Source organism: Eulemur rufifrons, chromosome 7 (assembly GCF_041146395.1).
Source record: "Eulemur rufifrons isolate Redbay chromosome 7, OSU_ERuf_1, whole genome shotgun sequence".
Classification (NCBI taxonomy): Eukaryota; Metazoa; Chordata; class Mammalia; order Primates; family Lemuridae; genus Eulemur; species Eulemur rufifrons.
In genome coordinates this window covers 107,495,796-107,567,884 of record NC_090989.1, presented here as the reverse complement: position 1 = coordinate 107,567,884, position 72,089 = coordinate 107,495,796, and the positions used below count along the sequence as shown (strand labels likewise).

At 43.0% G+C, this 72,089-nt stretch overlaps 1 protein-coding gene across 1 annotated transcript; it reads right to left on the bottom strand.

Annotated features, from left to right (window-relative positions):
• Positions 1–25,514: 25,514 nt before the first annotated feature.
• SIAH2 (siah E3 ubiquitin protein ligase 2) lies at positions 25,515–43,291 on the bottom strand. The gene is made up of 2 exons (XM_069473081.1): positions 42,557–43,291; positions 25,515–27,095 (listed from the first exon to the last, which is right to left on the bottom strand). The coding sequence occupies exons 1-2, from the start codon at positions 42,971–42,973 to the stop codon at positions 26,538–26,540; spliced, it is 975 nt and encodes a 324-aa protein (XP_069329182.1). The 5' UTR covers positions 42,974–43,291; the 3' UTR covers positions 25,515–26,537.
• Positions 43,292–72,089: the final 28,798 nt, after the last annotated feature.

Below are 72,089 nucleotides of genomic sequence, written 5' to 3'. Positions count from 1 at the left end.
TTGGGGGGGGCCACAAACATTTAGTCTACTGCAACTCTCTTTGAGTAAGGAACTGTCTGTTCGTTGCTGTGAGAAATTAAAAGAGAACAAATGGGTGTCTCTAAGGGCAAAGCTCAGGTGAGGGGTGAAAATAGTCCCTGTGACTTTGAGATCCTACATTGGCAAAGAAACTCCAAACCTCAGCCCTTTCCATACATTCTGTTTAACTTTATAACAATAGTTCCATTTTTTTCTTCATTTTACAGATAAGGAAACTGAGGTAGAGAGAAGCCAAATACCTTGCCCTCAGCCACATCAGAGAGGCAGCTGGTAGAGGAGCCAGAACTGAGCTCTTTGTCACTACACTGTGCTGCCTCTCTGTGTCTTCATCCTCCTGTCCCTACCAGGAGAGCGGATCCTTCTCATCCACATTTAAACACGCCTCATCTTGCTATCTTAAGTTCAGTCCTCCCTTGACCACACATCTCCTTCTGGCCCCTCCCCTCCACCCCTCCCTTTACTGCCACAGGTCTGATGGAGTTGCCTATCTATCTAATCTCTGTTTCCTCACCTCCCACGCTCTCCTTACCATGCTTCAGTTGGACTTCAGCCCCCACCACTCAGCCACATCCACTCCTGCAAAAGTCACCATGACATCTCTTGCTAAATCCAGTGGATATCTTTTGGTCATAATGTTGTACATCTCCTCTTGGCAGTTTCCAATATTGTGGATCACTCACTCCTTGAAACTCATTTATTGGCTTGCATAACTCTCAGTTTTCATCCTACCTCTTGTCAACTGGAAAATGACAAGGTTCATAAATTTTAAAAGGAGAGTTTTATTTCTCATAAAGGGTTGCGGCCTGCAGGCTGGCCATCTTGCAGGCTGGGAAGCATAGCCTCTGGCCAGAAGCCAAGAGCAAATATTAATATTTCCAGGGAAAGGCACTGGGAACAGGAATTTATGCTGAGCAGGGTGGCAAATATACATATTTAACAAGCCATAGGAGGAGTTATGAATATTTATGAAAGGAGAAACATGCACATGCGCAATTGAGCTTTTTGCTATTTCATAGGACCGATGTTCAAAAAATAGTGGCAATAGCATGATCCGAGAGTGCAGTTTTCAGCCCTCTGCCATCAAAAGGTGAAGCAGAGGACATGGAAACATGGTCTGTGGCCCCTTATCAGGAAGAAATGCTGGTCAGTTGTAAGTTGAAACCACAAAAAGGGAGGAGCAGTATTAGGCCAGTTGATTGAAATCAGTGGTAGAGCAAGTCTATCCAAAGATTTGGTTCTGTTTAACCCTTAGGGAAGAAAGCCTGATGATAGTTAACAGGGGAAGGTGATAACAAGGTGTGTTTGACCTCCCACCCTATCCCTATCCTGGCTGGGAACTCAGTTTTAAGGTTTCTCTGGAGTCCCTTTGGCCAAGAGTGGTCTGATAAGTTGGTTGGTGGGCTTAGAGTTTTATTTTTATTTCTCATTTTTTAATCTCTCTTCTCAGTGCTTCCGTTTGGCTAATCCTCTTCTCTAAGACCTGTAAATATTGCAGTGACTCATGCCTCATCCCTGAGCTCCCTTCTCTTCTAATTCCATATCTTCTCCCTAAATATGCTCATCTCTACCCATAGCCACATTTACCACCTATACCCTGAGGACTCCAGATGTGTACCGTTAGCTTGGATCTTCCTTCTACGTTATATATCAAACTGCCCACCTCTCCACTTGGTGTGTTTCCTGGATACCTAAATATTGCTTCTCTGAAATGAACTCATACTCTCCCCTACCTGCAACCTGCTCCTTCCCTGGGTCTCCCATTATCAAGTCCATGACAACATCATCTGTCCAATTGCAAGGAGTCATTGACGTCTGCCACTTCCTGGCCCCCAAATCCACTCACTTACTGAGTTTCTGCAAAATTTCTGCTAGTTATCTCTCAAATCTCTGTACTGTCTCCACCCGAGACTTAAGTTACTTTTATCTCCAGCCTGGATTAATTAAGATTACTTCTTGAAAGTTTTGCTTTCCTTCATTCTTATCTCTGCATCCTTCAAACTGCAGCCAGAGCGGAACATTTAAAAGTGCAAATCCAGTCATTATCACCCAGCTCTCTGACTTGAAGCCCTTTAAACAGTGGCATCTTACTGTTCTTGGGAACAAGGTCAAAACTCTCAACACAAGTCGTGATGCCTACCTGATCTAGCATTCACAGCCCCCAGCACCTCAGCGCCTTCCCACACCACCGTCCCCTTCCTTCCCACAGTGAACTCTTGCGGAGATCTCTAGGCAAACTTCACTTCCCCTGAGAAGCCTTCTCTGACCCCCAGAGATAGTCAGGACTCTTCGTTATATGTTTCAGAGCCTCTGCCACTTCTCTGTTACGGAGCTTTTTATGATCGTAGTTATTTAATTATGTAAATAGTTGCTTAAGACCAGCCTGCCTGACAGTGTTAAGCTCCGCGAAGGCAGAGGCTGCCCCCGTGTGGCCGTCCCCTGTTCTCGGCATCCAGCACAGTCTCTTGCCTCCAACAGGGGCTCAGATAAATGAATTAGTGACTTGCCTTCTTCAGAATTTTTAACTCCATCTCTTCTGATTGTTTCTTACTTATATTTTACCTGAGATGTTTAGCGTGCTAACAAAAGTAAAGGTAGCGAATGCTAATTTGGCCTTTGTGGCTACTAAGAAGGAAGTGATTTTACACAAAAGGATGCTCAACATCATTAGCCATCAGAGATATACAAAACAAAACCACAGTGAAGTACTACTTCACACTCACTAAGATGACTATAGTAAAAAAGACAATAACAAGCTTTGGGAAGAATGCAGAAAAATTGGAACGCTCATAGACCACTGAAGGGATCACAAAATGGTGCAGCTGCTTTTGGAAAACAATCTGGCAGTTCCTCAGTATGTTAAACATGGAGTTACCATATGATATAGTTTAGTTATTTGTTCCCTCCAAGTCTCATGTTGAAATTTGATTCCTGATATTGAAGGTGAGCCTAGCGGAAGGAGTTTGGGTCATGGGGGAAGATCCCTCATGAATGGCTTGGTGCTGTCTTTGCAGTAATGAGTAAGTTCTCTATTAGTTCCCGTGAAAGCTTATTGTAAAAAGAGCCTGGCACCTGCCTCCCCTCTCTTGCTTCCATACTCTCACCATGTGAGCTTTACATGCCCGCTCCCCTTCACCTCCCCTCCGCCTTCCACCAGCAGCAGAAGCAGTTTGATGCCCTCGCCAGAAGCAGATGCTGGCGCCATGCTTCTTATACAGCCTGCAGAACTGTGAGCCACATAAACCTCTTTTCTTTATAAATTACCCAGCCTCAGATATTCCTTTATAGCAATGTAAACAGACTAAGATACCATATGACCCAGAAATTAAACTCCAGTTCCGCTAAGGAGAAATGAAGACATATATCCACACAAAAACTTATACATGAATGTTCATATTAGTCTCTTGTTGTTGTTGTTGTTGTTGTTCCAGTGCTGTTTTATTACTATCTCTCAAACTAGACTCTAATCAACATGAAGGCAGAGGTCATATCATACTATTCATCACATCAGTTTCCAACACAGTGCCTCAGAAATACTTGCTATTGTTGAACCCATGAGTGAATAAACAAAGATCTAATTCAATAACCAATATACCTTTATATTGTGAATTTACTTTTAAATTAAAATGTCCCTGTATTGGGTATACTGAGTGCTTGGCACACCCAAGTACTGAGATGGGCACACGCCATACCCCATTTTGTTTTACATGGCAACTATTGGTGGAACAAGATGGGTGAGGATATGTGGGATCTGACCATGAAAATATAACAGCTCTTTGTGGCAGTCCTGTCCAAACCCATGGTGTCTGGCTCTTAACAACCCCAGTGCCAAAGACCATCCCCAAGTTTTACACCTCCTGGCCCATTATGTCCACCATTTAGGATTTCTTCTTCCGATGGTATCTTTGGGTGCTGGTTTCTACATGGCCATCTCCTGGGGACAGGTGGTTTGGGGTCTCAGTGGTGGGCATTTGCTTGCTCTTTCCTCCTCTGCAGCTCCTCCCTCCGCCTTGCCTGCTGTTCACTCATGCAGACCCTGAAGGCCTGCACCTGTGTCTGGCACTGCCACCAGTCCTGGTGCTGGGCCATGCACTCCTGCACTGCAAAGTGGGAGGGCAGCACAGCCAGAGTGGGAGATGAGCGGGTCCAGCGGGTCCTCTTCCTCATCTTCCTTCTCCATTGGTCGGGTCCAGGTATGGCCTTGAGGAACTGAGGCTGACATCTTGGGGAATAGAGAGGAGGGGGAGAAGACAAACCGAACGCCGCCCTCTTCTGAGCGGCAGCGGCGGCTTCGCCAGCAGCACGGCAGCAGGAGCTCTTCTGTGCTTTCTCCCAGGAACCAGCCCCTCGTGGGGAGTACCCATATCAGTCTTATTCATAATAGCCAAAAAGTAGAAACAGCCCAAATGTTCATCAACTGATAAATGGATAATTAAAATGTTGTATATCCATACAATGGAATATTATTTGGCAATAAAAATAAATGAATTACATATACATGCTACAGCATGGATGAACCTTGAAAACATCATGCTAAGTGAAAGCAGCCGGTCACAAAGAACCATGTGTTGTGTGGTCCCATTTGTATGAAAAGTAGGATAGGCAAAATAGGCAAATCTATAGATACAGAAAGTAGATTAGTGGTTGTCTAGAATCAACTAGTGGAGTTTGGGGAAATGGGGTGTGTCTGCTAATGGGCACGTGGTTTCTTTTAGGGATGATGAACATGATCTAAAAATTGATGGTGGTGTTGTTGCCATCTCTGTGAACATTCTACACGCCATTGAATTGTACGCTTTAAGTGGGTGAATTGTATGGTAAGTGAATTCTATCTCAATAAAGCTGTTTTTAAAAAAGGGGAAAGGAAATGGTTTACTTTTAAGAATAAACTGAAAGCAACCCACCCAGACATTAGTAACAACAATGAATGAACAACAATACAGAGCGCTGACCCTGCCATCTGCATGTGGCTCTTCATTCCAACATTCTTCTCTCCGTAGATCATGAGCACTTTGATTTTGCTTTCTTTTAATGTGACATTTTACGTCCTCCCCTCCCTAGAATTGTGAGGCGCTGCACTCAGAGCAGCCAATAGTTCTCCCTTCTTTGGATTGCTGGGAGGATTAAATTATTTTTAAAAAATTTTTATTGATACATAATGTACATATTTTGGGGGTACACGTGATCATTTAATACATTCATATTTATAAAGATCAAATCAGTGTAGTTGGGATATCCATCACCTTAAATATTGGTCTTTTCTTTATGCTAGAAATATTCAAATTATTCTCTTCTAGCTATTTTGAAATATACAATAGGTTATTGTAAACTAGAGTCACCCTACTGATTTATCAAACACTAGGTCTTATTTCTTCTATTGGATTAAATGATTTAATGTGTATATTTACCATGCCTGGTACATGGTAAATAAATATTAGCTATTATTATCCTGACCAAAAATTAGCAATTTTTTTTATTGTTACAGAAAAAATAGAGCCATTGATTATGTTTCACAATTTAAGTAGCTGTTATTGGTGTACTTTGACAGTTCTATCACATATCCAATACATTTCTTTTTCTCCCTCTGAGAAGTGGCTCTGACCTCCCTCCACTCCACGCTCAATGTTACAACAGGATGTAATAATATGGATGAACACTAGAGGGCAACATGCAATTACAATAAAGAAAAATCAGCACACTTGAAACCGCAGACCGGAAGACACAAAATGTCTAGTATCAAAGGAAAGTGAAATGTCTTCCTTTAGTGTAGTGTCTTGTAGTATTCTTCGACAGAAGGGAAATTTTGCTACTACATTAGCAGGGTATTGCTTCTGGAAGGATAGCTGCAGCATTCCTCAAATTCTACCTACATGTGTCTGCCGTAAAGAGGTCATATGAGCATTTCCTCACATACTGTTCACTCTATACACCAGTTCTCATGAGAACACTTAGTGTCTCCTGTGAGCTGGTCCTTCTGATGGGAAGTGTTTGGAAGCCTACATTAGTATAGTGCTGCTTTACAAAGCACTTTAAAATAATATCTAGTCTGGGAGGTCTAGGAGTTCTTCAAATCCTAGGCTTCCCTGGGATTTCTGATGAGTTTCTGTTGAGATATTTGTGCCCCCACTTGGCCTGAGTTTCTCAAGGGCAGGGAACTACCCCACTTCATCTTTGTGTCACTGGCCATTTGCAGTGGGCATGCACTGGTGAAGCTGCATAATGTCGTCTGGACTAAACTGCTCCAAAAATGGAAAATTATGACCTTTTTGTTCATGAGCAGTGGGACTCTAAAATCCACTGCTCCCCACCCCGTGAATTTTCTTTAGTTATTTTTTCTATATACAAAAGCAGTTCATGCTCATAATGGGAAAAGCAAGCAAAAAGAACATTTAAATACTCATTATTCCATCCACCCAATATTAACCTGAGGAATACTACAGATTCTTTTTGCCTTATGCCAGAGGATAATATATAAATATGTCTGTGTATACATATATATAGTGTTTACATTTATGGCAGCATGGAAAGTAGTATTTCATCGTAGGATGATACCATCTTTTTAAAACTAATCCCCCTCCTTGTGGAATTTAGGTTGTTTCTAAATTTTTGCTCTTTTAAAGAACAGTCTAGTGAATATCCTTGTAGCTAAGTCTTAGCCTACATTCTTTATTAGTGTCTCAGGATAAATTCCCAGAGGAAGAATTTCTGGGTGATGGGTAATTTACATTGTCACCAACATTGACAGTGCCCTTGATCAGATGAAAGTTTTAATTAAACATCACACCAGAACTCTATAATTTTGTCTCAGTAATGTCATCGCTGCTCAAAACATTTGGTGAACCCTGTTTGGTGATCCAGGCTATGACTCACACAAGAAAATAAATCTTAATCTCTCATCTTGCCTTTGATCTTTGACTGTTCGAGAAAATCTAATTTATCACAAAAGGACAAAGAAAGCAACCATGGGAGATAGTCATCTAAAGTGCCATCAGAGTCAGGAGGTAGCTGGAGAAGTACTTCCCGCACATCAGGGAATAAGCGTGAGGTGTCCCAGAGTCCAGCTCTCATTGCAAGTGTCCTGATAGAACTGTGAAAAAAAAGAAAAAAGTAGGGTCATTGCACCCTGTGTGCTCTCCCAGTGTATCCCTCTTGATTGTTTTCCAATTTTGAAAGTTGTTTTTTTTCCTTTCTCCTCTCTTTTTTCTAAGTCTTTTTGGAAATTAGAATGGAACTTCCCTGTCATCTGAAGACCCCTCATGGGTTGCAACAGGGAGGACCTTCTTGGCTGGTTTCTTTCTTAAAGGTTCCCACGCTCCTTTTTATTTAGATCTTAAAGATACACACAAATAAAGAACTAGACATTTAAAAATATATTTCCTGCGGTTTCTTTATGAAACCCCAAGTAAGAGAGACAGTAGTACCCAACTGGAGCTTAGTATTTTTCTATAGAGGGGCTTAGATGTGGCTATTGATTGATGGAACTAGGCAGCGGGGACTTGCCTTGATTTTTCCTGAGATTACATGTTTATTTGCAGAGGACTTGGGGAAGTGCTGATTGGGGCTATTGAGAGAGGGGACTAAAATTAACTCAAGCCACCCCCTTGGTGCTGCCATTTATATTATGCCTTGCATAGAAATCCTTAGTGGCTCTTAGTAGCTTACCAAATCCAGCTCTGGGCTGATGTTCAAGGTCCTCTACAGTCTACCCTTAACCCTACTTTTTCAGCCTTAACATCTCCTACTCCTTATACAGACCCAAATGGATGCTGCACATCCTCTTGGCCCAGTCACTATTCTAGCCACTGCTGCAGCAAGCAGCTTTGTGCAGGTGTGGCCTGACAGCTCTGGACAGCTCTGGCTTTCTCCGAGCTGAGAACTGCTCACTCTCTGCTTGACGTCTCCCTGCTCCTGCAGTACGGAACGTGGACACACTTGCCTCCTGGACATGCTAGGGACTTACCGTGCTATGGGGTAACCTCTGATGAGTTGGGGATGGGAACTGGAGGGTAAAGACCTTCCTCTTCTGTCTCTAGGTGGGCAGTTCTGAGGTCCTTCTACACAGCTCCTCGGAAGTCCCCAGCAGGATTCAGCCCCAGTTGTGCACAGCGGTGGTAACACACCCTTGTGCTGTCTGTCTCTCCCTCCTTGCCTGGTCCCTTCTCCCCAGTGCCTCACTGCGGTGGCCTGGGATCACTTTCCTAAATAAACTTCATCTAAGCCTTGTCTCAAGGTCTTCTTGCTAGGGGAAAACAACAGTCACCGTCCTATTTGCTGTTTTCTGATTGTGTTCCTTGCTCTTCATCTATTCATTTCTTTAGTACGCGCTTGGGGAACAACTAGTATGTTCCCGGACTAAGGAAGCTTTAAAACATAAAAAGTAATCAGACACAGACCTTGCTCTTGAGGAGTTCGTAGTTTAAGCAAAAGGACAGACAGCTAAGAAAATGGCAGTGTACCAAGGTGAATGCTGTTCCAGAGAACCAAGGAGGCGGAGCACGGGGCAGGACAACTAATCTGTCTTGGGGCATCCGGGAGGTTTTCTTGGGAGTGTCTTTTAAAGGATGAGTAGGAAGTAGTTTGCAGGAACAAGTGGGAAAAAGCCTTCTGGGCTGACAGAATGTTCTGGGCAGAGACACAGAGTCATGAAAGGGCACGGTGTGTTTGGGAAGTGTGGGGAGTTTGGGAAGACTAGAGTGGGGGCACCTAAGGAATGTGCTGTAGAGGAGTCTGTCAGAAGCTGGGTGCCTGCTACACCCTGAGGGCAGCAGAGGGGCCCTCGGTGGCTCCTTGTGTGTCGCTGGCCTGGTTTTGTACTTCTGTACTAGGTGGCCTGCTCGTGCTGACCAGCGGACACCTGCAGGAGTGGACTCGGGGCAGGCCTGAGGCCTGAGTCTGCTGTGGGTACTCCTGGAAACTGCATCTGGCCTCACCCAGCCTCATGGTAATGCGTGAGGGTTGTTTTGCATCCGTTTCTTGCAATCGAGGAGAACCGGGATGCAGCCAGCATTTCCAGAACAGCTGGGAGGGCGCGGGAGGGTATATCCATCACCCCCCATGAGAATGCCCATCCCTCTGCCCGGGAGCAGGCGGCACAATCTCCTGCATGTGTGTGCTTCTGCTTTCTTTGCCCTGAAACTGTCCTGCAGTGGGTCTCTTGGAGTCTTTCCATTGAGCCCCATTCTGCTGGGCAACCCTGCCGCTCCTGATTCAGGGACAGGCCAGTGACTTTTAGCGACTGGCCAAATCAAGCAGCCCCCTTTTGGGGACTTTGAGACAGCAGCAGTTGGTGAGGGGTAGAAAGTAAAGGACACACAGAGAAGGTGCTAGGCAGGAGCAGCAGGGTGAGAGGAGAGCAGACGGAGGCAGGGAGCTGGAGGCAGGAGAAGCAGACAGAATGTGGCAGAGACACAGTGATGCAGGGGCACCAGCAGCCTGGAGATAGTGAGGGTCAGAATCCCCCAAGGGGCCTGGATGACCTTTCTGTTTCTGAACTGTATTCCAGCTCCCCAAAACCTACTGGTATGGCTGGTGCTATGCTCCCAGGAAGCGAAGATAGGCACACACTTCCCTAATCCCATACATATCCAAACACGGAGCAGCCTCAGGAGAGGCCCTGCCTGGCCCTCCCACTGACCTCTGTGTGAACTTGGGCAAGTAATGTTACTGAAAGCTCTGGACTTGTCCTTGAGGCTGCATCAGAAGAATGAGAACAAGTTGTTTAAAAAGAAGGAAACGAAGTTCATTACTTTGCCAGCAAAGAAGGAAAAATGGTAGACCTGGTCTCAAAATCCAGATTTCCTGAGCATCAGCAGAAATTCAGAACTTTTAATGGGCGGGCCCTGAGTTCTTGGCTATTGTGGTTAACTATTCTAATAGTCCCATCTCTGTCAAAGATAAAGCCTGTAGTCTCCGCCCACCTGGGTCCACCTGGGGGTCTGGCACCGTCCTGGGATGGCTGAGCTATTTCCTGTAGCACAAAGAACAAAACAAATGACCCTGCCCCTCCCAACCACTGGCCTCAGGCAGGGCTGCAGGTTTTAGTTCTCAAAAAGGAATAGCGGATGTTTTAAAGAGACAGAAAATATTTTTGCCAGTTTTTTTTTTCCAGGCCATTCTCTCTGTTACCTGTTCCCCACTCTCAAGTTTTTGCTTCCATATCTATGGAAGGAGGGGCGACTACTCTGTTACAGTAATTGGCCACTTTGTGCCTGGCTTTCCTCATTGTGAACTGGGATGTCAGTGGTGTCTGCTTCATAGGGCTGTTGTGATGGTTGAATGAATTAATGGATTTAAACTGTGGAGAAGAGCCTGGCACTTATTCAGCTCTCTATAAGCAGGTAGTGGCCTGGGTCTGGGCAGGACACTCCAACTGTGTAATTAATTAAGGAGGATGTGAGAGACTATTTACAAAGGTGGGGGTCAGAGGAAGGGACACTTACAAAGGACAGTGGAGCACCCTGGGCTAGTACTGGCCATGGAGCCTTTAGTGTTATCAGGCCAGATGGGGCAAGGGGAGGAAGCAGTTGCCAGTTGCCAGACACCCAGCAGCCTCAAGAGGGGGTGACAGGAGAGGAATGGCTGTGTGTGTGCACAGGAGTGCAGCTGAGCCAGCCTGGCCCTACAGGGCTGGAGGGGAAAGGATACCCATCCTCAAGCCCTTTCTCCTCCCTTGCTCTGATCGCCTGCTCATGCCCCCCAAAGGCCAATCCAACTGGGGGCCAAAGGCAGGGCAGTTAGGTAGATACAAACCACAGAGGTCAGCCTGCCAGGGCACGAGGCAGGTGGTGAGGCCTGTAGAAAGTGCGGGGAGCTGGTGGAGCCTGTCCAGCACAAATGGCCACTGTTGCTGCAGTGTTGCTATTACTACAATAGATCCTGTTACTTGCGGACTTGACTGAGTCTCCATTCCTTGCAAACAAAAGAGCCTAACACAAAAAGCAATGGGAGTCACGAAGGGGAGACCTATGGGACCACCCAGGTCCCATGGGAATCGTGCACTGTGCTGTTTACCAGGTTGTCTCCTGCACTAGTTGGTAAAAGCTGTTTGTGGGCAGGGACAGAGGCCTTTTTCTGTTTGCAACCAGAGTGCCCAGCAGGACCAGGGGCATATCACTGAGGGCCCCGTTAGGGCTTTAGGAACCCGTGAGAAGCATCGGGAACCTACACTCCAGCAGACAGAAGCAGAAAAGCACCTGAGACCCTGGGGAAGAACACTGAGTCCGGGAGAGGTGCTTGCTGCTACTGTGAGTGTGTGTGTGTGTGTGTGTGAGTGTGTGTGCGTGAATATTTACATTTCACACATGTTGGAGAGAGGAAGTCGAAGGCATTGCCTGGTTTGGGTCAAGGAGCAGGCCAGGCTCCCCCCGCAGAGCCCCTCTTTAGTCAGCCCCCATTTGTTTCAGGCCCTGGGCTTCCCTGGATCCCACTGACTCCTTATGACAGCCCTGTGGAGCAGGCACTGTCCTTGTGTTACGGACAAGGACACTGAAGCTAGTGAGTTCACAAAGGCAGTGGTGATTAGGAGAGTCTGAGGTTGAGCCCAGATATGTGACTTCAAGGCCTGAGTTCTTAATCACTGAGTGTTTCCTAGCATAGTCATCATGGCTGTCCACTATTAGAGTTTTTGCCACAATTGTGTATTTCCTGTATTATCATTTACTTAATATTTTTCTTGAAATTGTCTTTTTTTGGTACTTTAAACAATTTTGCTTAAAAAGGAAACTATATCACTACTATAAATGGAGAGCTAGAATCACTTTACTTAAATAGAAGATATCATAAATATAAATATTAATACAAAGGAATTGTGGTCTCCCGCCTGGCTGGCTCTGAATTCTAGAGCTGAGTGATTTTGAAATAACTCCAGCCCTTTTAACTGCTTGGTTGCCTTGAGAGGTCTCTCTCCCACCTATCTGTCTGGGCCCTAAGATCTGTAAAATCAGATTTGAAATTGGATTGTAGCCAGAGGTGTGCTGGTAATGTTTAACAACTGGCTCTCCAAAAATTAAATGGGTGTACACACACACGCATATGCACAGACAAGTCTCAGGTAAATCTTGCTGATACAAAGGAACTGTATATTGTAGCATGCAATATACAAATAATAAGAAAATATACAGTATTCTTTATTGTAAATTCCACATACCTGATTGGTTCCCTCAGAATGTTTTCACTAGTTTTTGCTGAGCCCTTGTATCTGTAGCCAACCTGTGATTGAAATTGACAAACGAGTGTAGTCATGACATGGATGCTGGTAGATACCAGTAAGATTAAAGTGAAGAAACTTTAGCTTTCAGATGTTTGTCAGAATTTCACTAGTTCCTCAATGTCATTAATGATATGAGTGACTTCTTTGCTGAACTGAGTAATCATTTTTGATTACTGGGAAAATATTTCTTCAGTTATTTTTGTTCTATTTGCAATACAATGATTCCAAGTCTGACATACTTTTAAGTTAAAGCTCCATTATTCACATTTTCTTCTTCACTCTCTTAAGTCTAGACAACAACCACCACTACCACAAATAGTAAATCAAACTTTGATTTGTAGCATTTGCTACTTTTTGTGCTGTAAATACTCCTACCATGGCCTATTTCAACCTACCAATGCGACATCGTTGAATACAGAGCTGGGGAGAGATGAACACAGCACACCTTTTATGGTATTTTCACCATGCAGACACAGTAGACATACTAACTGTAAGAGCCTAGATAATAGTAAAATGTAGAAAAATAATTGGGAAGATGTGAATAATTACTACCTTTGTTTTTATTATAATTTATCAAATTATAAATCTATAAAATTTAATTTTTAATAATAGCTGGGTTTAGCAACTGGCTCTCAAGATTCCTGAAAATTTGACCCTTATGAGTTGGTATGTGCTGGCTCCAGCTCACCATTGATTGCATTTCTTATCCTGAAGCCAGGCAAGCTGCATGTGCTCCCCTCATGGCGTTACTGTCCAGAATAATTTCTGCTATTCTTAGATGTAAACGCTCCACTATGCTCTGTTTCAGTAAAATAGCAGAGTCTGTCACTCCTCTTACTTCTCTAACCTTGTCTTGTCCTACTTTCCTTCTTACTGACTCTGCAACCTGGACATGCTTTGAATACAGGCCCATCTCAGGACCTTTGCACTTGCGATTCCTCTGCCTAGAATGTTCTTCCTCCAGACATCTGCGTGGTTCATTTCCTCACCTCCTTCAAGTCTTTGCTTAAATGTCCCCTTCCCAGAGAGGCTCCCCCTGCCCGCCCTGTTTATAATGCAATCCCTCCTCTCTTCTATTCCCCTACTGACTATCCCTCTTCCCTGTAGTACTTCTCTCCATAGCATTGATGATCTTCAATATTTTACAGCGTATAAAACCTTTGCATATATTTTGTTTATTGCCTGTTTCCTTCCATGAGAATGTAGGCAACACAAAAGCTAGATTTTTTATATGTTTTGCTGGATCTTCTGTGTATGGAACAGTGCCTGGCACAGCATAGGGAGTTAGTATGTATTTGTTGGATAAATGAAATATTGAATAGTGGATGTTCGGTAAATGTGTATCCAATAAGATACATGAGTGAATGTTGCTCAACTCCTGGAGGAAACAGGTTACCAGGGGGAGACTTTTTTCATATATATAATACCTTTATTGACCTATAATTCATATACCATACAATTCACCCATTTGAAGTATACAATTCAATGTTTTTTTAGTATATCCAGAGTTGTGCAACCATCACTAATGTCCATTGTAGAACATTTTCATCATTCTGAAAAGAACCATGTGCTCATTAGCAGTCACTCCCCGTTACCTCTCAATTCCCCCACCCTAGGCAACCAGTCATTTACCTTCTGTCTCTGTAGATTTGCCTATTCCGTACAGTTTATACAAATAGAACCATACAATATGTGACCTTTTATATTGGGCTTCTTTCACTTAGCATAACATTTTCAAGGTTCACCTATGTTGTAGCTTGTACTTCATTTCTTTTTATTGATGAATAATATTCCATTATATGGATATATTACATTTTATTTATTCATTCATCAGTTGATGAAAATATTGGTTGTTTCTACTTTTTAACTATTATGAACAATGCTGTTAAGAACATTCATGTGCATGTTTTTGTGTAGCCATATATTTTTTTTTAATCTCTTAGGTGTATCCATAGGAGTAGAATCACTGGGTCATATGACAACTCTATGTTTAACATTTTGGAGGAACTGCTAGCCTGTTTTCCAAAGCAGCTGCCCCATTTTATGTTCCTATCAGCAATATATGAGAATTACAACTTCCCCTCCATTCTTACCAGCACTTGTTAGTGTCTGTCCTTTTGATTACAACCATCCTGGGAGGTGTGAATTTGATTTGTATTTCTCTGATGGCTGATGATGTTGCACATCTTTTCAGGTGCTTATTGGCTATTTGTATATTTTCTTTGGAGAAATGTTATTCAGATCCTTTGCCAATCTTAAAATTTGGATGTTTGTCTTTTTGTTGAGTTGTAACAGTTCTTTATATATTCTGATACTAGATCCTTGGAAGCTATTTGATTTGCAAAAAGTTTAATTTTTTTTTTTTTTCACTTTTTTGATGGTGTCCTTTGAAGCACAAAAGTTTTTAATTTTGGTGATGCCCAATTTACTTCTTTTTTTTTGTTGCCTGTTCTTTTGGTGATATATCTAAGAAACAACCACCTAACTCAAAGTCCTGAAGATTTACACCCATGTTTTCTTCTAAGACTTTCAGTTTTAGTTCTTACATTTACATCTTTAATCCATTGTGAATGAATTTTAATGTAAGGTGTGAGGCAGGGCTTCAACTTCATTCTTGTGCATGTAAATATCCAGTTGTCCCAGCACCATTTGTTGAAAAAAAACTATTCTTTCCTCATCGAATTGTCTTGGCATCCTTGCCTAAAAAAGGGAAGATTTTAAATCAGATTTTTGTGATCAGATTTGTTTCTTTGTTGATTTATTTTGGTGGAAGCATTGAGAATTCTAGTCAAAGTCCATTCAGCTACAGAGTGGAAAAATCATTCAAATTGGCTCAAGTTTGAATAAAAGTCTACTCTCCTAGAGTGTGGTTTTCAGTCATTGTTTTCCACTAAAAGAAACCAAGATTCCTTGGAGACAAAGTTGATTATATGTTGAGGACAAAAACAAGATGAGCCTGGAACATCAAAGACTACTATTTATAGTCATGTCAGAAGGACTCAGGAACTAAGCTGAATAAGAGTTTACCAGGCCAAGATGGAATGGTATGAATATCAATAAGGATAACTGCACAGTATTGAAATACATCAAAAATGTTTAAATCCATGTGTTCATAATGATATTTTAAAAAATGTTACTTTGTTGGTTATTTTTGGTGGATGCTAAAAAACTACCTCATTATTTTGAAAACCGATAAAGGAAAACAATCAAGCATTTATTTACTATATTAACTTTCCCTTGTAAAATGTACCTCAGGGTAAACAAATAGTTGAAAAGAGGAAATTTCTCACTATAGGAGCTTTCCAGCTAATAGAGAAGGAATGATATATTCGAAATATCATTCTGTAATCCCTAATGAATGAATATGGGCCATCAGTGGCTGATAATATTACCATAAGGAGGTTGGGGGGAAGAGAGAGAGAGAGAAAGATACTGAGATTGTCTTTCTGTATTGGAAGTACACACCACCACCACCACCACCACCTATGAAGCAATCTTGCAAAAAGAAAAATCAAATCTGAGTCTGGTCAAGCCTCTTGTCCTAACTACTAATTTATAAGACATATGGATTAAATGATATTCTGGGGATGCAATGAGACTCTAGGAAACTCTGCTATGGGAAAGCTAGCTACTTCAATAAAAAATTTCAAGAAAGGGAAAGAGATGGAGGGAGAATCTATAGATTAAAAGAGACATAACCATCTCACCAATAGGAACATAAGGATCTTATATACGTATGGATTCTAGTTCAAACAGACTACATCCACCGGAGAAATGAGAACTCTGGGTATTTGATTATATTAAAAATTGTTATTGATTTTTATGGGTGTGTACATAGTATTGTGAAAACAGTATGTAAAGTTCTAATCTTTAGATATTCTATTCTAAAATATATACAGATGAAATGATATAATGCCTGCAATTTGATTAATAAAATCCACATGCGGATGTAGGTAAGGGTATAGATGAAGCAAGATTGGCCAAGAGTTGATGATTGTTGAAGCTGGTGATGACACATCAAATTCATTATATTATTCTCCCTTCCTTCTTTTTAAAATTTACATAATAAAAGGTTTTAAAAAATGTTATACATCTTGACAGCAATAATCATAGAATTAAACAAAATTAGAAGGAGGAAGGAACTTTAACTGTGTTACTTCCTTCAGTTTTGATGGTGGGCGTCAATAAATATGATCTTGTTAATGGAAAAAAAGCCAAACTCTGTAAAGTAATTTTAAAGAGATTTACTCTGAGCCAAATTTGAGGACCATGACCCGGAGCCACACCCAAGAAGCCTTGAGCAAGTGGACTCACGGTGGCTGGGTTACAGTTTGGTTTTATACATTTCAGGGAGACAGGGGTTACAGGCAAAGTCATGAATCAATACGTGGGAGGCATACATCGGTTTGGCCGGAAAAGGTGGGCCATCTTGAAGGGGGGCGGAGCTTACAGGTTGGTTTAAAAATTCTTTGACTTATAATTGGTTAAAGACATGAAGCTTTGTCTAGAGGCTTGAAATGTTTTAAGATAAGAAGCTGTTAATCAGAGATAAACCACTGGGACATATATTTGTTGTGTAAATTGAGGACCTGCAGGTTTGTCTTGCATACCAGTAGGCCTGTTAATGGGTTACAAAGGATGTCCCCACGGGTGGGGGAGGGCATGGTGAGGCATGTCCGACCTCCCTCCTCTTGGCTGGCAGTTTAGTTTTAGGATATTTCCTTGGCCACGAGGGGTCTATTCAGTCAGCCTGTGGGGGGGGGGGGGTGAGCCTTAAGATTTTATTTTAGTTCAAAGTCTGAAATGGAAAAAGGGAAAAAGTGATAAGGGGAGTTAACTGTGAAGGCATAGCAGGCTGTGTTTGGGAGGATCCAGAGCAGGGAGTGAAGTGTCTCTGGGCCTCAGGGTGGACCGGGACCTCGGAATGGGGCAAGGCGGCTGCTGCCTCCCTCTCTCAGGGCCTCTTGCCCCCATGTCTCTGCTGCCTTTGCTGTGCCTGTTCCCTCCTAGGGCACAGCCCTAACTCTCCAGGGCTATGTGGGTCCCGGGGCCCACCACTGAGTGTCATCGACTGTCTCAGGAGACTCTGATCGCTGCTCAGCCAATGCACTGGCTGGCCTCGGGTTGGGCCTTATCAGCTGTGGCCCGCTTTGTGAGTTTGTGGGTGTGTGGATTAGTGGGGGTTTGTCTGGGGTTTTGCAGGAACTCAGGACAGGGTAAATTTTCTAGAAAGAGCAGGTTTAATTGCAGACAGAGTTGGTCATAAAATTTCGCTAGTATGGAGATGGATTACAGAAAGGAGAGACTAGTTTTAGGAGACCAGACAGGACACTGTTGAACCCAAATATCCATTAGGCACTTTCTATGTGTCTGACCTCGTGTTAGGTGCTGGGGATGAAGGGATAAAGGAAATGTAAGAGATGGAAAACTCTGTGAAGGAGATGGGAGGCGGTGGACAAGGTTGGATTTAGGCACTCCATGGATTGGACTTGATCTGGGAGAGCTGTTCCTTTCTCTTGGCACATCCCCCTACCAACGTCAGCCTTGCAAAATCCTGTTCCACACTCAAGGCTCAATGCATGCACTACCTTTTTCAAGAAGCATTTTCCAATACTCCATAGCAATTTGTATGTCCTTCTCTTACCTTAACTTGCTTTGCAATGACATAGTTGATGTAGTTGTAGTTGCACATTTTGTGTTATTCTTAAATTGCCTCTTGTTTTATGCTTTTGGGCTTCTGCTAGCCTGTAGACTCCATATCCTAGTCGCATTTGCAGGCAGCAGGGCTGTTGGAAGGCTACAGTCCTGGGTTTAAATCCCATTTTCACCACTTACAAGCAGTGTAACTTAGAGCAAGTTGCTTAGCCTCTCTGAGCCTCACTTTCTTCATTTGTTAATGGGAATGATGCCCACCTCAAAGTGTTTTTTGAGGATTAAATTATACCAAGGATGTAAAAGTAAAAAGACCAAGAACAGGGCAGTTGACTGATGTGTTTTGAATTGAGGAGAAACAAGTTAGACCTTGAAGGATGAGTGGCATTAGCAAAGCTAGGAGGATAAGGGAAAGAAAAGAACACACTCAGAGTTCTCTCTGTTCCCTCAGGGGCGGGTGCGAGGGGGGGCTGACCAGGGAGGGGGGAGCAAGTGGGCCACGCTCTGGATGGGACATCTCCTCTTCATGTTGTCAACAGAAGCCACTGTAATTCCAGGACTCAGGTAGCCACTCATCATCCAGCGTAATGGAAACTGCATTCTGAGCCGCAGCGCAGGCCTTACTTGATGTCACCGCACCAGGGACTGGAACCAGTAACTAGAACAGGATGTACAGCTAGGCTCTCAGGGAAATGGCTCTGGGCAGTCCTCAGGAACATTTCATCCATGCTTCAAGGGAGCCTGGAAAAACACCACAATTACCGAGGTGTAAACCTATCTGGTGCCTGGAATGTTCTAGGCTGAGCCGGATCCAGCGCCTTTCTCCTATTCAGGGCTGGCTATGCATAGACTCAATCACCAGGGCCTTCTAAACACCATTTGCTGCAACCCTTGCTTTTAGGCACAACGTATAAGGTTCCAACCTCACTCTTACTTTATTTTTAATAGTGGCTGTTTCCTGACCATCTTAATTGCACAAGTAAATAATCTGCCCTGAAAAGTTTCATCTGTATAAGTAAGTCCTCGTTTCTGCTACTGTCACTTCTTACTCCTGCACCATCCATTTCTCCCTGTCTTCTGGATCATTCCCATTGGCATAGTACCATGCTCTGGAGGCTCCGACTCTGTAAACACAAAATAAAACCCTGTTGTTCATCCTGCTGTTCTCCTGCAGCTGCGGCTTCCTTTCTCTACCCCTTCTCAGCATAACTTCCTAAAGTGTTGTCCACAGCTCCCTCCTCCCCTCCCCACTCCCCTGCCCAGTTCTCCCTACCCTGCTCGACTCTCGGCTTCTGTCCGCACTCCACAACCCTGCGCCTGACTCCTCACCGTGATCACCCTGTCTTCTCAGCAGCATTCCACAGTCGACTCCTCTGTTTTACTTGAACCCAGATTTTTTTCCTGGGGATCTGTGACGCCACACTCTCTAGGATTTCCCCATCTTGACAGCCACTCCTTTGACCCAGTCCCGTCTTTGGGCTCTGATTCCTCATGTGACCTCTTAAGAGGTTGACAGTCCCAGGAGATGGGCTTGAGCCCCACTCTCTTCTCCATCCACACCTCCCACCCGTCTTCTCATTCCCCCACAGCTTAAATGCCAGACACGGTGATGGGCCCCAAATTGCTATGTCCATCCTGGCCGTTCCTCAGAACTTCAAGCTCATCTAAACAACTGTCTGGCTGATACTTTCCACCATGTGTCTCTGGATTCCTCCCCTGAGCTGGCTCCTTCCCCAGCCTCCTTCGTCTCAGTAAATGGGGCTTCTTACCCACTGGGTTACTCAGGGTGAGAACCTAGGAGTGATCAGCCTTGATTCTTCTCTTCTCCTCATTCTGTTTTTGTTTGTTTTTTAATTTAATTTTAAATAATTTTAATTGGTTTGGGATTACCAGTTGAATTCCTTTCATTACATGTCTATATTGTACAGAGGTGGAGTCGGGGCCTTTGGTGTTCCCGTCACCCGAGTGCTGTCCATTGTACCCCATGAATAATTTTTCAGCCCTCACCCCCTCCATCTTTTCCTTATTCTTACCTTTGTCACTCCTCTCTCACTCGTTCAATTTTTTAGCAGCTCCTGTCAACTCTACCTTGAAAACATAGCCCGTGTTTTCTGCCCACTGCTTTTGACTCCACCTCTACCCACCCTGTCCAAGCCATAACCATCGTTCACCCAGACAAATGCAATAGCTTCCTAAATGCTTCCATTCCTGCCTTGTACAATCATTTTTTGTCATTGAGCAGCTAGAGCTTGTTTTAAAAACCAAAAATCACATTGATGCTTCTTCTTAAAACTTTCCAGTGGCTTCCCATTGTACCTGGAAAGAAATCCTGACTCTCAACTTTGGCCTCACAGGGCAAGGCTCTAGCTGCTTAGTGACCACCCCTCACACCACTTTCCCCCTGCTCCACCCTGCTCGGCCACGCCGGCTGGTTCCGCCTGAGGCCTTTTCTGCACTTGCTGTTCTCTTCTTGCGACAGTGCTTCGCTTCAGGTGGTTTTCTTTTCTTTTCTTTTTTTTAGCCATTCTAGATACCTGTTTATTTTTTTATTTTTTTATTTCAACATATTATGGGGCAGCCTGAGCAAGAGCAAGACCCCGTCTCTACTAAAAATAGAAAGAAATTATATGGACAGCTAAAATTATATATATAGAAAAAAATTAGCCAGGCATGGTGGCACATGCCTAATAGTCCCAGCTACTCGGGAAGCTGAGGCAGGAGGATTGCTTGAGCCCAGGAATTTGAGGTTGCTGTGGGCGAGGCTGATGCCACGGCACTCACTCTAGCCTGGGCAACAAAGTGAGACTCTGTCTCAAAAAAAAAAAAAAACAACAACATATTATGGAGGTACAAAAGTTTAGGTTACATATATTACCCTTTCCCCCCCCCCACCCCACCCCTCGCCAGGTGGTTTTAATATCCACTTGCATCCTCAGCCTTCCCTGCCTGGTCACTCAATCTAAAGTAGCCGCCTCGTCATCTCTAGGATGTCACCCCGTTTATGTTCTCTGCAGAGCCCTTCTCACACTCTGATGATTTCTTGATTTGCTTGTCCATTGTTCGCCTTCCCGCATGAGTGTACCTTCCATGAGAACAAGTATCTTGATCTGATTATCTCCAAAGTCCACCCTCTTCATTACACTTGGCAGATCGCTTCACTTGTTTTAGCTATCAGTACAAAACAAGGGAAAAACAAAACAAGGCAGTGGGGTTGTACTGGGTTACTGGTTCTTGACTCTGTGTTGGCCTCTCTTGGGAAGCTTTACAAAGCACACAGAAGCTCTAAGGGTTCTAACTTAGGTCCTGGTATGCTTTAAAACTCCCCATGTGATTCTAAAGGACACGTGGGTTGAGAATGCCTGGTGGAGACCAGTGCTTCTCAAACTTGAACATGCAGGCATATCACCCAGAGATTGTGTTAAAATGCAGATTCTGACTCTGTAGGTCTGGGGTGGGGCCTGAGATGCTGTATTTCTATCAAGCTCCCAGATGAGGCTGATGTGCTGGTCCATGGACCATACTTTCAGTAGTGAGGGTCTGAATGATCTCTAGGTTTCCATCCCCTTTAGCATACTGCGGGGAAAGCCGTTCTAAAGCACAGGTGTTCTGTATTCACTAAGCATCCTGCACGCCCAGGCCTTGTTCATCTTTATCTGTTACAAATAAGCAGTATTTTTGTTGGTGGTCAAACATGTGAAAGCCAAAATAAATAATGATGTGATATGGAGAAGAGGCATGGACTCTGCAGTGGGTTCGTATCCCAGTTCTGTTTCTTACCAGCTGTGCAAGTATAGGTAAATTACTTAATCTTTCTGAGCCTTAATTTCTTCAGCTCCAAAATTGGGATCATAAACCCTTCTTATCTCATAGAGGACTAAATGGGTTAATACATACAAAGCACTTTACAAACAATAGGTGTCAAATAAACGGCAATGCTGTGATCTTGGTGGACTTTGCAAACTGATCTAATCTTGTTATCCAGTTCCCTGCAGGTCACAGGAACCTTGATCTGTGCCTGCTTCAAGGATCATCAAACAGAGCAGAGTCTGCCTTTGATCTCAATGTCAGGTGACATAATGACATAAGAAATGTCAAGGCACAGAGCCGTCAGACCAGCGTTTCTGTCCTTGCCTAGAGAATGACAGGGGCAGAGAAACCCTTTATTTCCTCCTTTCTCTAGATTGTTAGATTATCTCCCCCTATCTGTACCCTGCCTACCTGTGCAATTTCCCCAGTGATTTTTCGTACAAAAACAGAAAACCTTAATTCTTAAAGTGTTGACTTCAATGGTGCGATCAGACTAGCCTGTTAGTAATTTGTTCAGATATTAATTGAGTGCCCAGCTGCCAGGGACCCAGACATGAACAAAAACTTCATGGTCTCTATTATGCTGGAGGTTGTTGAGGGGAGGCAGGTGCTGAACAAATAAAATATACAATTGCAATTGTGGTGCTATGAAGGAAAAGAACAGAGTGCTCTGAAAGAGAATATTGAAGTGCCATGACACCATTGATTTTCATTTCAAAAGAGACGTCTGATTGTTACATGTATTATGGACTGGAGCAGGCAGGAGGAAGGAGGCAGGCCGTTCGGAGCCCTCACGGTGGTTTTGGCCCAGGTGGTGGCCGTGGAGATGGGGATCAAGTTCCCTTCATTATTGTGAAATGTTGGCTTATAGTTTTAATAGTTTTATAATTTTTCCCCTTTTACTCAATACAGAAGACACTGTATCATCACAGAAAATTCTAACTAGTAGTGTGGTTTTGGGCCAGTGGCTTCCTCTCTGTAGGTCATATTTATTTATTTATTCTGCAAATGATAGTAGCGGTGGGTGTTGGTGTCAATGGGGTCTAAAGTGCTTTCTGCCTTGCCATTTGGGGACTCTTAAGACAAATGAACAGCAGTCACAAATAAATTTTAAGCTTCACTTGGCTAGGCACACACAGTGGCTCATGCCTGTGATCCCAGCACTTTGGGAGGCTGAGGAGGGAGGATCACTAGAGGCCAGGAGTTCAAGGTTGCAGTGAGCTAAGATCTTGCCACTACACTCCAGCCTCGGTGACAGAGCTAGACAATGTCTCCTAAAAAAAAAAAAAAAGAAAAGAAAAGAAATTTTAAGCTTCAAATTAGTAGTATAAACAGAAAGCTTAATACAGAGAATTAGATTTCCCATCCTGTAAGCAGTCTTGCCTTCCCTTTCACAGGTCAGCCTCCCAAAGTGCTGGGATTACAGGCGTGAGCCAACATTTTTTTTTTTTTTTTAAATATGCTACTTAGTGGACCAAGTAATGAATTTTGACAAGTGCCTATCATTCTATTTTAAATTGCATTTGCAATTGGAACTATATAAAAAGGCATTTCAATTTACATAATCTTTTTTGCTGTTTTCACTTCCTCCTTTTTAAATTTTTAAATGTTTTATTTTTGAGACAGTCTTGCTCTGTCACCCCAGCTAGAGTGCAGTGGCATCATCATAGCTCACGGCAACCTCAAACTCCTGGGCTTAAGTGATCCCCCTGCCTCAGCCTCCCGAGTAGCTGGGATTTGGAAGTACAGGCGTGTGCCACTGCACCCAGTTAATTTTTCTATTTTTAGTAGATATGGGGTCTTGCTCTTGCTTAGGCTGGTCTCAAACTCCTGAGCTCAAGTGATTTCGGGGCCTTGGCCTCTCAGAGTGCTAGGATTACAGGCGTGAGCCACTGCGCCTGGCCTTTTACTTCCTCTTAAAACAGGGAACAACCCGGGGATTTTTGCTTATTTTTTGGCAGAAAATTTCGAGAAAGTTAGAGTCTCTACAGACTTATGTTTATACATTTTTGGTGAGAGATTACAGGGAGCTACATAACTGGAAAACAAAAGTTCAGAGTTTTGTTGCCTACAACTTTATTTTCATTTGTTGAGTTGCAGAAGCATGTTTAAGTGGGGAGTTATGAAGCCTGGGTTCTAGAATCAGTGCTGCACTGATGCACTGTGTGGCTGCTGGCCCATCGCTTTACCTCTTTGGGCTGCAAGTCTAACATTTTGTGCTTCTGGAGTAATTTGTGTTCAGTCCTTCACGGTCTTTCGTTTATAGCTTTACCCTTTGTTGACCAATCAGCCCTGACTTCCTCCATCACGCGTGAGAGGGTAAGATGTGGACGTGAAGTGATGCTGCCAAGCTCAGCCAGTTTATGCACACAACACCTTGCCTGGGTGCAGGCAGGCTCCTGACAGCCCTACCTGGACTAGCTCTGCCCTTAAGGGTCAAAGTCTGTCTGCATCTGGATCCTAGTTTCACCTCCACGGATCCCTCTGTTCTGGCTTGAAATGTGACTTAGTGGCAAGAGTTGTGCTTTTCATTCATTCACCAAAATTGTTTTAACCACCTACTTTTGTGCAGGGCACTGTTTTTCACCTTTATTTGAAAAATAGCCTAGAAGATAAGTTACTTTAGCAAATTCCTTAAGTGTCAGAATCCTAGGCTGGCTAAAAAACGTTAACACTGTATCTCAAAAAACAAAAACAACTCTAAAGCCATCACTTCCACCTGGTGCTATGCTAATGAAATTGGGCCACTGAGGTAAGCAGGCCTATGGCTCTCACCTGTTTTAAAAGACAAAGCAGGTCTTGCCTAGAGCCACGGGATGCCGGAGCTGATCAACAAAGGCCACGGGAGATGAGAGCTGATCATAAGATATGTTGCCCAAGCAGGGCCCAGATGGAACCATGTGGTTAAAGTAAATAGCATAAGGGACAGCTCATGCTTGACTCCTAAAATCTCTGTTCTAATACACAATAACCAGAGCCAGGATGGCTCTGTTTTTGCTAAAGTAATAGCCTTATCATAAAACTTAGAAGTTTGCCCTAAGAAGATTTTATAACTCATTGTTCACCTGGACAGGGTTAGTTGAAGGATCTGTAGTAGCCTTTTAGAAGACTTTGACTCTAAACCAAACTGCCTATTATTATGTAAATCCCATTACCCTTGGCAACCGAAAACCTGTACCTGTGCTATAAGTATCTGTGTAAAACTTCAGTTTTGGTTGCATTTCCGCCGGGAGAGATGTAACCTTCCGGGCACCCTGCTATGTCTATCTTCATAAATCTTTACTTTATAAACTATATCTTTGGCTCTGTGTATTATTTTTATTTGTTTCCTACTATTTTTTCATCCTTTGCAATGACCCCTGTCTGAGGAACCCTAACTTTTGCGGGGAGCATAGCTAACTCCCCACAAACATGTGGGGCTAATCTGAATTCCTTTGGAAGTTTAGGGTTGGGACTGAGGGAGTGGGTCACCCTGGATCAACCCCAGTACTCTGGACATCAGCACTAGCTAAGCCTCTTCCTTCTGATTCTGTAAAGCAGGAGCAATCCTCCTCTTACACAGGTGCTGGCCTGCCAGACAAGAAGGACAGCCCCAGGGAGGAGAGCTGCAACACCAGTGCCTAATGCGAGCTTGGGACCCCAGTGCTGCCACCGGCCTGCACCATGACTTGGCCTAATGACTGTTTCCCACGTGGCTACAGTGGAAGCTCCAGCTGCAGAGGTAGTGGAGAAAGTTCATTGCACCTGCACACTGTTGAGTAGATGCACAATAAATACACAAGACTCCACTGGGAAAATGAAGCACAATATTCATTTTTGGAAAATATTTATTAAAAAACTAAAGTGAATGTGGCAGAAAACAGAAACAAACCAACACGTACCTTTAAATAGCAAGCATATGACACACTGGTTATAAAGCTTTTCCAATTCTACTGATCTAGTCTTTCACACCAGCTACAGTCAGGCAGGGCTTCTGAGGGAAGCCAAGTGTAAACAGGTCATCTGTACTAGGGGTGAGCGGAAACTTATGATGTGAGAGTTATCAATGGCCATGTGACTTGCTTTCCTGGGCCATCCACCCAAAACACAAGAGTGACCAAACCTCGGCAGTGTGTTCCTGTGGATCTGCAGTTCTAGTTTAATTTGAGAGTCGGGGGATGTTAGGCGATGAAATAGAAAGACAAACAGTATCAGCTGAGGGCAATCTTAAAGCACCCTTAAAATCTGGACTCTTTCCCACAATTTAACCCAGTAATTCGCAAACTTTCCTGTTGAAAAGAATCACCTGATGAGATTGTTAAACTCACAGGCTACCTAAATCTGCAATTTTAAGATGAGGACTCCAGGTGATTCTAGGCATACTGGTCAGCCATCCCATCTGAGAAACATTATTTAAAATGCATTAAAACAATTCCTACCTGCTAAAAACAAAAGTAAAGGAATCTGCTGACAGTCACTGTGCTTTTGTCAATGTCAAGGGACCGATGGAGGGAGGCAGGCAGGAAGGAGCCTCCAATTTCTAACATACTCATCCACAGCAGCCCTGAGCAACCTGTCAAGTGTTGTTCAGGAAGTAGGAAAGATTTACTAATAGAGTTGATTTTAGATCACAGAACAGCCTCCAAATCACTAATGGGCCAACCCCATTCATCCCAGGTTAATGAATTTTGTTGGGCCAATGCCAGGTGGGAAGCTGCTGTTCAAACAAAACACAGGGTAATTGTGGGTCTTGACTTGTGAAGACATATGGAATAAAACATCTATAAAAATCTTTATTAAACATAGAGCACTATGCCCAAATAATTTTGATGGTTTATGAAAGCCACATGGTGCATCATGGACAACATGTAGAAATCGTCACATTGATTCCCAGGTTCCCGTTATCTGCAAAAAGATGTGCTATGGCTGTGTCAAAAACAAGGCAGTCACTGTTCATGATGGCTGCGGCCACGCCATCGTGAATGGACCGGGGCGTGGCCTCCCAGGTCAGTCTCCGCCGGTTCCCATTCAACTCCAGTCTGTAGGCAAAGTTCTCGGCTTGCTTGCGGGTGCCAATGAGCAGGACAATGGCGAAAAACTGTTGGTGGCCTTCGTACTTCTCTTGTTTCTCCAGCACCAGCATGAAGTGGTGGCCAAAACACGACTGCATCATCACCCAGTCAACGGCCCCCGGCAGGTTAATGTCCGTAGCTAGAAAGACGATGTCTTCTCCCTGAAGGGTGGTAATGCTCTTGTGGGCATGCATGAGATGGGACATCACGGCTTCCAGGGACCCCTGCCACTTGCAGGAAGCACCAGGACAAGGGCAGGAGTAGGGACGGTATTCACAGATGTCTTCATGTTCTGGCTTCTCCGTGTGGTGCAGGGTCAGGGAGCAGCCCGTCGTGGCATACTGCAGAGACAGAAAGAAAGAAACTGAGCCACCGGCCTTCTCAAGACTTCTCTTGGTGCGACCCTCTAAGACTGTTGGGTATGCCCACTCAGGTTTCCAGGGCTTAAACTGTATCCTTATCTCAACTACTTTTGTTCAAGATGAGTGAAATGTTCAAGACTAAACATCTCAGTGCCTTATTCATCATCAGTGTTGTCACACATGAAATCAAGGGCACTTCCTGAGCCAGAGATACACTGCTTCCCGTGCCCCTGCTCCAACACTGATACAAAGCTGAGAACTAATCTTCTCTTACTATACACATCTCCAACAAACAGTATTGTTGGGCCAGCTCTATAAAACCTGGCCTTCCCTTTATTTTCTGTGAAGCTGTTTTTTAAAGAATTTAATTGCTTGGGGGAGTGTAGGGCAAAGAACATTACATTATCTCCAGACTAGTTTTCACATAAAGACAATTTTGCAAATAGTATAATTCTCTCCATTGTGCCCCCAACTCCTTCCTGGCTCAAACTGGTGACTGGCAGGCAGGCCGTGGGGAAGGCTGCCCCTTGGCTCCTTGCTCTTGATTGCTGGAATGACTAGGCTAGGGTGGAGGAGGGCTGGAGACACCTTCACACTGCTAGAAATATTACCCACCTTCTCCTTTTAACCCTTCCTCTGGGGTTTTTGGGTGGAAGGAGATCACATCCAAGAAGACTGCTTGTCACTTTGTTCCAGCCAGTGGAGGTTAAGATGAGAAGGGCCTAACCCTCCTCTCAAAGCCCTGTGAACTTTCCCCAGACCACTTCCTCAAGTCCAAGGACAAATCACTTCACAACCAGGTATGTCAGGTTGTTAGGACAGGCCCAGAAGGAAGGGGTACCAGGTGAGTTTGCTGACACAGTCAGTCTGCCCCTCAGACACTGCTTTAATAGGGAAGGAACGAAACCTTATTGTCCCTTGCACTCAGGATGCCATACCCGATGGATAAATCACTTTCAGCGTAGCAAGAGGCCACGCCAAGGAATTGGACTTCTGCTCCCAACTCTCACAAGAATGACAAAGTTAATTCCTAGATACCAGATGGAGAATCAGCCCACAAGTAGACACTTGCTCAGAGTACTATGTTGTCTTGTAAAGAATTAAGAAACCTGAATCACCTTTTCATGTGAAATCGGGTGTCAGCCTTATAGCCCTGGAGCACAGAGTGGCAGGTAAGCTGTCTGGCTTACGACACTTGAATTCCCCCGCTCCCTGAGACATGGAGGCACCAAATAAGGCCAGGGCAGGTCATTTTTCTAAGAGGCTAAAAAAAAATATGTCCAATTGCTAAAAGAAACCCAAAATACAAAAAACAAAAACACCACAGTATTTTTGCCTCTCCCTACCCTGCCTTATAGAATAACCCCCTTGTAAACCTTAAGAAGGTCAAATTCTAATCTTGACAGATGAATTTATCACTAACAACAAGCAGGTACTGAGCACCTTCTCCATGCAAAACGCCAAGCTGTAGCCACTCGGAGGACACAGGAGCAAAGATGACAGCCTCCACTCGCAGAGACATTAGTCTCCTCTAATCAGGAAGGAGAGTGGCTCAAAGAAAGAAATGCAGCTCATTCCTCCCCACATCCCCCGTAACTAAAGCGGATTATAATCTTCAATAGAAATTGGAAGAAATATTTCACTGTTACTTTGCCCACAGGAATTGTTTGTTCATCTTTTTTAAACCATGGACTAATTTTTAAAGCCTGGGTATAAAAAAACTTAATCAGGAGAAATAAATTTATTTATCCATGTATATTTACACTTTATGTTCCTAACTTTATAAAGCACTGCCACCCCCCCCAAAAAAAAAACAAAACCAGATCTCTGTTAACTGTGTTTTAAATCTAGGGATACAAAGGCTTCTGATGTTCTTCTGTGAGAGATGGGTGAGGTATTTCTGTCCAGAGTTTGAAAACACACAATAAAAAATAGCAAGAACTAGCCCAGAGCCTGGCAGATTCTCTGGCTGAAACGAGCCCTCACTACCTGAAGATAGTTCAGAATGAGCTGTTCACCACGGCTGCCCAGGAATAATCCCAGGAACAAGATGAACTTAGGCCAACGGCACACAGAAAAGTACCACCTGCACTTCTTCCCAAAGCCCCAAACCACCCCTTATTCATGGACTCAACATTTATGACAAATATGTATCATCTAGCAATCATTTTAGAACTTTTCCCAGTCAAGTAGAAAAATTTATATCTGAATTATTTGGTTTGCCTTACAAGTCACACATTCAACACTTATTTCAACACAAATATCGAGAACAGGGAACCTCCCCAAGACTATACAAACAGTAAAGGCATCACTTTGCATTTGTGTGGACAATGACATTATGAAAAAAGATCTTGTTACATTCTGTATTAAATATATTTTTAAAGCCTTAGGTACTTACTCTGCTTTTTCTAAACAAGCTGAACTTTATCTATTCCTCTCTTTCCAGCATGGGTAAGGTCTGTGTCTTCATGACCACTGGTGCCACTTTTATGACGGCTGGATTGGAGAAAAGATCTACTTTATAAACACACACACATACGTACACACACTCTCCTGTGCCATGTTTCATACTTACAATAGTCTTGGCGTTGTTCTGGAATGACATTCCAGAGCACGATGGGTGTCCCTGTCACCTTCATCAGGGGCCCTCATCCAGGGATCAGAGAGAGGGCTTTAGGGGTCTGTGAGTTTCCCAACACCGTGTGTAAAACTGTCTAAGTGCCTCTGAGCGGCAAAGCCAAACCTCACCAGCCCCTGGCCTTGGGTTTGTGTTTTCTTGAAAAACTCCAAAGGTTTCAGAGGGTTGCTAAGGCCACGAACCTCTGTGCTAGAGCACACAGAGGGAGTCAGCTGTGGATCCTGCCCTTGCGGTGTTCCAGTTAAGAGGGGCCATACAATAGACTTAACAACCAACAACTCAAATGCATCAGAAGCACAGATGATTGTGCAAAAGAAAACCAGAAAATCACCAGACAGGTGATTTCAAAGTGGGCCAGGGTGAGGAAGAAGGGGTGAGGGCAGCTTTCCTATGGGCAGCTGGACTGCGGGTGGAGTTGTTCCACCTGGTTCTAGCACTGGAGAAACAGTGGGGATAAAAGCTAAAGTAGAAGGCAGGTCAGGGACCTCACAGACAATTCAGTTTATTTTCAGGGTTTCTCTACTGGCGCTACTATTGGACCAGATAATTCTTTGTTGTGGGGGCTGTGCAGTGTACTGGAGGATGTTTAGCAGCATCTCTAGCCTCTATTCATTAGATGCCAGTAGTAACCACTCCCTGCCCCTCAGTTGTGACAACACAGAAATGTCTCCAACCATGGCCAAATGTCTCCCAGGGGGCAAAATCGCCCTGGGTGAGAACCACTGATTCTGATGAGAACTACTGGTTCCAATTCTGAATAATGACAAAACCTGGCTTCTGGGCAGCCACAATCACAGCTGGGAGGTGCCCACGCCAGCAAGCGTGGGTCACTGTTCTGCCCAATGGGCACTGCCAGGACAACTCAAAAATGCCAGCCCTGACACACAGCCAGAATCTGGCTGCTTGCAAAGCGTGGGGGTAGACCAGGGAGCTGGTTCTACCCGTTTCACAGACCAGAAGCTGGAGGCTCCCAGAGCGTGACTAACCAGTCATGGCCTCGTGGTCAGTAGTGGCCACACCAGGAATAGAGCCCTATGTTCCCAGGCTGCCCCACCAGGGCTTTCCCAGCACACCACAGCTCAGGAGTCAAACAAAGAATATTTTGAGAAAGGGGAACAGAACATCTGCCTTCATTCCCGGCCCCAACCCAACACATACAAAACTCAGAGTCCATAGATACACTGCTTTTGGAAGCAGGTTCTAGTATTAACTTCTTCCTTGGCGTGCAAGCAGAAAAACAGCCCTGAAAGCACCACTCCCTAAGGAATAAGGCAGCAGCACCTCACAAATAAGTAACCAGCCATCAGGTCCTCCTGGCCTTCTCTGGCATCTGGCAAAAAGTCCTGAGGTTTCACTTTTCACACTCTGGCTAGGGCTGGCCCCACCAAATGTGAAGGGTCAAAGGACTTCTGCGTTTGAGCCAGGGAGGGCTTTCCTTTAGACGCCTGGTCCTTAGCCGTACGTCTTGTTACTGAGAGAAAGCACCGCTCTGGTTTGCAGAGGCTGCCTGTGTGTCTTGGGACAAGCCAACAGCTATAAATGAGATTTCTCCCTAGGGAAATATCTGCTCATTTCCCCCAGGGGGAATTAAAGTAACTCTCTAAAGAAAGCGCGCGCGCGCGCGCGCGCACACACACAGAAACACAAAGTTAAACAGCGTAGGGAGGTGGAAGATGGTCCAGCAGAATGAGAAACAAACAAACAAAAAATGTTGAAATCCAATTTCTGACTGTTTAAGGAACTTTTCATGTTGCAATGGCTCAAACGTCTTGTGCAAATGTGTTCTGCCTTTCAAAGGCAGCGTGTAATCTGGAGCCTCATTTTTAAGTCTTCACAGAAAGCAGTAAATAGTTCCCATTCTTTCACTGGGCTTGGGGTTTGAAGGTTGTATTTAAGTTGGAATTTAGGCAGGGTTTTTCCCTTTTCAGCATACAAACCCTTTCACATACAGATACAATGAGATACGTCAGAACAGTCAAACATGAGACACCTGTTATTTACCTAATAAACACAGTCACATTATATTTGCTTATGAAATGAGTATAGAAGCAAAATAAATAACCTTTCTTAGCTGGGGTGCTAGTGAAGGCCATGGATGCAGTGAGTGGTTTAGAACAAGTCATTTAATCTCATTAAGTTTGACGCCACACAATTCAAGAACGATCTGCTGAACTCCAACAATCAACAGTATACTACAGTGGAGATGCCATGCACTCCTCGGTAGAGGCTTGTCCCTCTTGGGAACTATGAGGTAACCACCCTGCCTAGACCTGCTTATCTCCTAGGAAACGGCTGAAATTTATTAGCAAAATATCTACCAGTGCCTCAAATGAGAATGTCTCAAGAAAAACAAAGCACAATCAATATTTTGTTGTTAATGATCGTAGACTTGGGAATTAAATCCAAGAAATGACCTTGTCTTGAAGTAAAAGCAAACGATGCTTTCCTTCCATCTAAATAAGCTGTAATGATCACAAAATGCACACTGGCTGCTAATGTGATGCATGATCCTGGACTGAGAAACCAATATTGCTACAAAGGACATATGGGGGAGCAACAGCTGAAATTTGAATATGGACTGTGGATTGGATAATAGTATCTACTACTGTGTGCCACATTTCCTAATTTTGATAACTGTGCCATAATTATGTAAGAAAATGTCTTTGTTTTTCAAAGAAACACAGTGAGTTATTTAGGAGTACAGGGACAGGATGCCTGCAATTTGCATTCAACTGGTTAAAAAAAAAAATGTATGAATGGGCAGAGCACAAATGACAAAGTAAATAGGGTAAAAAGGAAACAACTGGTAAACCTGGATAAAGGCTATATGGGAATTTTTTGTACTATTATTGCAACTATTGTGTAAATTTGAAATCATATCAAAGTAAAAATGTATTAAAGAATTCAGGGACTGAGTTAGCATATTTATCCTTCATGGGATATAGAGATTTCTTATGCAGAGTTTGTTGAATAAATTGTTATCACAATAGTATTTTTTTTTTTAAAAAAAAAGAAAATATACTTTTAGTACATCTACATGTAAATGCAACCACAGTTAATAGTTTTTCTTTTCCTACAGGTTCTTTGGTATTCATTTTTAGTGAACCAATACAATTTTGCATTGAAGAGAGAAATTGTTACACTAAGTAGCACTGCGTTTGTCCTCCTAGAAGACAAAGCATTCTCCATTGTCCTCTGATCCTTCCAAAGGTTTGAGGGGCCCTGACATGTAGTTTCTGCAGTTCCACTGCAGTTTCATTATCCATCCCCCTACCCTCAGTGGTCCAAGGTAAACTCCTACTCCAATCCAGACCCACCTGAACGATGAGCTCCAGGAATGAAATTTACCCAAACCCCTCCCACTCCTTCTTTTGGCACTAGGGAGGTGAACCCAGAAATAGAGCTATGTGAGTCCAACAGGAAGGATGAGTTCCTGACAGTGTAATTTATTTGGTATGATCAGCAGATAATTAGGAGACTATTGGTTGAAGTCTCTGTCTTCTCAACATTCTTTAGACTTGTTCAAATGGGAGTTGTAGCTAAACCTAGTATAGATCCACACCATGGTAAAACTTTTCCATTTTAACCAGCAGTTAAACTTAAATTTTACCACTTTTTAAAAAGGATTTCTATCAATTCAAGCTAGCTTCTTTGTGATTAAAAATGTTTCTCTACCCTCAAAATACCAATGAACGATCTCAGGTTATTTTCCAGTTAATTTAAGGACCTATTAATTTTATTGATTTACTGATCCACTGCCTGCTTCTTGCCCACCCAGTATTTGTTGATAAATGAATAAATATTAGGTTTATCTGCAGAAGATGACATGTTTTCCACCATATTAACTTTACTTTAATTAGATGTTTTACTATAGAATTTAGCATTAAAAAAATTCAATAGACCTTGAGATCATGTCAGAAAAAAATGTTTATTGTTACTTTAGATTTCAGGCACTATGGATTTGCTTTGTCATTTTTGTTTTATTTACATAAATATTTGGGATGGGGGACTTTATAGCTCTTCTGAGATCTTACATAGACTGGGAAACAGCAGCACTGTTGTCCTTGTCCTTCTGATGGCTGTAAAATGTGTTTACAATAATGGTAGAGCAGCTATGATTAGAACTCAAGTACCCAGTGTCCCGTGTGACCTTGGGCCTACCCAGTCACCTCCGGGTCTATAAAACTGCCTACAACTCACTTCTTGACTGTTATTAACAGTGGAAGAAATTGTAGACTCCTCAAGTTAATCATGCCAGACTTGGGCAAGAGGAGAAAGTGAAATCTCTTCTGGTGACTTAATTATAAAAATACTCAACTTGCATCTGTCTAGCATCCTTCCTCTGAGAACCTTAGCTTATTTTCAGGTAACTCAAATGGTAAATTCCTTAGCTCCACTATGAGGCAGTACAAAGAGATAATTATTGGCCAATAGTGCATTAGCAGTTTTACAGATAATGATATGAGAAGATAATATTACTCAGCACCAGAACCGTCAGTGTCATTAAACAGCAGTGAGACTAAGAAAATACTGTTAACTTTACAAACTTTCTTCTGGGTAGGGCAATTCTATTCATAATCAAAATCTTGGGCTCAAAAATTCATCCTTTTTGAAGAAGAGAAAGTTAGCAAACCACTGTTGCAGCTAGCTTTCTTACTAAAAGGTGTCTTGGTGGAAGATTTTTGGCGTGATTATTGCAGAAATTTGAGAATGTCCTGCTATGGGGAGAGCGTGTGTTTGGCCTTACAGAAGCCCTACTTTTAATCTTAGAAACTTTAAACAAAAGTTGACTTTTGACCATGTATGTTTTTCATCTGTCCATAGCCAGAGTTAGCAGGAACCACACTGTCTTGGAGAACCAGTTTTGTGAGGTCCCTTCAGAGTGCCCGTGCAAGCAAACAAGAGCACCTTTAGAGTAAAAAGCTTTACGCCATGTGACCGGTGTCCTGCCTACCCTTTTCAATATGCCCTCACTCTTCCATGCCCTGTCCGCACCTGCACAATCACTTTACTGCAAACAGCTCCACTCCCCTCAGCTGTCTTTAATTCTGGACTAAAGCAATTAAATTCACCAGAAGACTTAAGTGGTAGGGTTGTAAAATTAGCACGTAAAAATACAAGATGCCAGTATCTCTCAGGCAATATTTGGGTATGCTTATACTCCCTACCCTCCAAATTACTTGTTGTTTATCTGAAATTCAAATTTAACTGGGCATTCTGTGTTTTACCTGGCCGGTAAGAGAACCCCCAGTACTGCCATCCCTCCAAAAGCCACTATTGGAGTCTGGAATGGGAAGGGGAATCACTGTTCGTCAGCAGCGTGGGGTGGGCAGCAGCAAAGGCAGGAGGCTGTAGTGGAAAAGACACTGTATGTGTGATTACAAGGCCCACACTGGTGTTTCTGCTCCCTGAACCTACAGACTGCATGAGCTTGTGCAAATCTCTTGGGGGGCGGGGGGGACACTAACTATGTCCTATCTCCTTTACAAAGTAATGAGGGAAATAACATAAAATAATATACCTAGTTCAGGCCACCTATAGCAAGGCCAGCTACGTTCTCTACAAGCAACTCTACTGGCCTCCCATATAGCCTCCTCGTGATCTGCCATCCCTTCCTTCTTCATGGGCAAACTGCTGCTCATCCTTCAGAATGCAGCTGGCACCACCAAGCAGTGAGGTCTTCAGACTCCTCTCTGCTCATCTCACTTCAGAAGGGCTCTGCTGCCCTGTTGGCACGTCTGTCTCCACCATCAGACATAGTTTCAGGAGGATGGGAGGGGTGGGTGCAGGCAACGGCTGGTGAGGCAGATGGGCTGTGGGAAGGAGACAGCCTGGAGCTTTGGGAGATTCCAAGATAAGAGTGGGTATGATCACAAGTTAGTGGGTAAAGCAGCAGCCAACTCTGGCCTGATGTTACATCAGAGAGACAGAGCAGGCAGCAGCATTAAGAAAATCAAAAGGGTAACACCCAGTGTTGGTGATGCTGGGAAGAAATGGGCACTCAATTACAAATAATTCCAAAGGAGAAAGCAATTTGGTTCTCCTATTAAAAGCTTATATTTCTGCATATACCCTTGGACTCTACCAACCAATTTCTAGGAATTTATCCTTAGAAATAATTATTTTCTTATGCACAAGGATTTAGTTATAATAGTATTTATTTTTTTATAATCTCAGTAAGAAAACAGAAAAATGACCACAAACAGGAGCCTGATTAGATAACTCTGGTACTGTTATAGAACTGCAGTATTATGCGGCCATTAAACATGGCTTTAAATAGTATTTATCCATGTAGAAAAGCAGTCATGATGTATTAGATAAAGAAGGTTATGAAACAGTCTGTATAATAGGATTTCCCATCTCACCTACTTTTTTTTTGAATGACAAATTCCACTGATGTAGAGATAAGTTTGCAAGGACAGATGCAAAATGGTATAATGGTTATTTCTAGGTGGGGGGATTACAGAGCATTTTAGTTTACTTTCTATATGTTCTACATTTTAAAATAAGGATCATAACTTTAGCAAACATATAATATATAAAATAAAATGCATATAATACATATACTTAAAAATGTTGCTTAATCTAACCAGGCTTTCCCTTTTAAAACATTTGAAAAAAAAGAAATGAGAGAAAAAAAGTCTCATCACTGAAAAACCAATACCAGGGCCAACTTACCCAGCTCTATGAAAACCCTATGTGATTAGGAGTAGGGAAAAGCAGTTCAGTAGGAAAATCCATGGGAGAAAATAAGAAAGATACCATTTTTTCAAGTTTATGCCTGGGCCTGAATTCAGACATTGGCCATTTGCTTTCTATCAGCTTCTGCCTATGCACATTTATTTAGTGCCAGGGCTGTGCTAGGCACCTCACATGAATTATTATGGTGTTTGATCCTTACAACAACCTTATCATCACCCCATTTTACCAATGAGCCACTGAGGCTTGGAGAGGTCACCAGCCAGTTACAGTGGGGACAGAGTCAGGGTTTGGACCCGGAGGCACGACTAGAACCTGCCTTCAAAACCGTCAGGGAGTCTGGGGGAAGGAGGGACCCAAAGACACTAACTTTGTTGATTCAAAGTTTTAAAACAGTGCACAGGCCCACACATGTAACAAAGGGATACTTTTCATCTCAGTAGCATCTGTGGCCAAAAACTGGGAAGAAGGTAATCCTTTGTGTCATTAATGCTACATAGTCTACATACATAAGATTTTTACCAAACTGGAAACAAGGAAAATAACAGTTTCCCAATTTTCAAGAAACTAATGGAGAAAGATGGGCATCTGGGGCAAAGTCGAGAATTTCTCATAAGCCTTACAAGGTATCCTCGACAGCTTAATCTAAAGATACATTTGATCAGGAAAACATTCTTACTTTGCTTTTCAAGGTGTCCAGAGTAGAACCACATTCTAATACCCCATGTATGATCACACCCTGCACAATTCGCCAGCAATACACAGTGGCTCTGAATGCTGGCATTCAGTCTCGCAAAAGGGTCCACTGTGCCCCTTTCAAGGAGTGAGGACCTTATGGTTTTGAACAAGAAATGCCATTTCTCACAAATTTTGTCAGAAGCACAAGGCTGGCTCTTAAGACATTTTACATCCAGGTCTTACTATAGTCACGTGTACACAGTGCTTTCTATGGGGCTTCAAAACAGGGATCTAACTCACAGAATAGGAGAAACTAACCCAATGTCAGGCTGGTACTTTATAGGCCAGACCTGCTGTAACTTTAGGTAAGCCTCCATTCTGGCTGTACTAAGGATTAACTTTAATAATGATTTATTCCATTTCCAGGTTGTGGTGACCTGTGAAAAATTTTTGGCATTGAACGTTATTACTGCTATGTAGTATTCTAATGCTTCTGTTTTATATAATAAAATACAATAAAAGCTGTATTGTCAATTTTGTTCTTTAAAATCTTGAGCCCTGGGGTTAAAGTATGTGGACTAGGGTGCTTGCCATCTCATTCTATGCTTTTATGGGTCAACCTTGTTAATTTCAGGCAGTAGTGAGGCCTGCAGAGACAATTTCCAAAGTAATTGATTTTTGTCTTAGAGGAACTTTTGAGGTAAAGAAGAAATCTTTGAAACCGTTTTAGGCTAATCAGCTTATACTTCTAGGTGATCACCCATCACCTTACAACCACCCTAACACCACTCATCTTCCATTTGAAATGGTGAAGCAAAAGCCCTCTACAGCTCTTCTAATCTGATCTCAGAGCACCCACCAGCTAAGTGTTAGCTCCATTCTTCTCAACAGAGGAAAAAACAAAGTCAGCGAAGTGAGTGGACCAAAGTCATACAAAGCCAGGACGAGAACCCAGTTCTTCTGTCTCCTGGCTAGTGTTCTTTTTCCTGGGTCTGCTTACTACATCCCAAAATTTTAGGGTAAGAACAAACCTTGGTATAATCATTTAGCCCAACCCCTTCTCTTGAAGACCCTCACTTGGATGCAAAAAAAACAAACTGACCTGAACAAAGTCAAACATCTAGTAACTAGGAGGATATTTCAGGTCTCCTGGTGGCCAGAATAGAATATTCTCTTGGCAAAATAAAGATGAAAAGACAAGCTACAAAATCACCCATGGTTGGGATGTATCATTGTTCTGAAGCTCATGTATGGCAAGAGTTAAATGAGAACTTCCAGGCTCACAGAATGCTTTCTACAGGAGAACCAGATCAGAGGCTGCACGTTGGCAGTTGGAATTTGGCCTGGAGACATGGTTGGTTTGGCCTGCAAATGCTGGCTGTCCATGTGGATTCGGCCAATGTTAGAAAAAAAAAAAATTTGAGATATTTAACATTGGAAAAATTCAGATTTTTGGCTTTTCTTGAAAAAAATCTAAAGGTCTGGCATGGCTGCACCCACATCCCCACCCCCACCAATCAGCCAGAGCTGAATGAGGGTTGCCCTCTTTGGAGGTGGCACCCATCCTCCAGCTCCCGACCCTGGGGCCATGTGTCAGATGCCTCTCTCCCTTGCATTACCTGGTCCTTGCTGGTATTTACAGAGTTTGTCTCCACTGGACTAGATGAGGTCGCATCAAGGGACTTTTAAACTTTCAACTGTGCTGGCTGACCTGACTTGGTTTTATTTATTTTTTGTTTTTTTTAGGAACTAAAACAACATTGTCACAATCCAACAAAAGGGAAAACTTGTCTGGCTGGCTGAGGCTTTCAAATTCAACAATTATTTGGAGATATGCTATTAGAAACTTTCATAGAAGATAAAGTGGAAAGAAAATGTATCATGCTCTTAGTAGGCAGGAGTGGATTAGCATTTCCCACAGTTATGGAGAGCAATACTTGGCTGATATCAAAACACACTGTTGAGTGGTAAAACAGACTGTGTGGTTGACACGTTTGTGTCACTTCTCCCCCTACGCCCACAAACTGGGGGTGGGGTTTGAGATCTGGGAACAGGATGTCAAATTTCTCAGGTGTGGAACAAGCCATAGAATGGACTAAAAATACCCCAAGTGGAAGAGTATATTCTAATAGACATTCTTTTTCTAAAAAGGAGACCTGAGCTAATAATGCGTGTGGTACCCTGTATCAAAGGGGCTGGCAACACTCTAGGCTTTAAGTGTCCCCACACCTCTGTAGGGTAGCTATTTGACAATACATCCATTTTTGGCCAACTGAAGCATGAGCAGTCCAGAGCTGTGATGAAATCTCCCAAAATATTAGGTTTGTAGGCTTCCCTCCGACCCTGATCTTTCTACTTCACATGCCTTACAAAATTCCTGCCAATGAATTTCAGAGTGAGTATGTATGTTGTCATGCTGGGGCAGTCCCATCAGAGGCCCATCTGGTGAACTCATCCAACCAGATGGTTTTGTTACTGGTGTCAACTTTGAGCCATGATTTGGAACCCTGGTATATACACTCAGAATCAAATTCCCTACAAAAACTTTCATACTATTCCTACATACGAAAGATTTGTGCCTTTGGAATACAGATGCATGGACTGGCCCACTTACTACCTATGTGACTTGAGAAGTCATTTCACATTTAACCACTCTATAGGCATGAGTTTTCTCATCTGAAGAAAAGGCAAACTAATAAAAGCTGACCCATGCAGAGTAGCTGGCACACGGAGGGCATTAATAACATTCCACATGGCCTCCCTTCTTCTCATGGAATACTAGAAGCTACAGGTCCTTACGAGCCAGGCAATCTCATCCCTAATTTATAGATGAGGAAATCAAGGCCCCCAGAGGGGGTCTCTCAGGCAAACAGTGGCAGTGCCAGGCAGCTCTTGAGACCTGAGCTCTAGGACTTTACTCAATATTGGTTTTCTCATATGAGCCAGTCCATGAGAGATTCTGAGAGCAGATGGGTACAGTGACAAGGCAGTCCCTATGATTACTAGGAGCCTCAAACTGCAGGCCACAAGGCTAGGTAAACAGACCTACCTTGTTTTAAATTTGACACAGGGTTTACCACTCCCTGTTGTTTCCCATCTTTTCCAACTAACATATCTTGGTTGGTTGCTGGGGCTATGTATATGTCCCAGTTTGGTTTATCCGCACTAACTAGCTAAGCTGTCCTGTCAATAGTTTGGATTATTGGTCAACCAAAGGTGAGGTATGCACACTCCAGCTTTGTAAATCTCAAACACACGCACACACAAAAGTAATCCAAAGATCACATTCTAAGCTTGGTTCCTGGTCTGTAGGGCAATGGTTGGCCCTTTTAAATTTTAGCTTGCAAAGTAATGGCTTTGCTCAACAGCATTCTTATAAAACAGAGACCTGGAAATCACTAACATGTGCAGAAAGGCTGAGTACCCCTGCTTCCCAAGAGAACTCTTTGAGAATGACTTCACTAGCCTGTTATACATTAGGAGAGAACATATGCTTCCATAGGAACCAGAGTTCTAGATTCTGAAAGCGAAACTTCACACTCCATATAGGATGTTATAACTGTTTCTTTCCCTTTCTCTTGGGAACATGATTCTCTTCTGAGATTGCTTTTCGAAAATAAATTATGGAATACTGACTGATACTAAGTTCTCATTTGTGAACTATAATTCACCTAAAGCCATTTCTTCTATTAGTCACTGAAGGTTTAGGGGAAAGTGAATGGGTGAGAAGACGGCTAGAAAATTTTGTGGGGCATCCCCCACCCCCATAGTGTATCTCAAACATCAAATAACTACTCTGTCAACCATTACCAAATCTTCTCTGACAACTAGGCTGCCACCTTCTTCATGACCCTAAGAAAACTATGGAAACATTTTATCTAAATTTTATGAGAAAAAACTGGGCTGGGTGAATTAGTACGCATTTTCTGAGGAGGAGATGAAAGCAAAGTGATTTATTAAGGTTGCCTGAAACCCCACAGTCCAAACACTGTTTCAATCCCTTATTTGAAATACGCTATTTTAAACTTTGTGGCAGGGCAGCAGACCAAATTAAATCACTCATTTTACTGACCTGAGTCCCAAGCCTGAATTCTCAGTTGGATTATTTTTAATTTAAAAATGAGCTCTTGTCCTATAAAATAAGCAGCACCAAGGAGAAATGCAAGACAGCCTAAATGGCACAGGAGACAGAGCAGTTACTTTTACAAAATACCTTCACAATTATTAATGACACTATTTCACTTTTAAAAAATTTCAAAGAATGAACTTTACAGTATAGCTGTAGGTTACAATGAGGTAATATAGGGAGGCATGTCTGTGAAATTGCTTCTGAAGATTTCTAAGTGTTAGATGTGGTGCACAAATGTTATAATATGACCACACAATGCAATATTATGCAGCCATTTAAAATACAATGAGGTCGAACCAGGTTTCAGACATTGAAAAATGTGTGATAATATGAACTTAAAAACAGCAAGTTGCCATTTTTGGAGTAAAACATATCTATAAAAAAACCTTCCTGACACACACTGACATCTATGATTCTACATTTAGCTGCGAGGGTGTATGTATATGTGGTTTAAAAAGCCTATAAAGATACATACTAAGCTTAACAATGGTGGCAAAGAAAGGGAGGGGTCGTGGTCTTTCATTTAACTTTTCTTGTCTTGGGGGTTTGCATTTTTCCCGAGGGCATTGATAACTTTTTAAACTAAATTAACAATAAGATGATGGGCTTTAAAGAACTGTAACAACAGCTCTTGTGTGCCCTTGTTAATTTCTTGAGTGACTTTGTTTTCACCCCACTGATTACAAAAACGCAGCCACAACTCCTCAGTCCTTCCCAGTCCTTGGAAGGCCAGGAGAAGGAAAGGCGTGGCTTGCAGGGTTTTCTTGTAGCTGAAGGAAAACAGGCTGTGGGCGCCCTTTTTTTTTTTTTTTTTTTTTTTTAGCTACACTCCCGAGAGCTCCCACGTGTCAGGGGTGCGCAGACGGCAGGCGCAGGGTGCAGGAGGAATCCAGTACCAATCTTGGCAAGCCGAGTGCTGGTCAAGGATGCGTTCAGCTCGCGCATTTCCCCCCTCCTCAATCCCCACAGTCAGCTTCCCGATCCAAGTTTACTTGCGCGGCCCAGCCCTATTGAGCACACGTCTGTAAAGGACGCAGGCACGAGGCCAGGAGAGCTACGGTGTGTTCCAACCACCAGCGAGTGCCAATTAATCTGGGGCCAGTACTTGGGCAAATGTCAACCCTGAGCTACTCCCAAAGTGGACAGGTGGGCATGGGGGAGGGTGGACAAACTGTAAACCTTTTTTTTTTAAACGAGAGAAGATGCCACCCGCCTCTCAGGGCCTTCGAGTGGGCTGGAGGACACTGGAGTCCGGAAGGGACCCGGGAGGAGGTGTGAGGGCCGTCTTGGGCTTACCTTGCAGGGAAACAGGACTGCCGAGGCCACCTTCTCCATAGCCAGGTTCCTGATGCTGGGCGTCAGGGCGCCCCTGCACGTCGGGCAGCAGCTCAACTTCTGGCGGCATTGGTTACACACCAGGTGCCCCGCCTGGCACTGCAGGATGGGAGGCAGGACATAGTCAAAGCAGACCGGGCACTCGAAGAGCGAGGTCAGCTCGTGGTGCTGCGGGGACACCGGCCCGGCCCCGCCGCCGCCGCCAGGGCCCGAGATCACCGCCGCCGCGGCGGGCACCGCGGACGAGCCGGGGCCCGCAGCCGAGATGGTGGCGGCGGCCGGGGGCGCAGCCGGGGACGGAGCGTGCTGGGGCTGCGGCGGCGGCTGCTTGCTGCAGGGTTTGTTAGCGCTGGGGCCGGTGGAGGACGGGCGGCTCATCGCGCTCCGAACCAACCATGGAACTGCGGACGCCTGCCTGCCGCGGGGCCGCCCGGGTCAAGGCGGTGCGCGCCCCGCGGGCAGCGAGCTCCGGGGCAACGCCACGGCGCCCAGCCCGGGACCGGGCGGCGGAGACGATCGGCACGGGGCAGACAGGGGGCTGGGCCCGCTGACGCTCTCCGCTGTCCCTGACGTTCCGAACGCGCCTCCGCGTGGGACCACGCGCGGTGCCCTCCTCTCGGCGGCGTCCCGGCCCCGAACCCAAGCGGTGCGCAGAGCCCCGACCCACCAGCTTGTGGAGCAGCAGCTGACGCAAGCCCCGGGGGCGCGCGCGGACGTGACGCCTGGACACGTGTGCGGCCGCCCAGGCGCGCGGGGACCGGCAGAGCCACCCAGCGCCCGGGCGCGGGCTCCGCCCGGCTCCAGCTGACGGAGCAGGGGGCCGCCTAGCGCGGGCGTTTCCTGCTCGGGCTACGGGCCCGACCTGCGCTAGTGAGCATGCCCGGCTCGCCGCCGCCGTGCTGGGTCGCCTTTTCCGGGTTGGGGAAGGGGCCGCCCTCGGAAAGGCGTCGCCGAAGTCCCTGACCACACCCCGGAGATCTTGGCAGTCGCGTCCCCAGGCTCAAACCAGAAGGGCAACTTCAGGCGGGGTGGAGGCGGAGGCGGGGACTGGGGGTGGGACGGGGTCCCAGGACTGATCGGAAAAAAGTGAGAGGTTTCTGTTCCCTGGGTTGAGTCACCAGGGCACAGACAAGGTGTCCGACGCGGCGAGCTAGGCTCTTAGTGTGGGACACCAGGTCAGGACGAGGAGCTTTGGGCGGCAGCAGGGCAAGGGGCTGGCGTTGGGTCTCCAGCCGGCACCGAACATGCTGCTGCTGTACAGTTAAGGGTGAGGTTGGACCCTGAGGGGTGGGGAGGAGGTAAACTCCCTTTATTTCTTTACCTGTCGACCTGGCGAAAGCTTCAAGTGAGCGTCTTTGACTGGTATGGCAGGCCGGGAAGGAGCTCATTCATGGACAGCTGTAAAAGGAGAGTTTGAGATCATCTCAGAATGCCAGTAACGTGAGGCCTAGGAAGACAGTGGGTGACCCTCCAGTATAAAGCGCTGCGTCCTCCTTATGGAGTCTTTGTTGCGAGGTGTAGGCACTCGCCCTGCACGCCCAGGGGAAGCGCTAGAGAGAGCATCAGGGCCCACAGTGAACCACATGTTAATTTAATGTATGCCGTGTGCTCCAAGTTGAATTGTTTTTCTGCAAACTTTGCTTGAGCCAAAGACATTGGAATTGGGGAAGGGGCTTCTCAGGTGGAAATCGGATATTTTTTGTAGGAGAGACAGAGGTAAGGGACAACTCTTAGGACTCAGTGAAAAATGGTACCCTCTATTTGCTTTGCCATATCTGTGACTTTGGGCAAGTTCTTTAATTTCTCTGGGCCTCAATTTCCTCATCTGCAAAAGTGGCGTAAAAATAATACCTATCTTGTAGTAGTGAGGATTAAATGAATTTGGTATATGCCAAACTCTTAGAACAGAACCTCACCCATCATATGCACTGTTTAAACGTTAGCTGTTATTTTTAAAAATATCATTAGTGAATGTTTAATATTAATATTAGTGAATATCAGTGAATAAAATCTGTCCAAGAAATAATGCTGTTAGAACCCAGGGAAAATAGAGTTTAATGTTATAAAGGGCTTCTAGAAAGTCTACATGCAAGGAATTGGTGGACTTTGATCTAAATCTTGAAACAAACTTAATAGGTATAGATGTTATTTAATGTTTCCTGAGTATTTATTATGTGCCAGCTACTGTCAGGCTCTGAGAATGGTTCTCATTCAGTTTACATCCCAGTAAGGGAGAAAGGCCCAATAACCAAACGCTCATGGGAGAGGATTTCAGATGCGGGGGTGGGGAAGGCAGTGTAGCAGGAGCTGAGCACTGTAGCAGGAGTGAAAGAATGCATTCCAGGAGGGCATTGAGACTTGGGGGGATATAATGGCAGTTTAGGGGTATGGGGCTAGCACATGGGAACTTCAGTTGACTTAGTAAGACATTTCCCTCAGTGATAGGGTTTTTTTTTCTTTTTTCAAAACTATAGGTTTTTGAAAAGCTCTTTAGTAACGTGGCTGAACCTGAGTTTTTGGATAGGTGCTATGGGGAATGCAAATAAATAATAACTAATATTTAGAGTGCCCACTATGTGGGCATGGATAGTTTTAAGTATTTTGCAACAACCCTATATGATGGGTACTACTGTTATTTTACAGTTGAGGAAACTGAGACGTAGGTTAATTTGCTCAAGATCACACCGCTGAGAATGCTGGAACATGCTCCAGAGCCCTTCTTAACTACTAGTTTGTATGCTGCTTGATTATGCCTGACTCCTACTTATAATCTGGTTAAAGAGTTAAGATTAGCACACCCAACAGAGTCAGAAAACAGTTGCACAGCCTGTAATAAAGCACTGAATTTTGTGGGCAAACTTTACATAAGTTTTTTCCTTACTGGTCTTGAGAGAAAAATTAAATCATGTTCTATTTGTTCCATTTTCACCTTTTTATGACATAAAAAACATAATAGTGATGACAGAAAAAAAATCACCCACAGTTTCACTGTTATTGGAGAAAATGTAATATTTTCCACTCTTAATTTAAAACCCAGGCAATTGGAATTTATTATGGGAATGTATTTTCTTTCCCTCCACCTCTGGCCTGTCTGTGAAGATGACCTCCATTCCCAGGGCTTACTAGCTTTCAGTCTTCCAGCCAGGTAGGCCCTGGTCATTCAAAAAGCAATTTGGTTTGCCTTGTTGAAACAAAGAAGAGGAAAAGCAATTCTCTGCAGAGAGAATCTGATTTATTTTTCTAAAAATGCAACTAACCCATCCACTCTTAACCCTGGCAGATGCCTCCTTGGGTATAAAGAAATTTCTTTTTGCTTCCTCTTTCACATCATTGTACTCCTGATTAAGTTGACCAGGGTAATTAAAAAACAAAAAAATTCTGGGCAGTTGCTAAAGGTAGGCAGGAGGAGAGCCTGTTGAGCCACATCAGTCACCTTTCCAGGCTGGTATTTCCAGTCCTTTCTTCTTCCTCCTTCCATGGGGCTTTTGAATCAGAGAAAAGTAGGCACTGTGAGCTAGAGCCTCTTCTATCAGGAGGGTAGTCAGCATGGGTACTGAAAACGTGTGCTGAGCTGAATTGTTGCAAGGTTTATTTTCCCTTAGGAGTGTTGCTGCTGTTTAATGGGTGACTTTGTGGCCTGAGGAGGAGGGTCCAGCCTTTTGTCATCTCCTGACTCATGACCATTTGCCACATCTACTAGATGAGAGGTTAGCCTCGTTCTCCCTCCCACTGAATCCCGGATTGCATATGTCAAGCAGGATACCTCTCCTTAACCCATCTCCTGCTCTGTGTTAACCTTGAAAGATTGGGGGCATACTGAGTAACCCTTTCTTTACTTAAAATATCAGGGTGAGTTGTGTTTAAAAAAAAAGTCACAGGTGAGCCCCTAATCTCACCTTAAATGAGCACAATGAGAAATGCTCCAGCTAGGCAGATAAACTCTTACCCTTCTTTCTGTAACTTACAAATTATGTGGTTTTGCAAACTGGGCAACTTCTGCAACAGGCAAGTGGTGTGCATTTGCAGAGCAAAATGTGGTCGGCTTTTTAGAGATGACTCAGGTGTGCACTGGAGCTTGCTATGTGGAAATTTCTGATAAGAGGAAATCTTGTGGAAAATTTGGAGGTGACTATGAGGGCCCCTGGTAATTACAGTAAGAACTTCTAACTTTATAAAGCACATCTGTTTCTGGGGTAATTTCTATGTTCTCAAGTCTCTTTTGAATAATTGCGGGTCATTTAATTCAAGTATTTCTTGAACCACCACCATGGACTTCATACTACACAGAGTAGGTCTATGTATTTGCATTATTTTTGTATCCATACTTAGCTAATTTTCTCTAGTGCTCACCCTGTGCAAGGCACTTTCGATATTTAAGCACTTTAAGTATTAAAATGCTTATCATATCTAAGCACTTTAAAATTCTTTTAATCCTCACAATGTCTTTTCTAGGGTAGATGTTTATAGATGACAAAATTGAGTTACAGAGAGGCCAAGTTACTTATAGTAAGTAGTCTTTAAGGGGGCTCCCAAAGATCCCACCTTCTGGTGTCACCCCCCTCCCCCTCATGTAACCTACCTCCCTTTGAGTGAGGGCTGATTTTGCTTTAAATGAATAGAATATGGTCAAAGTGATAGAATGTCACTTCTGCGATTAGGTTAAGCTGCTATAACAAAATACCATAATGGGTGGCTTAAACAATAAACATTTTTTTCTCACCGTTGTGAAGGCTGGGGAGTTCAAGATCAAGGTGCCACAGGTGTCTAGTGAGAGCCTTCTCACTGTGGCACAGGTAGGAAGCATGCTCTCTCTCGGGACACTCATAAGGACACTAATCCCACTCACGAGGGCTCCACCCTCATGACCTCATCTAATTCTAATTACCTCCCAAAGATTCCACCTGTTAATATCACATCAGGGAGTAGAGTTTCAACATGTGAATTTTGGGGGTAAGCAATCATTCAGTCTGTAACACTCTCTGAGCCCTCTCTGTGAATGAAGCTAGCTACCACGTTGGGAGTAGCCCTAGAAAAGGGCCATATGGCAAGGAACTGATGTTTCTGGCTAACAGTCAGTGAGGACCTGGGCCTACCAACAGTGAGTGAATTTGGAAGCAGATTCTCTCCAGCTGAGCCTTGTGATGATTGCAGCCCTGGCTAGTGTTTGCACTTATGAGACCGTTAGAGGATTCAGCTGAGCTAACACATAGACACGTGTGTGTGTGTGTGTGTGTGTGTGTGTGTGTGTTGTCCAGGCTGGAGTACAGTGGCTATTCACAGACACAGTCATTGCACACAACATCCTGGAACTCCTGGCCTCAAGTCATCCTCCTACCTCAGCCTCCCAAGTAGCTGTGACTACAGGTGTATGCCACTGCACCTTTCCTTAATGTTTGCTGTCTTAAACCAGGAGTTTTTTGACAATTTGTTACGCAGCAATATATAACTAATGCATCTGTCCAAGATTACAAAGCTTGTATGTAAAAAGAAATGCAAAGTATAGACCATTTACTTTTTTTCTCTTAAATGATTTTTTTTTTTTTTTTTGAGGCAGAGTCTGACTCTGTTGCCCAGGCTAGAGTGCTGAGGCATCAGCCTAGCTCACAGCAACCTCAAACTCCTGGGCTCAAGCAATCCTCCTGCCTCAGCCTCCCAAGTAGCTGGGACTACAGGCATGCGTCACCATGCCCGGCTAATTTTTTCTCTATATATTTTTTTAGTTGTCCAAATAATTTCTTTCTATTTTTAGTAGAGACGAGGGTCTCACTCTTGCTCAGGCTGGTCTCGAACTCCTGAGCTCAAACGATCCGCCTGCCTCGGCCTCCCAGAGTGCTAGGATTACAGGCGTGAGCTACCACGCCTGGCCCTAAATGATTTTTATTATAATGCTGTTTAAATGTATAGAAACAAATATAGGAATACAACTTTTGTGATTATTACATACAGCTGTAAAAATGAAAAAAAATTCAACACCAACAAAACCAGAATTCATGTTCTTATTTCTTATTTTGGTTTTCATTCATATTTTTAAAATGATAATGTGATGGAAGATGTACTAAAATGAAATCATTATTTAGTTTGGAAACAACCTCAATGTCCATCAGTAAGAAAATGAACTATGGGCCGGGCGCGGTGGCTCACGCCTGTAATCCTAGCACTCTGGGAGGCCGAGGCGGGTGGATCGCTCAAGGTCAGGAGTTCGAGACCAGCCTGAGCAAGAGCGAGACCCCCGTCTCTACTAAAAATAGAAAGAAATTATATGGACAACTAAAAATATATATATATATAGAAAAATTAACCGGGCATAGTGGCGCATGCCTGTAGTCCCAGCTACTCAGGAGGCTGAGGCAGGAGGATTGCTTGAGCCCAGGAGTTTGAGGTTGCTGTGAGCTAGGCTGATGCCACGGCACTCACTCTAGCCTGGGCAACAAAGTGAGACTCTGTCAAAAAAAAAAAAAAAAAAAAAGAAAATGAACTATGTAAAGCCATCCTAAAAAGCCCTCTGCAAATTGGAAAAGGTCTCTAAGACAAATTGTTACATGAAAAAAGCAAGCTACAGCTAAAAAACCCAAAATGATCCCATTTACGTAAAAAGAACCATGAAAAACAAAATATTCTTTATCTGTATGCTTAAAAGGACATAGACAATGAACTGATGACAGTGATTGCCTCTGGGGAGGGGAGTATGAATGGATATGGAGCTTTTACTTTCTAGTTTTTATATTTCTGGAGTTTCTTTTTTTCTTTCATCTTTTTTTCTTTTTGTGCAATGAGAATTTATTCATGTGCTTCTTGTGTTATTTAAAAAAAAAGAAAGTGTTGTCCTTGCCTTTCTGAAGTTATTTTAGTGTAGGATTTATTTAGCTATGGGGTTGGTGCCCAAATGAGTGATATATAAAGATCAGCCAGCCAGCCAGAAGAGGAGGGCGTCACACTGCCATGGAAAGGACCTGGGAGCTTCAGTCGTCTTTGGGCCTGGGAGGGAACTTGCTGAAATTGATATTATTAATAATATTTTAAGAAGAGAAACTCAAAGGCAGTGTGTGAGTAGAACTTGGAGACCCTGGTAAGAAGGAAATAGACAGGTTGGAGGGTCTGGTGCTCCAGGGGAGGCTTCCTGGGTCAAGCAAAGGTGAGAGTGGAGCTGTGAGCCAAGTTGTGGCCATTGGTCAGCTGACCAAGTGCAAAGATTTATTCAGTCATGTCACGTTTGGAAGTCAAGGATAAAAGTCGGAGCCAGGCTTGACTTCTTAGGGAGTTAAACCAAAGGAGGAATAACATTAGTGCGTGAACCCTTCCTTACATAGTGCTTACTGTACATCAGACACCCTTTTAAGCATGTTACGTTTAATTCTTATAAGAACTCTAGGAGGCATGTGCTATTATCCCATTTTATAGATGAACAAGGGGTTTAATACCTTGTCCTAGGTCATATGGCTATTAAGTGGCAGAACCACAATTTGGATCCAGGCTGATTTAACTCCAGTGACTGTACTCTTAACCACTCAGCTTCCTGCCAGAATTCCTTTTGAAAATCTAATATGGTGTTGTAAATGCCATGATAAAGTTGGGAAAAGAGAGGAGGGTAAAATTCAGTTCTTCCTGGGCAAGTATGAGGAAGATACCAAGAAAAAGGGTCTTGAAGCAAGAGTAGGAATGTGACAAGCAAAGAAGCAGGGGTTCAGACTGCAGCCCAGAGGAGGGAACAGTATCCCGGGAGGTACAGAGTCCCTAGAGCTTTCACCTAACGAGGGATACCTCTGTCCTGTTTCCTTTATGTACCACCCAAGTCAGACTCCCGCTATCCTCCCCTTTCTGAACTTGCTGTTGAGTAGATCATACTGCACCTCTCCCAGAGATGTTCCTAGGAACTGTTTGTTCTTAGGTCTCTGTCCCTTAGTGAGACAAAAAGATTTTATTTTAGTTTTCATTTTTTTTTTTTTGGAACAGAGTCTCACTCTATTGCCCAGGCTAGAATGCCGTGGCGTTAGCCTAGTTCACAGCAACCTCAGACTCCTGGGCTCAAGCAATCCTCCTGCCTCAGCCTCCCTGGTAGCTGGGACTACAGGCATGTGCCACCATGCCCTGCTAATTTTTTTGCATATATATATTTAGTTGTCCAGCTAATTTCTTTCTATTTTTTTTAGTAAAGACGGGGTCTCGCTCTTGCTTAGGCTGGTCTTGAACTCCTGAGCTCAAATGATCCACCCGCCTCAGCCTCCCAGAGTGCTAGGATTACAGGCGTGAGCCACTGTGCCCGGCCGACAAAAAGGATTTAATCCTTAATGAGAAATGAAGAAAGGCAGAGAGGGAGAGAGTCCTGAATAATCTTATTCTCCATCCCCTAGGTCTGATCTGCGATTCCCCAGAGCTCCCCATCCACCCCACCCATCTGTGTCAGGCCGGCTCAACACAGAATGTGGATCATTGAGAACCAGCAAAATTGACATAACCTTGAGGCCTCAAATAATGCATTCCTCTCCTTTGACATCAATTTTGTCTAGATTAAAAATCCAATAGCAAGCTGTCATTGAGTTAGAAAAAAGAGATGGTAATAAAAAGGAGAATCTGACTCCATAATGGAAAGCAGGTGATTTTAAAAATTGGTTCCTCCAGCTGTCTGTGCTACGGAAATTCCAAAAAAGTAAGAAAGCTGTTCCTCCCCCTTCTGTGTTATCTGACTTGGTGAGTGGCCCCGCTATTGCCCCGTTTGCCTGGCTGGGACTCTGGAAAGTGTCCTCCCATCTCAGTCCCTCCAGTTCTGCCTCCTCAGCATCCTGCACACCCAGCCCTTTACACCATCCCTGCCGTCCCTGCGCTTACCAAGGGCCTGCACAAGTCACCTAGGGACTCTGCTTCCCACCTCCCTCATCGACCTCTCCCTCTTTCCAATCCATTTTTTGTTGCTTCCAGAGCACAAACATAGATAACTCTGGCAAATGAATAGCTGGATATGATGTGTGATGAAGTGGTATGGCACTGATTAATAGAGTGCAAACCATTTACCGTTTTGATGCATTCATCAGTTGTAAAAGTGTTCACTGTGTGCCCTACCTTGGGTTAGGTCCACTGTTTTGAGATATGTATACACCAGTGAAATTTCACCCCAATTAAAAGAATAAACATAAAGATAGATTACTTTTCATTTTATCACACTATTTTTAAGCTTTTTATTATGGAAATATCCAGACAAACACAATAGTAGAGAAAACAGTATCATAAACTCCCAGTTACATATCACTAATCAATTATCAACATTTTGCCATTTTTGTTTCTTTTTTTTTTTTTTTTGAGACAGAGTCTTGCTCTGCTGCCTGTTAGAGTGCTGTGGGTCAGCTTAGCTCACAGCAACCTCAAACTCTTGGGCTCAAGTGATCCTCCTGCCTCAGCCTCCCAAGTAGCTGGGACTATAGGGGTACGCCACTACTCCCGGCTAATTTTTTTTTTTTTTTTTTATTTTTAGTTGCCCAGCCAAATTTCTTTCTATTTTTCAGTAGAGACGAGGTCTCACTCTTGCTCAGGCTGGTCTCAAACTGCTGAGCTCAAGCAGTCCTCCCACCTCGGCCTCCCAGAGTGCTAGGATTACAGGCGCGAGCCACCTCGCCCGGCCTGCCATTTTTGTTTCACTCACCTGCTTCCTACTTTTTTATTTTGCTGAAATTTTTTAAAGAAAATTCCAGATATGATTATTTTACATGTAAATACTTGAGCATATATCCTTAACAGATAAGGACTTTTATTTTAATATAGTAGCATCATCACATCGAACAAAATCAATAATAATTTTTTAATATCATCTAAAAGACAATCTCTGGTATTCAGCTTCCTCAACTGACTACAAAAATGTCTTTTCACAGTTTATTTTTCTGAATCAAGAATCAAACAGGGTTCACAGATTGCATTTGGTTAATATGTCCCTTAAGAATCTTTTAATCTATAAAAGTTTCTCCTCTCTTTTATTTTCCCTTACCATTTATGTGTTGAAGAAACTAAGTCTTTCATGTAGAATTTCACAAATGCTAGATTAGACTAATTGCATCCTTTGATGGAGATAGGTGTTCCTCTGTTTCCCCCTTTCCACTAAACTGAGAGTTAGGTCTAGATCTGCATTGTCCATACGGTAGCCACTAGCCACGTGTGGCGATTGAGCATTTTAAATGTGGTTAATATGAATTGAAATGTGTTGTAAATGTAAAATACATACCAGGTTCCAAAGACTTACTATGAAAAAAGAATGTAGAATGTTTTATTAACATTTGTATATTGATTATACATTAAAATGATATTTTGGATATATTATCTAAATAAAATATGTTTCAAAATTACTTTTACCTCTTCATTTTAAAATTTAATGTGACTATGGGAAAATTTTTAATTACATATATATCTTGCATTGTATTTCTATTGGACAATGCTGGAGGCTTCATTAGATTCAATCTTTCTTTTTTGACAAGAGTACTCCCGAGGTGATGTGGTATACTTCTTGTATTACATCTGGAGGTGCATAATATCAGTTACCCTATTGTTAGTGAAGTTAAGATTGCTCAGTGGTAAGAAAGAGAAAAGGTGGCCTAGCTAAAACCTTGGTATTCTCCTGTTGAACATCAACAACTTCACAGAACACAACACCATACAGGACCACTCTGTGACTCTAATGGAGCAAGATAAAAACAAGATGACTCTATAATCATATTTGAGCACATATAAAAAGAAGAACATTGTTAAAACCACAAAACACCTCTTTCTCCTGGCTACGATAAATGGCTGTTGCTTATTTACCCAGTATAGCTTGAGCTTCACTGTGTTCCTTCTGCCTTTTAGGTGAGAATTACTAAAATGCCCAATAACAGAATCACCTCTGCTTCCTGACAGCATGCAATTAAGAGCAAAGCCGTGTTTTCTTGAACTTTTCCCCAAATCATTCTCACAAGCCCAAATCTCATAAGTCCTTTCTAACACCCTCTTACTAAGACCTCCATGGTTCCCTTCAGTGTACATTTTCTCCTGTTGCAATGAGGCAATGAACACAACTTTGAATGCAGGTGTGTTCTGGAGCACTCACAGTGAGGTCAGATAGCGTCAGCCTCATCCTTCCATACTACAGTTTACTGGGTGGATTTTTAAGTAGGGGTAAAACTTAGTGCAATTAGATGTTTTGGGAATTGTACAGTTGGTAGTTATTTGTGACTGTTGTGATACTGGACATATCAGTCCATTTTACAAACAGAACTAAATCCATTTGGTCATTGTATTAGTTTCCTAGGGATGCCATAGAAGAGTACCACAAACTGGATGACTTAAATGCTAATCTTACAGTTGTCTCACAGTTCTGGATGCTGGAAGTTCAAGATCAAGGTGTTGGCAAGCGCTGGTTCTTTCTAAGGGCTGTGAGACAGAATCTGTTCCATGCCTTTCCCTAGCTTCTGGTGGTTTGCTGGCAGTCTTTGAGTTCCTTGGCTTGTAAATGTATCATCCTGATCTCTGCCTTTACATTCATGTGGTATTCTCCCTGTGTCTGTCTCTAAAAATGACCTCATTTTAACTTGATTACCTCTGTAAAGATCCTATTTCCAAACAAGATCACATTCTGAGGTAGAGTTAGGACTTCAACATATTAATTTTTCAGGGACACAATTCAACTCATGATAGTAATTCACAATTATTAGACTGTTTCTGGTAGATGTCAGTAGCCACCAATCTTAGAGGTAAGTGACAGTGGATAGTTCCTGACAATCTCATTCTAACTAGTTTATATTCAAAGCAACTCTTCAGCCAAATTCTGCACACATATAGACATTTATTAAATAAACATGTGTTAATAAGTAGGCTGAGGAACAGTTCATAAAACCTGTTCTGTAATCTTAGGCAGTCCCAGACCTCTTCTCTTTAGGGCTCTAACCATACCTTGTATAAAGGATTCATCTGAGGCAGATGTCCCAGCTAGAGGCAGGATTCAGTTAGCCCTATAGTGGTGCTGGTCAACCAGATCCTTGATCATTTCTGATTCTAGCCCTGGGTGCCATCCTTGTGGGCAAAGGTGAAAGGTTCATACTGATTGTGAAAAGGTGGGGAGTATTTCTAAAGCATTTTAACTTGAGCCATACCAGTTTCACCAATGGCAATCCATTTATAGTTTCTGTTATGCTAATTAATGAGTCACTAATTTCACCAATGAATGCTTATTAATAGTATTTACTATAATTAGCAAAGCCTCTGGTGTTGATTGGAGGTAGCTGAAGCCTTGTGATAGTCCTCTCTGGTGTGTGGCATTTTGATTAAGTGCTAGCTGTGAATTCTTGATTAGAGCAACCAACTGTCCCTGGAGTATAGATTAAGACTAACAAACACACACTTTTATATCACACTGTCTGAGCTAAAGTATTTACAAGTAAATTACAGACATCATAACCAGGCCACACCATTTTCTGAGTATACTGGGGAGGATGCATAATAAATCGATGAACATGGGAGTATAAAGACCATGGAATGGGGGTCAAATGTACCCTTTATTAGCTATCTTTATGACCTTGGGCAAATCATTTAAATTTTATGAGTTTCAGTTTCTTCATCAATAAAGTGAAAGGCTTGGATTAAATTATTCTTTAAGTTCCCTTTAGCACCTAAATTCTACAGTTCAATTCCAAGAGCTAATATATCCACATGTATAAAATACTATGGTGCAGACTGAATACATGACTGCTCAGAGGAAGTGGTATGAAGGTGAGATTGGATTAGTAAGTCAAGAAAGACTTTGGGGAAGTGAAGCAAAAGCAATCATCAGTGAATTATTTCATTTGACAACGTGTGTGTGTGTGTGTGTGTATTTTTTCTCTTTTTGCCCCTAAGCCATTGACCTGTCTAGATCAAAGTGATCCGTGGTGTTTTAAGACTCAACCTGGGGATATTAGATATTATTTTGGTGACTTTGATGGCTTTTAAAATTATGACTGGTGAGGAGGAAATTTTGCTTGCTTGAAATTGACAAGTGCTACAATGGCAGATCTGTGTCTTGGCTTCAAGTTCAAAAAAGTCATATGTGCTACCAGTTTAGTTCTGTGCCTCCTTCAGTAAGACTTGTAGTAAAATGGCTATATGTGAGACTAAAGTCTGACTAAATATACACATCTCTTTATGTTCAGAAAGCAAAGGGAAGGACTTACTGATTTCAAATACCTTGATTAAAGCATTCAAATAAATAGAGACTGCAATAGCTTCTTTTTGTCTGGGATGAAAACATGCTAGATGGAAGTGGGGATGGCACAAACTGAAATGTCCACAAGGGCTAGGCAAGTAAAGTTGGAGAATGAAGCCAGCCGATATGAGTCAGTCAGATGTGATGGACCAAGCCCGGTCCCATCAAAGGGGGAAAGCTACCATCCAGGCCCTGTGGACAGTGCCAGTAAGAACTGCATGTCCAAGGTTGCCACATGTTCCAGCATTTACAGAGCTGCCAGAGAACTCAATATTTTGTCTTCCCCTAAAGGTGGAAATCCAGATTTTTAATGGGACAATCCTTGACTATTGAATATTTTTAATGAATTTAAACTTTTTTAAAGATTTTCAGGCTGAATAAAACTTTGACCTATACAATGTGGACATTTAAGCCATTGATTTATGATGGAAAAAATAAGGACTTTAGATACACCTGGAAACAAAGTCCAGCAAAACCACTTATTGGCTGTGTAATGTAGGGTAGGTATTTAAGATGTCTGACGCTTATTCTCTTTATAAGTGAAAACTGAGGATATTTTTAACCCATTTGTTAGGGCTATTGTGAGCATTGAATGAGAGAAAGTATTTGATAAGGCATGCAAAAACACCTGGCATTTAGGTCAATAAATGCAGTACTTGTGTGTGTTCTTTCCAGATAGACGTCTCCTCCCTTGAAATGAATCATGAGCTCTTCATTGGTCACTGTCCCCACTAGTCTGCTATTTTCAGTTTTGCTACATGACTGATCTCTTAACTGTCTGAGTTTGTGACCCCAGCGTATAGGATATTCACCTGACTTTGAATGTCATCTAGTGTATTTCCAATCCCTACTGCATTCACACTCTGTTCAGTGATAAGAAGCTGACTGTGGAGGGTCAACAGAGACATGTACACAGAGATTGGCTGGTGCAATCAGGATAATAGTAAGTTTAACAGGAATGTCATATCTCAGGCTTCTGTGGCTGGTGCTTTCCATGATGCTTAAATAACCTAGTGGATTTACATAGATGGTTTCAGTCTTTCATGGCACCAATGCATAAATTCCCATTTTCCCCAGCCATACTCTGTGCTAAAAGCATGATATAAAAATCCAGCAAACAATATTTCTTCTATCAAATAATAATTAAAAGGTTAAATCTCAGGGATCAGAAATATCATGGCTTCCCTGGGAAATAGCTCTGGAAAGACTTTCCACTGTCACCTGATATGGTAGGCAGTATGGGAATGAATGTAGCAGCAGTGAAAATATGTACAAATCCCAGATCCTGAGCCTCAAAGAAATATAATGGGTGCCTAGTGGATCTTAACATTTTCAAGCCTAGAAAATTGCCATTTGGGGAGTTGTAAGCAGTTTATGCCTTCTAGGGTAGAGCATGCAATTGTCTTTGGGGCTACAACAATTAGAGTTGTTTGGTGCAAGCAACAGAAATAGACTTTGGCTGACTTCAGCAAAAGGAATTTTATTGGAAGGATACAGGATATCCCAAAGAACAGAATAAAAGTGAATGAACTACAGTCTTTGACAGAACTAGGGATCAGGTGGCACGAGCTACCAGATTGTCTCTCTGGGGCTGCTTTTAGGGTGAATGATCGTTCATTTGCAGCCTCAGAGTCACTTGGCTCAAGGTTTGGACTCCAGGGAAGAATATCTGATTTTTCAGCTTGGGTCTCTTGCCCATGCCTGGGAGGAAGTACAGTTTGCTTGACAGTTCCACCATGATTACCTGCCATGGGGCTGGGTAGTCAAAATCAAATTCTGATGCTAGTTCCAGAATATGGGGACATGATGCCATGAAGATATCTGCCCAGGGCAGACCTACCCAGGAGGGACTACTTCCCCAGACCTATTGGTTAAGCAACTGTAAGGCAAGTATCTCCTATTTGGGGGACAGGAGTCAATCATACCTGTGCCAAATTCCCAGAGAAGAGCATCTGATTGTCTTAAGATTGGTCAGGTGTCCCCTCTTGGTCTAGGGTCACTGCTTTAAGCAGCTTATTACCTAAAGAGGTAAGCCGAGCAATTTAAAAAACTATTAGCAAGGTTTTGTAAATGGTAATAAACTGAGAGGATTTTCAGGACTGGCAGGAACCCTAATTCACATTTCTAGAGGGGAGAACAAATGACTCATGATTGTTGAGATTGAGAAAGAGAGTGGGACAGGCACAGTTCAGCCTCCGCTTACTCTTTGGAAGCCGGTTGATGGGCAGGAAGTTGGAGTGAATCTGACAGAAGTTCTTAAGGTACTGGTAAAGGTTCGCAGACCACTGGGGGTCCCCAAGTCCATCTCAGCGTGTCCCCAAGGCCAAAAGAATTTTCAAAATAATGCTAAGATGCTGTTTGCCTTTTTCACTTGTTGACATTTGCATTTATGGTGCAAAATCAAAGATAGGTACACTTGCTTGTGCCTTAGCATGAACCGAGACAGAGACACAAAACTGTACTAGTACTCATTGTGGTCTTTACAGCTAAATACTCAGGGAAAAAGGCAAAAAACAAAAGAGTTTCATACAAGAATATCATTGATGAATGCATGTTGTTAAATTTTATGCTACAAAGTGCTGAATGCACTTCTGCTGCATCCTTGAAATGATTGTCAAGAGGAAAAGTACTCGTGCTATTGTTTGAGTTGTGAGCTGAACTAGATTTTCCCTCTGGAACACCACGTTACTTAAAAAAATGATTGGCAAACAAACTGATAATTCAAACTCAGGCATTTGGCTGACATTTTCTCTAATGAAGTGACTGGCACTTCAAGGTAAACAATTGACAGTATTTGTCGCTAATGATACAATTTGTGCTTACAGGCAAAATTAGAATTTTAGAAAACTTGTACCCCACCACCATAGGCTTGACAGCTTTCCAATATTTAAAGACTTTACTGAAGATATTGGTGATGATATTAATGAATGCAGTTTTGGGATACTGTATAGTGAAATGTGGTAACATTTGGAAGATCTGCTTGAGTCAGTGAAGAAAACTTTGCAAACATTCAATACATGATGTTACAAAGATCCATTCAAACTACAAGATAGAGGATGTTAATGTAACCATTGATATAGTTTCACATTCCATATTAAAATTAACCTTTAAGAAACTACCACTTGTTGAGTTTTGATGTATCAAAGCAGAATATCTACAATTATCTGAAAGTATTAAAATAATCCTTCCTTTTCCAACTATATATTTGTATGAGGCTGGATTTTCTTCATATACTTCAACCAAAGCAACACATTGTAAAACAAACTGAATGCAGAAGCATCTATGAAAATCCAACTGTCTTTGGTTAAGCTAGACATTAAGGTTGTAAAAATGTCAAACAACTGTACTTTTACATTTTTTAATTTTGAAAAATAGTTATTTTTGAAAAAACTGTTATATTAATATTTAATGGTTTTTAAAAATAATTTTAAATGCATTAATACATAAATTTTTAAAATTTTTTCCGTTTTAACTTCTAATGTGGTAAATACTCATAGATATAACCCAGATAAACAGAAGCTTTTGGAGATCATCAGCAATGTTTAAGAGTTTAAAGGGGTCCAGAGACTGAAAAGTTTGAGAACTGCTGTTCTAGTGGAATTCCCTTCACATGGAAGGAAACATCACGAGTAGGGAAAAGAGAGTTCTCTCCTTAACAAATAAGAAGCCTATCTCAGGAGTGGTTTTGGAAGATATTCATTGGGCACCCAATCAACAGTGAAAGGCACTCACATCTCACTGTAGAGGCTAAAAAAACCCAAATATTTACTTTCTCTACATCACTGTACCCAGAGGCAGCCATGTGACCTAGTTTTGGACCATGAGATTGTAGAAGATGCTGTTTGGCCTGTCCCGCTCTCCTTTACTGGGACAATGTGCTCACCCCCCAGCTCCTGTGACTTGCCCTCAGCCGAGGGAGCCCCCTTGCTTGGAAGTGACTAGGAGGCTGTGCCACACACCCTAGGCCACACACCCTGGGCAGCCTGAAGCCAAGGACTGACTGGCATGGGGATTTGAGAGCCACAACCCCTTGCCTCAATATGGGATGGCTCTGTGGTGGGATCAGGCTGAGGTGGGATTTCAGCTGAACCCACATCTTGGCCTAGTTTCTTATCCTCTGTTCTACACTGCTTTCTTTACTTCCTTAAAAGTTTCACTGAAAACAGTCCCTCCATAAGTTACTTGCACGAGAATCCCCATTTTAGCCTCTAGAGAACCCAACCTAAGACAGACATAAGCAGAAGTCAGTGGAAGTGCCTTTCTGGGAAAGCATTTGCTTTTTGATTAACAAAAGGGAAGCGGGAACGTATGCGTGGCATGGCCCCTCCCCCTTCTTCTTGCCTTGAACGTGGCTGTGATGTTTGGAGCGAGAGCTCCCACTTCGTGACTCATACACAATAGACATAAGGGAAAGGCCAAAAGAGTCCCAGAGCCAGTGCCAGCAGCTCCTACCGCCAGACTTTTTCTTATGTGTGAGAAAAATAAGTCCTATTTACTCAAGTCACTTTAAGTCAGTGTTTCTGTTATTTGTAGCTGAACATATTGCTGTGTGATACAGGTGTTGTGAGAATGTAGTGAGATAATAAAGGACCCCATAGCAGGCACTCAAAAAATGGTAATTTCTTTCCTGCATCCCTTCCCAAGTTAATTTTCCTGGCTGGGGTTTATGGAAGGCCAAATGAAATTGCACAATACCCGTGTTTCTTATATATCTGGTTTAGCTCTTGCTGAGCTGCTTATATTTTTGAATCAATGCCCTAAGAGAGGAGCAACTAAGTGACAGGAAGAGCAGTGGCCTTTGTTTTTCCCTCCTTGCATTTCAACAGTGGATGGTCTTGTGTGTTGGAAGGCTTGGCCTAGCTCATTGCTTTACTATCTCAAGACTCAAGAAAAAATTACCTTTACATTATATAAAAATATGCCATTATTTTAGGCTCACATTGGCCAACACCTCATGTTCATAATAACAGCACCCATATCTGCACCAAAGTAGAAGGGTGTGGTTGGGTGGCTTGGGTGTCAGGAACAGTAGTAGGGCCTGTTTGGACCGTGATCCTAGGTATGTATCACAGCATCTCTTTGTTTTTCAGGCTACCATTCTTGCTCTGTGCATATGCATCTTATTATTTATGGAAATAAAGCTTGTCTTTGGAGTAGTGAGACTGCTGGTAACAGGGGCATATTGCTTGAAACACAATGACTGCATCGGGTTTACATGCTGTTAAACAATGCAATTCAATAGGATTTAGCAAATGTTTATTGAACACCCACTGTGTGCTAGGCACAGTTGGGGTCTGGGGTGATGAATCAGTCATGGCCTGCCTTTCTGGAAGTAAGATCTGTGGGGTGGCAGACAGATATACAGCTGACTTTGAAACAGGGTTGGTGCTACAATAAAGATGCTGACAAAGTTCTATGGGACTTTTGAGAGAAGGCGGGAAAGGATTAATTTCACCTGGGGGGTCAGATAAAGTCATCTAAATGGCAGTGAGAGAAACAAGTGATCTCTCTTTGTACTTGTTAATTTCTTTCACCTAATTATGCCTTATAATTGTTAAAGTATAAAAATCCTTTCCTATAGACTAATTTAAATGAATCCTTATGACACCACCATGGGGTGGGCATATCATGTCAATTTATACGTAAAGGGCTGAAGTGAGACTCAGCAAAGTTTTGAGCACTCACACGGCTTTACATGATGAAGAACTCAGGTATTCTAACTCCAGATTTAGTTCTTTCTCTGTAGACAAGTGATTTTTACAGTCTACAGCAGTGGTTCTTAAGCTAGGTTGCACATTAGAATCTGTTGGAAGGTTTTAAAAATCCCCATGTGTAGGCTGTACCAAGACCAATTAAACTAGACTCTCTTGGGAGTGGGACCTACGTAGCTCTGTGTGTGTGTGTGTGTGTGTGTGTGTGTGCGCACGCATGTGAGATTAATTATTTTTAAATTGTGGTAAAATATACATAACAAAATTTACCATCTCAACTATTTTTAAGTGGCATTAAGTACATTGACATTGTTTTGCTACCAGCACCACCATCCATCTTCAGAATGCTTTTTATCTTACAAAATTGAAATTCTGTACCTGTTAATTAATAGCTCCCCATTTCCCCCTATCCCAGCCCCTGGTAACCACTATTCTACTTTCTGTCTCTGTGATTTCGACTACTCTAAGTATCTCATATAAGTGGAACTATACAGTATTTGTTCTTTTGTGACTGGTTTATTTCACTTAGCATAATGTCTGCAAGGTTCATCCATGTTATAGCATGTGCCACAATTTTTTTTTTTTCTTTGAGACAGAGTCTCACTCCGTTGCCAGGGCTAGAGTGCCGTGGCATCAGTCTAGCTCACAGAACCTCAAACTCCTGGGCTCAAGCGATTCTCCTGTCTCAGCCTCCTAAGTAGCTAGGACTACAGGCATGTGGTACCATGCCCGGCTAACTTTTTCCATTTTTAGTTGTCCGGCTAATTTCTTTCTATTTTTAGTAGAGACAGGGTCTCGCTCTTGCTCAGGCTGGTCTAGAACTCCTGAGCTCAAGCGATCCTCCCACCTCGGCCTCCCAGAGTGCTAGGATTACAGGCATGAGCCACTGCGCCCGGCCAACATATGGCAGAATTTATTTTCTTCTTAAGGCTGAATAATATTCCATTGTATGTATATGCCATATTGTTTATTCATTCAACCCTTGATAGATACTTGAGTTGCTTTCACATTTTGGCTACTGTGAATAATGCTGCTAGAAACAGGGGTATACAAATATCTCTTCAAGACCTCGCTTTCAGTTCTTCTGGTTATATATCCAGAAGTGGAATTGCTACACTATGTGGTAATTCTATTTTTAATTTTTTTGAGGAACCACCAAACTGTTTTCCATAATGGTTGCACCATTTTACATTCTCACCAAGGGCACATCGATATACTTTTTAAAGCTTCCCAATGATGCCAGCCGGCAGCCAAAGTTGAAAGCAGATCTCCTGAAGAGACTGCAATGGACTGATCTTCTGAAGAACAAGTCTATTTTATTCAGCTTGTTATCCACAGCACAGTAGCATGCCTGGCAAACCACACCATGGCACTCATGTTGAGTGGAACTCCTCCATGTTGTCTTCATTTAATTTCTACATAACTTAATGCAAATCTGTAGCTAAATCAACTTTCTCTATAAGGCAAATGCATTGACAGACTACTGAAGTTTTCCTCACTTATGAACATATATTTCTACCCTAGTCACATTTATTCTTTGGTATTGCAGGCACTAAGCATACAAAAGAAAGAGTTGCTTCTTCTAAACCAAATGGAAGAGGAGAAATAAAACAAAAGCCAAAGAAAGGAGGGCTGCCAGGTTTTCTTCAGGTGAATAGCACAGGGACCTCCTACTTTCCATGACTGCCAAAAAAGATCTTCTGAGTGCAACTTTTTAATTAAACTTTTAATTTAATTCACTAGTCTCTCCCCCTTCCTGGTTCTTGCAAACCAGGGAGGAGCTTTTATTACTTAAAACTAATTATGTTTTCCTTGTTGGAAATAGACAACAATCCCCTCAAGCCACGAGTAAGTTTGGAGACTTGATCCATCATCATCTTAATCTAAGAGATGCCACCCCCTCCCCCTGCAACTCCACACACACCTTATTAAGAACGGGAGTCTCTGAGTTTGGGTAGGGAGGGCAACAGAGAAACAGAGAGACACACACACAGGAGGGGGAGGGGAGGCTAAAAATCATTGCTTTCCGTGTCTTTGTTTTCTCTTTGGGTTGTTGTCAAGAACGATTAATTTAATCATGTTGATTTAGAAGACTTTTAGTGTTAGTGAGTCTTCTTTATTACTTCTGTCTTCTGCTGGCCTTTTCTGGGCCTCTTATATTTCCATCAAGCTATTGGCATTCTGTCTGAATCAATAGCAGGCAAAGGTCTCTTCCTTCAATATGCAGGCACAATATATTCTATCTGGGATCGGAGATGAAGAATTATAGTCATTTAGAATCAAGAGAGACTATGAGAGATAGCTTCTAGCCCAATCTTATTTCATCTTAGCCAACAGACACTGTGATTTAGCTGGTTAGTGACAGAGTTGAGACAAGGACCTACGCCTTCACTCACTGAGTCTATTATTTCTGCCATATTCTGTACTTGCTTTGCTCATTCTATTTATTATTTATTATTATATTGTAGACACATTGCTAGGCATTGGGGGAAAAGCAACTGGACATGTTTCCTGTTCCTATGATCTATACCGGAGGAGACATATAATGAAACATGCAGTGTGGTACAAAGTAAGGCACCCAACTCCCTTGGAGGGGAGATCAGGGAGGACTTCCTGGGGGAAGTGATGTTTAAACTAAGAACTGAATTGAAAGTAAGAGTTAGCTGAGGGAAAGGTAAAAGGCGTCCCAGGGAGAGCAAAGAGCACACATAAAGGCCTCAGACAGAAGAGAGTGGTGCCTTTAAAGAACTGAAAGAAATTTAGAGTAGGGGAGGTAAGCAGGGCCTAGATCGAGTAGGTCCATGTAGGCCTTACTGAAGAGTATGGACTTCATTCTAAGGGCAGTGGGGAGCTGTTGAAAGGGTTAAGCAAGATTTTTAACATGATCAGAATTGCATTTGAGAAGGCTCACTCTGACTGCCACATGGACAGTGGGTTGCAAGTGGGCAAGGCCCAGGAAGAGAGGCCAATTAGAAGGCCCTTGTGCCAATCCAGATAAAGGGGATAGTGGCTTTGACCAAGTTTGTTTTAGAGGGGATGGAGAGAAATGAGCCTATTTAAGAAATATACCTGTGATGGACTGACCAGGGGAAGTGGTGAACCAAATGGGTATCACGCCCTGGGAGATGCACAGAGGCAGAGGGTGAGGTCTGAGAGTGAGGAAGGCGATGATCTTGGAAATGATGCTGAAGTGCCTTTGGAACTCACACATGCATCTGAATTGACACCAAGTAAAGGCCTGTTATGGGTTGGATTGTGTCCCCTAAATTCATATGTGGAAGCCCTAATCCCCAGCACCTCAGAATGTGATTGTGTTTGGTGTTTAAGATAAAATGAGGCCAGGCGTGGTGGCTCACGCCTGTAATCCTAGGATTCTGGGAGGCCAAGGCAGGAGGATCACTCGAGGTCAGGAGTTCGAGACCAGCCTCAACGAGAGTGAGACCCCGTCTCTACTAAAAATAGAAAGAAATTATCTGGACAACTAAAAATATATAGAAAAAATTAGCCGGGCATGGTGGAACATGCCTGTAGTCCTAGCTACTTGGGAGGCTGAGGCAGGAGGATTGCTTGAGCCCAGGAGTTTGAGGTTGCTGTGAGCTAGGCTGACGCCACGGCACTCTAGCCTGGGCAACAGAGTGAGACTCTGTCTCAAAACAAAAAAAGACAAAAAAAAAAAGAAGATAAAATGAAGCTATTGAGGTGGGCCTTAATCCAATCTAACTGGAGTCCTTAGGGGAGGAGAAAATTTAGACACACAGGGAGACACCAGGGGTGCCTGTACCCAGAAGAAAGACCATTGAGGACACAGTAAGCAGGTGGCCATCTGCAGGCCAAGGAGAGGGACCTCAGAGGAAACCCAACCTGCCAACACCCTGATCTTGGATTTCTAGCCTCCAGAATGTAAGAAAATAAATTTCTGTCATGTAAGCACCCAGTCTCTGGCATTTTGCTATGATAGCCCTAGCAAACTAATACAATGCCTCAGACAAGTTAATAGTTTGTCCCTCTCTCCTTCTAATTAATAATGTTTAAGTGAAAATATCCACAGATGGTTGGATAGAAGGGTTTTCTGAGAGGGCCTAAAGTTAAAGCTTTGAAGTCCTCTGCATGTAGATATAATTGAAGCTATGAGAGGATGGGGTCACCCACGGTGCCTGGGTAGAGAAGAAAGGAGGGCCTAGGACTGAATGCTGAGAAGGGCCATCATTTCAGGGCCAGTCAGAGACACAGGGGAGATCCAAATCCGCCTTGCCATGGGAGCCCAGGGAAGGGAGTAATCAAGGGTGTCAGAGGCTGAGAGGCCAGAAAAGTATGGCCAGTGCTGTCAACTTAATGTTTGTTCCCTCCACTTCCAACTTATATGTTGAAGCCCTACCCCCACTGCCATGGTATTTGGAAGTGGAGCCTTTGTTTAGATGAGGTCATGAGGGTGAGATCCTTATGTTGGGGTTAGTGACCTTATAAGAAAAGGAAAAGAGACCAGAGCTCCCTCACTGCCATGCGAGCACACAGGGAGAAGGCGGCCATCTGCAAGCCAGGAAGAGAGCCCTCTCCAGAAACTGAATAGGCCAACACCTCGATCTTGGACTTCCCAGACTCCAGAACTGTGGGAAATCGATGTCTATTGTTTGAGCCACCCAGTCTATGGTATTTTGTTACAGTAGCCCAACTTGACCAAGACAGCCAGTGACCCTGGAGAGCACTTTGAAGCGGAGCAGTGGGATGGAAGCCCACTGAGGGGTGGGAGGTGAGGAGCTGGGGACGGTGGGCTAGACATGGCTTACGAGAAGTTCGGCTAGGTGCAAAGATTGATATTCAGATCAGAATCTGGAGTAGGGCTGAGGAAGAATATTGTTTTAAACATGAGACTTTTGGGCAGGCCTAAAAGCCAGTGGGTGATGGGCAGGTTCACTGTTCAAGTGAGAGGAGATAATAGGTAGAGCCCAGTTCCTGAGACGATCAGGATTGAGGGTCCCAGAGCACTGGTCAAGAGACAGGCCTTGTCCAGGAGGAGGGCAGGTGGAAGACCAGGTGCAGATGCAGGGAGGCTGGCTGCTGTGCTGGCAGGGGCTGAGGGAGCTGCCTCTGGCTGCTGTCTTTCTCTCAGAGTAAGGAGAGGTCATCCTCAGACAGTAGGAGGAAGCTGGTGAAGGAAACATCCGGCCACGGATTTGAGAAGTGTGCAGTCAGTCTCCTTGAGAAATGTAAGCTGTGCAGGGAATGCTGACCCCACTAGGAGCCAGACCACTGCAGTTGCTTTATAAACGCAATTAAAAAGTTTGATGGATGGATAAAATTTTCCTTATTTTTACAGATGAGAAATGTGGGAACACAGAGGTCAAACATCTGCCCAAAGTTACATAACTTGTAAGTGCCCCAGGCAGGATTTACGTCCAGAGTCCTTAAAGCCTCAGCCCTTTGCCCTCAACATAGTGCCCTCCCTGGCCTTGATTGGATCAAACTAGTGGATGCCTCCGGCAGGCTGATAATTTGTCTAGCCTTCAAACCCGTATGTGTTTGAAATGTACTCTGCGTTTATCTGGAGGAGGGGTGAGTTCTGTGTGCAGGAGGAGCAGATTAGAAGGACCCTGTAGTCCCAAACCTGCACAGTCATCCCAGTACAGCTAACGGCCTCAGCCTTCTTGAGAAGGCAGATCTCAGGGGCAGCTGTGGAATTTGCTGCCTGGCAGGAGGGCACGGTGTCTCCACACTCTCCCAACCTGGTGGCTTACCATATTGCAGACACTTCTTTATTCACAAACGGTTTAAATTTGAAAGGTATTACATACATTTGTGCATAAGTCCAACTACACAGTCATTAGATAAGCCACCACCGCACTATCAGTGGGATGATTTTCCTCTGATGTGTAGCTTTGCTTCTGTCTGGGAAAGATTTAGAGGCGAGTAGCGTTTGTATTCCTTCCAGCCAGGTACAGTGACCTCGCTAGGAGTTCTGGAAAATTCAATTTTTTTCTACCTTGTTATATATACCTCGTATGTTTCCATCAACATTGTAGTGCCTGTGTGGTAGTTTAGCACCATAAATCAGTGTCCTGGCCAGTTGTTAAGCTGAACCACCCCCAAGTGAGCTTTGACTGTGCCTCAGTTCCCCTTAGACTGTCAAATAATAGACGTGACTTGTTGTGTGTACGCAGGTGATTCACTGATGAAATCAGGTAATGACTCATGCTACAAGGACCCATCAAAGCTGTAATAACCATGTTTCTATGAATTACTCATGACTTGTTAAGCCACTGGACTATTAGCAGGGAAATGTTGAGGGCTATCTTGATTATTTATGTCTGAGAAAGTTTTCTTTTCTCACAATGGATATTTTCATTAAAGTGAAATATCCACTGTTTGTGCCTCATTGTTTTTAGGTCAGTTATGGGAAGTGTCAAGTGCTCTGGGCCTAAAATAAATTAGACAACAAATAATCAAAAACCTCAGAAAGGTAAAGCTAGGAAAGTTTATAAATGCATTCTTAGTGCCTCACAGGAATCTGTTCTGGTGAGGGGGCTTGAGTACTATCGGGTGACCGACCACCCTGTTTTGCTCTGACTGAGAGGTTTCCCGGGATGCCAGATTCTCAGTGCTAACACCAGCAAAGTCCTGCTCAAACCAGGAAGGGTTCTCATCCTACTATTTTTTTTTAATAAGCTCTTTATTGTATAATAGTTTTGGATTTACAGAAAAATTATGAAGATAGAATAGAGTTGCCATATAGGTGAAGTTCCCAGCTTCACCTATTATTAATATCTTACATTAGCATGATACATTTGTCACAATTAGTAAACCAATATTAACATATTATCAGCTGAAGTCCATACTTTATCCAGATTTCCTTAGTTTTTACCTAATGTCCTTTTTCTCTTCCAGGATCCCATCCAGGACCCCACATTTCAATTAGCTGTCCCGTCTCCTCAGGCTCCTCTGGTCTGTGACAGTTTCTCAGACCCTCTTTGTTTTCAATGACTTTGACAGTTTTAAGGAGTGCTGGTCAGGTATTTTGTAGAATGCCCCTCAACTGGGATTTGTCTGATGTTGTTCTCACGATCAGACTGCGGTTATGGGTTCCAGGGAGGAAGACCACAGAGATAAAGTGCTTTTCTCATCACATACTAGCACCATGCTGATGCTAACCTTGATCACCTGGCTGAGGCAGTGTTTGCCAGGTTCTGCACTGTGCAGGTACTCTTTCCCCTCCCTTCCCACCTGTACTCTCTGGAAGGCAGTCACTATGTGCACTCCATGGGGAGTGGTGCTCTATCTCTTTAATGGGGAGTATTTACATAATAGATTATTTGGAATTCTTCTGCATGGCAGATTTGTGTATTCCAAATTTATTTATTCAATTATTGATTTATATCAGTATGGACTCTTAGATATTGATTTTATTCTTGCAGTTATAGTCCAATACAACTTTATTGTGTTGCAATTTCCTAATGACAAACAATGCAGAACATCTTTTCATATACAGTAGTTCCCCCCTTATCCATGGTTTTGCTTTATGCAGCTTCAGTTACCTGCAGTCAACTGAGGTCTGAAAATATTAAATGGAAAATCCCAGAAATAATTCATAAGTTTTAAATTGCTCACCATTCTGAGTAGTGTGACAAAGTCTCGTGCTGTTCTGCTCTGTCCCATCAGGGACATGAATCATCCCTTTGTCCTGCATATCCATGCTGTATGTGCTACTGCTCATTAGTCACCTTAGTAGCCGTCTTGGTTATCAGATCAAAAAAAACACAGTATATAAAGGGTTCCGTACTATCTGTGGTTTCAGATATCCACAGGGGGTCTTAGAATGCATCCCCCACCGATAAGATGAGACCATGGTACTTATTTGTCATCTGCATATTTTCTTTGGTGAGGTGTCTGTTCAGATCTTTTGATCTTTTTAAAATTGGAGGTCACCCTACTTTTAAGAGCAATCTAGACTTGAGGCCAGTTTTTGGGGGGGCGTTGGAGGGGGAACTAGGACACCCTGCCAACCCTAGATTCCTTCAGCTGTGGCTTCTGAGACCCTTCCCTTGGAGGCTCAGCCCAACCAATTCCTGAGTCAACTCTAACCAGAGCAGGTGGGGTTTTGAGGTGGCCCTAGGTATGGCTCAGTCAAAACCATTTATTTGCCCCAGTTTTCAACTTCTTTCCACCACTGCCTAATGCTTCATGAAATAGACTAGGAACTGAAGTATTTCACACTCACATTTTCCCCCTTGCCTTTTACTGACATTTAGAACTAGTTTTGGAGGAGTCAGGCCAAGGCACGTGAACTTTACAGGCCTGTGAACACAGTCTGGTTTCTGTGCTTTCCTATTTCATGATGCCTCGAGCAAGGTGGGTTTGGATGGATGTGCAGACCCGTGGACATTTCCTTATGTTGGATGCAGTTCTTTACTCCCTTTTTAAGACAGAATTTAAGGCTTTGGAACTTCGTTTACTATCATGGGAGAAAACTGATCCAGGAAAAATGCCATGCATTTTTGTCACATGATAAGGGTTGCTTGTGTTCTTTGGTGTTTAGGCCTTTCTGTTAGTTTCTCTGAAGCTTATTTTTTTTGAAGACCCTATAAAAGTCGGAGACCCATTTTCTGCTGTGGTAGTGTACAAACACCAATTTTTCAAAGGAAATGCTGTTCACATATCAGCAAATTAGAATTTTGACGAACCATCAAATAAAGGGAGCTCATCTGGTGCAGCTGAAGGCGGTGCCACCACTAGGGGTCAGACGATGTCCTAATAAAGGAGGTACGGTCACCAGGGAGAAGGGAGAGGGGTGGAGAAGCCCTTGACTGACTCGCATTTTCGGAGAGAAAATGTGTTCCATTCCTGAATGGAACTGAAATGCAGGCATTCTAAGCTTTGGCAATGAGAGTTTTTTGTGTTTGTTTTGGTTTGGTTTTTTGCTGGCTTGCATGCTAATTCTCTGAAGAGAACCAGAGATTTTATGTCTGTTATTTTGCCTACAATTTCTCTTCTCTGCAGATTTTCAAATGTCATTTAATTTCTCTCTTACCAACCCTGTCTTTGGCCATTCCTAGTGGATTTAGGATGTGGAAAATCCCAGTGTTCTTTCTATTTCACACAATATTTTTATTCAGGTAAATTCTGGATAAAATGAACCAGAGTCAAAGAACAGGAGGGCTGATGAGGGAGGAAGGGAAGGATGGGCCTGATTCTGGGCAGCCTTAGGAGAAGGCTATGGCAGGGAGAGTGATGAGGATAACGTCTTTTCTCCCACCCAGATCAAATAGTCCAGGTGCTAGTTCCAGCTTCTTCCAGTTTGGGGACAATGCCAGGGCTCCCCACCTGGGACATTGCTCCTCTGTAGTCTTGTGCCCATGGCACACATTGCTATTCAGCGTCTCTTTTCTACTGAGCCCCGATCCATCTCAGAATGCTCTTCACTCCAGTGATTCAGGAAGTCACTATCAGCTTTGCCACCATTCTAGATCTGGCAACGCCTAGGTGTCAAAAACAAGTTTATGTTGAACTTGGCATTCTTCACTCCTGCCCCTGTGGTGGGAGTGGCTATTGCTTGCAGTTTAGACATTTCCAGAAATTTTTTGAGGGTCTTCCTTAAAATGTGGTCGAAGTGTAATTATACAATTGCCAAGCCACGAACTACTTTCAGGCACTGATTTGTTTTTGGCTAAAATGGTATTCCAGATAACAGCTACAGATTATTTTGCTAGAGATTTGGTCCAACTCCTCAATTTTTCTCATGAGCATATATAGTGTCTGTCCAGAGTAAAAATGTAACCTACCAACTAACGTTAACTAAAGAGTGAATGAACAACTTTACCAGCGTTCCAAAATGCAAATTAAACATGAGATACCATTTTTTCTTCATTAAATGGCAAAAATTAAAAAGACTAATAACACAGTGCTGATAGGAGTGGAAAAGCAGGCCTTCTCATCTATTGTGGGCAAGACTGTAAATTATTACTATTTTTAGGAAGATAGTATAGTAATATTTATTAAAATTTTTAAAAGTAGGGCCGGGCGCGGTGGCTCACGCCTGTAATCCTAGCACTCTGGGAGGCCGAGGTGGGCGGATCGTTTGAGCTCAGGAGTTCGAGACCAGCCTGAGCAAGAGCGAGACCCCATCTCTACTAAAAATAGAAAGAAATTATATGGACAGCTAAAAATATATATATAGAAAAAATTAGCCGGGCATGGTGGTGCATGCCTGTAGTCCCAGCTACTTGGGAGGCTGAGACAGGAGGATCGCTTGAGCCCAGGAGTTTGAGGTTGCTGTGAGCTAGGCTGACGCCACGGCACTCACTCTAGCCTGGGCAACAGAGTGAGACTCTGTCTCAAAAAAAAAAAAAAAAAAAGTACATATTTTTCCACCAATCCCATTTTGAGGAGCATAATCTTCAGATATGAAAGCTATAGAATATAAAAATTCATAATCAAAGATACTTTTTGCACATTTTTTAGTGGCAAATCAAAACAAAAAAGATACAACCAGACTGTATGTCAGTAGAATATATTTTGGCATAAATATAATTTGGTATATTTATAATTTCAATTTAAATGAGTCTATATGAATAAATCAGATCTATACGAATTGTTCTAGAGG

What these genes read in the sequence shown, in the direction of transcription:
- SIAH2 (XM_069473081.1), bottom strand. Translation starts at nt 42,973, where the DNA reads ATGAGCCGCCCGTCCTCCACCGGCCCCAGCGCTAACAAACCCTGCAGC. An exon ending in CAGTCCTGTTTCCCTGCAAG is followed by an intron (nt 27,096 to 42,556) that starts GTAAGCCCAAGA and finishes CTGTCTCTGCAG; the next exon opens with TATGCCACGACGGGCTGCTC.